The sequence below is a fragment of the Eurosta solidaginis genome, chromosome 2 (assembly GCF_040869045.1).
Source record: "Eurosta solidaginis isolate ZX-2024a chromosome 2, ASM4086904v1, whole genome shotgun sequence".
NCBI classification, from domain to species: Eukaryota; Metazoa; Arthropoda; class Insecta; order Diptera; family Tephritidae; genus Eurosta; species Eurosta solidaginis.
The window spans coordinates 259053641-259125729 of record NC_090320.1 but is presented as its reverse complement, the minus strand read 5'-3'; the positions used below and the strand labels follow the sequence as shown (position 1 = coordinate 259125729).

General features: G+C 37.4%; 2 protein-coding genes across 7 annotated transcripts in view; both read right to left on the bottom strand.

Moving 5' to 3' along the window:
* Creld (Cysteine rich with EGF like domains) overlaps nt 1-2439 on the bottom strand; it is a 14127-nt gene extending 11688 nt beyond the window's left edge. For both annotated transcript variants that reach the window (XM_067767743.1, XM_067767742.1), the window contains exons 1-2: nt 2115-2439; nt 1744-2062 (exon numbers count right to left, since the gene is read on the bottom strand). In XM_067767743.1, the coding sequence (XP_067623844.1) occupies nt 1744-2062; nt 2115-2282 (487 nt within the window). In that variant the 5' untranslated portion in view covers nt 2283-2439. The remainder of the gene's footprint in view (nt 1-1743; nt 2063-2114) is intronic.
* Nucleotides 2440-34454: 32015 nt separating this feature from the next.
* On the bottom strand, nt 34455-71391 carry Sam-S (S-adenosylmethionine Synthetase). 5 transcript variants are annotated; one of them, XM_067767721.1, is made up of 8 exons: nt 71264-71391; nt 70389-70587; nt 47630-47707; nt 43260-43382; nt 40656-40768; nt 36394-36537; nt 35784-36319; nt 34455-34836 (listed from the first exon to the last, which is right to left on the bottom strand). In XM_067767721.1, exons 2-8 carry the CDS (start codon nt 70507-70509, stop codon nt 34731-34733), a joined length of 1221 nt encoding a protein of 406 aa, XP_067623822.1. In that variant the 5' UTR covers nt 70510-70587; nt 71264-71391; the 3' UTR covers nt 34455-34730. The 5 variants fall into 5 exon arrangements, 4 of the variants coding, with proteins under 4 accessions (XP_067623822.1, XP_067623820.1, XP_067623821.1 ...); XM_067767719.1 differs by lacking the exon at nt 71264-71391 and adding an exon at nt 71100-71255; XM_067767720.1 differs by lacking the exon at nt 71264-71391 and adding an exon at nt 70883-71241.
* Nucleotides 71392-72089: the final 698 nt, after the last annotated feature.

Sequence of the window (72089 nt, the reverse complement as noted above, 5' to 3'; positions counted from 1 at the left end):
AGCAATTTTGCAACTAGCCGGTCATCAGCATAGCTTTAGAAAACTTCATAGCACAACCACCGCGTTAAATGCCATTAGCACCCAGATAAATTGCAGTTTAAATCAAAATTCCGACCATAGAACAGTACTCGTTTCGCTAGAGCTATCAAAAGCTTTTGATACGGTCAATCATGGCACGTTACTGCAAGACCTGGAAGGGTCTACCCTTCCCCCATGCACCGCAAATTATCTGGGTGGCCGGCAGATATCGGTGCAATTTAGAAACGAAACATAAAAACCAGGAAAAATTAAACAAGGGGTGCCACAGGGTGGTGTCCTATCACCAGTTTTGTTTAACTTCTACATATCAAAACTACCTTCGCCACCAGAAGGAGTTACTATCACTTCCTACGCCGATGTCTGCACAATAATGGCCACAGGTCCAGGCCAACAGATAGATTAGCTTTGTAACAAAATAAACGGCTATCTCCCTGAACTCTCCAGTTTTTTCACCTCGCGAAACCTGACATCATCACCGACTAAATCATCGGCGACCTTATTTACAGCATGGACGTCCCAAATGTGACCATTTTGAACATCCACGTCAATGGTACTACGCTACCGACTGTCTTACACCCCAAAATCTTGGGTGTGACGTTCTATCAAGATCTACATTTTGGTGAGCCGCAATTGTACCGAAAATCTAGAGCCGTAATAAAATCCTCAAATCTCTTGTTGGTAGCACTTGGGGAAAAGATAAATAAACGCTCTTACAAAGCAATTGGCCAGCCGATTACATGCTACGCGTGCCCGATATGGTCGCCAAGCCTAAAGACTACTCACTGGAAGAAGCTACAGGCCTACCAAAATACCGCTCTTAGAACCGCCATGGTTTATCTTCTTATGTACCCAGAACACCATCTACATAATGAGGCGAGAATACTCCCCATCAGGGAGAGAAATGAAATGCTAACCAAACAGTTCCTGTTGAATACCCAGAAACCTGGGCATCCCAAACAGACATCTGATTGATTGATAGACCAACACCGCCCAGGGGCTTAAGGAGTCATCTCCGTAAGCATAATGAGAAAATACGGCACTTGAGAACACAACCGTATGAAGCCAAAAAACACAAGCAGGTCCTCAGTGAACTCCACAAACAGGTGTCGTACCTCTGTCAGGAATTTCCCGGTGAATCCTGTACCCACCGAACAATACCCTAAACTTACAGAAGAAGAACGCACACTCCTTAGGAAAATGCGAGTCACTCTAGTTCAACTTCGAACTGGATACTGTAACAGGTTAAACTCTTACCTATCCATAATCAACCCCGACATACAAAATGTATGCCTTGCTTGCAATGTGTCACCACATGACACCAACCATCTAATCAATGGTAATGTGGAACCAACGCCTTTAACACCCCTCTCACTATGGTAGACCCCAGTTGAAACAGCAAGTTTCCTTGGACTACCGTTAGACGATATTGATGACATGGATGGGGCGAAGCACTGCTACAACAACAATAACATGAGAGGTTTCTCTCCCTTCAAGCTTTACAGAGTATTTTTCGCTACTCTGACAACAGAAGACAAAGCTCTGACAATACAAGTTGCTTAAGGAAGGAGATGACGACACAGGTTCGACGTGATCATATCACACGGTTCAGTTGACGAACCATACCGAGTATCACTTGAGCTACCCTTCTCAAACTCTTCATCCACAGATATCTTCACTTATATAACTTTTTAGAAACCCACTTACCATTTCCATTGCAATCTGTGCAAACCTTACACTCTGGTCCGTAATGACCATCCGGACAGCATACTTGCAATTTTTCAATACAAAGCCAGGCATGCAAATCCGGTGATTCGCTTTGTTTATGGAAAAACCATTCTTCTAATAAATCCTCTTGATCATTGGCCATAGTATGACATTGATCCTGGCCACGAGTTACGTCGTTACACAATTTTTCTTGTATCTCCACCAAACGTACTTCACTAGTTTTATACGTTCGCAGTTTTTCTTCTTCCCAAGCGGCATCACCACCAGCATGTTTGCCGCGGCTCGTTTTATCCAAACCCTAAAAAGTAATGAATGTTTATTCGGTTATAAATTTGAAAAAATGTACTTACAAACTTAAAAGATTGTACAAGCACTGTACACGATTTGCAAGGTGGCAATTTTGCCGACTTTTCCTTCAATTCCTCAGGGGATTTATTAAATCCTTCGAGTGCATTGCAATTTGCGTACAAAAGGGCGAACACACAAACAAAATTTAGTAGAGCACAGATGTATGACATTTTATTTTATAAAGAGTGGTTTGGTATAAAAAAATTAGTAGCGAGGTGCGCCGGTTGGCCGAGAAGCTTTTTCTTCAAAACGTTTACGTGGATTTTGCTTATCACCAAAAAGTAAATACTTCAGAAATCCATTGTGTGAGCTTATCGGTTTTGCTGCCAGCTGTTTTGTTGACGAACACAGGGTTGCAGTTATGTAGGAACTTTTGAAAAATCCAAGTTTATATACCCAGCATTAGATAGAACGAAATAAGAAATACCTAGCTAAAATTTAAGCTACTTTTTCTAAGGCCCCTATTATGAGCATTATTCGATCTTCGCTGACTATCGAATATCGACAATCGAATTTGAAGTCTCTGTCGAAATTTTCGTTGTGTATCTAATTTTCGATCGAATAGAAATTTGTTGTCGACGCTGTATCGAATAGAAAAAGAATTGTTTAAAATGTAAGTTTTTGTATTTATATTCTCCTTTTTTACGACCTAGTAGTAATTTTAAACTATTTGAATTAATTTTATATAGGTCCAAGGTCGTGAGTACAAAACAACAGCTGGAAATACTGGTTTAATTATGGCACAAAATCCCCGTATAGCAAAAGAAACTTGTACATTATAGAAATGCAACTTTGCTTGATGCAGCTCAGCCTCCTCGTAATTCAATTTTACCCATCTTTCACAAATAAAATTTCCACCTCTGATAGTACCACAGACACAGTCGGCCGGTTAAGTCCGATTGCCATAGATGAATGGATTTGCAACTCTTTGTTTCGAGAGAGCGCTGTCAAAATGAGCATTTTTTTATAACATTTATCAATGACGCCACTCCAAACAAAAATGAATAGATCTGAAAATGGGGATTTTTGACATACAATTCGGCGATTACAATTTCAATCATTTAATAAAATGATAGTCGTAAAATATTTATTTCCTTAAAGTTATTTTACAATAATACGACTAGTTAGAGTTAAATATAAACAAATCTAAGTAAACTTTACATTTCGATTAAATTAATTAGTCAAATATTGTAACGCATTTAACTCGCAGTGAAAACCATATATTCTTTTGAAATTTCAGTAAATCGGACCTATGATATAATAGTTAACATTATTTAATGGATAGGGCTTATCCTACATGTCTGGGGTTCCAGGTTCTGTGATCAAACTGGACTGGTTGCATCGGGAGTTCATATTTACAAAACCTATTTTTAGTGATAACTTTTGAATGGGAAATAATATTTACCCTCCGCCTTCGAACTAATAATACTTACGCTAAAACAAGTATTTTTATCCTTTTTCCCATAATTTTTGAACGCTATTCTACAGTTGTAGGTCAAACTAAAGTTAACCAAAATTTTTGGCACGTTTTTCTTTTTGGCTGGCACATTTTTTGTTCTGGTACCCGCTTCAGCTGGCGCGAGGGATTTATCTGTGATTGTTGCCAGCAACAACTAGAAGATAAATTCCTCGTGAGAGCGTAAGCAAAAGATTCGTATCAATCTAATCTATGCCGATTGCATTTCCGTTTCCAATGATCAGTTGGTAGGACCCCTGAGCACAAAATCGGAGAACTGTTGCCAATTTTAGAATATTAGGAATAGACTTGGCTCTTGTGCATTACTGCAACAGTTCATCTGTACTGGACAACAAGTCAATGGACGATTCTTTGGGCAGTCAGAAGTTTTGAATAAATCCATAAACAAAACTTATAATTTCAACAATTTAACAACTTATTTAGAAAGCTACACTTACGCGGTGGAATTCATTTTCACAGAATTTGAAGCATCCCTCACCCATCTTTTTCTTCTGGCTAGCTCCAGTAAGTTTTCATCTTCATCTGACGAATCATCAAACCACAATCGCGTTAGTCATACTTTTGTTTTTAATATTTGTATTTAATAACTAGTTCTACTTTTGTTTATTTATTTTATTTTATTTTTATTTATTTATTTACAGAGTATTGGAAATGTGCTATTGTGAACTTTTTAATTTATTGAAATTCACAATAACGCTTGCCTTCATCAAACGCGCGTCATAATACCGAATGAAAGTTCGTTCGATCAGCTCTTTCGACCACAGTCGAAGATCTATTGTGTCTCGTATTAGGGGCCTAAATGTCGCTGAGTGCGATTGAGTATAGCGACGTTCTCTTTATGGCTATAGTTCCGCCTACAAAATTGTATTGCCAGAAGACACTGCCACTTTGGTATTGGATCGAAATTCAACGAGTTCCATGCATTTCTATATATTCAAGCCGTCTGTGTATCACACATTTGTAAGGGAATCCTGCACTCCATATGGTATTTAATGCTCATTCACAAACATTTTTTTTAGAAAACTCGTATGTTGTTGTTGTAGCGATAAGGTTTCTCCTCGAATGCTTTGGGGAGTGTTATCGATGTTAATGTCCTTTACCGGATACAAATCCGGTACACTCCGGTAACACAGCACCATTAAGGTGCTAGCCCGACCATCTCGGGAACGATTCATATGGCCACATTAAACCTTCAGGCCAACCCTCCCTCCCCACCCCCAAGTTCCATGAGTAGCTTGGAGTCGCCAGAGCCTCGTCTGTTAGTGAAACAGGATTCGCCACGGATAGGTGAGGTTGACAATTGGATTTGGAGAAGCTATATATTGCGTTGGCAACCTGAAGGGTTGCGTTACACAGCCCCTTGAATCTGGTATTTTAGTCGCCTCTTACGATAGGCATATCTACCGCGGGTATATTCTGACCCCCTAACCCACTGGGGATAGAAAACTTGTATCCTGTAGACGTATTCCGACATTGTGGCCAGACCAAACGCTCTCCATGTCAATTCTTCTCTTCCAGAATTTTCCTATGTAGCGGTTAGTAAAGATCGCGCAGCATTACTACTTCGAGTAAAGGCCAATTTTAGAATTGTCCACTGCTAACGTAAAAAATTGGCCTTGGGCCTGAGAAAGGGCTATTTTGAAACAAATTTTAAAAATAGGCGTTCTTTAACCGAATTCTGAGATAGGGCTTAGATTAGAGCTTAACTTACTACAATGTTCGCATCGAAGTTTCCTCGGATTAACGTCGATCGCCTTACCAAACATTGATGTCTTCTAAATCTACTCAGCCCATATTAGTGTTCAAAAGTTTTTCCGGAAAATACTGGGTATGGGGCCCATAAATTCTGATATGGAGATTCGTTACAGTAGAGAAGGCTGATGTAAAATAAGACTGGGAGCATAGGTATCGAAAACATCTCGGTCGCCTTACCTAAGCTGAGGTAGGGTGTTTTTGAAAACTTATATTCTCAGATATAGCTTTATTGAAGTGGCAGCTGATCACCCTAATGTGTCGTTAGCCGTCGATATCTTATCTTAGTCCTTACGGATCTGACAGAAATCTTTCGTTGGGCTTCCCATGCGTTCGGGCTGTACTTAGACAGTGTTCCGTTAATATCCTAGTCGATGGACCTCAAAGGGAAAGGATGAAGATCAACTACGAGCCAAGTTCAGTTCTTACTTATGCGGGACCAAATTTTACCGTATTCCTGGCATTAGCTACAATAGTGACAACAGATACAACGCAATGTGTGCACGAAGCTGGAGCTATTCTGCTGGTTAAGCTGAAGTGAATTGTTTAGTAGCCAACCGCGCTAACTCGTTCTAAGGTTTACCAATGTGGGACATATACCATAGCTCCGACGAAGTGAGAGGAAAAGTTTCCGCTTGCAACAAAATTTTAGACACTTAGATACCAGCCAATTAGCAACTATCTTTATTAAGTCTGAACGACGCAACACTGGCTCGGAAGCCCTGCACTTATAGTAAGACAGATTTTCTGCATAGATATTAGTGCCTATATTAGCATTGAGCTGTCGTAAATTCCGGGAAGTCGTCAGTATGAACAAAACTGATGTCACTTGTCAGGGTGTGGGTGTTCCCCGCGTTGGTCGCACTTTGGCCCGCTCGAGTTGTACGGCCAAACCCTCAAGTCGTTGGCAAAGGTACCTAGAAAGACGAAATTAAAGTATGCAAAAGTAACAATCCTTATATTCATTATTCTAAGCAAGTGTACTTCCCGTAAACTCGACATTCCAAGGTCCCAACACCTCGTCCGCTACGCCTCAAAGCCGGGGCCTCCTAGTTCCGCACTAGAAAAAAAATAAAGAAAAAAAGGAAAACCCATTTTTATTAATTTGGGAATAAATCTCTTATATAAGTTGACAATTTTTTTCTGTTGGGTAACAAATGCATCAAAATTACAACTACATGAAAATTGTCAGTTACTACTGCAAATATGTATTGTAACGAATTTACTTGCAAATCCTCTTATTTGCAATCCTCTGCTAAGTTCGAATCACTAAACTGTTGAATAAATAACTCCAATATTGAATAATGGAAAAATGGCCTTTATTAAAGTACTTCACAATACACTTATACTTTGCTACTCGCTGGCTTAATAACCAAACTGACTGATAACTCAAATGAAACCCTACTATTGGCCGCCAGATCGCGTGCTTAATCAAACTGATTGATAGCTCAACTCAAACTGAATTACAGCGCCTCTTCATCTGTTGCCTTTTATACCCTTTGGTTTCCTCGTTCGCATTTTTCCAGAATGTACTAGCATTGTCCATGAGCTCTCAAACTTCTCAGCTATAACTAAAATTGCACAATTTTATACATCTTTTAGGCGCTTCCAGAATCTGTCACATACACGTTGCTTTGGTTCCAGATGATGGCCCTAGCTAGCTCAGTACGTTTGGCAGGCCGTGGTTCTCAACCCGCCATCTTGGAACCGGACGCACACATATATTTACTTACTTCCGTTCACCTCTTCGGATTCACTTACCCACCGCACAACAGGAATCCCACCCAACCTTGGACCGCTCGCATCATGGAACCTATTCTGCGGTCACCCTAATGCCATGCTCCATACTCCTACTTACCTCCTCGTCATTCCATCCTTACATCCCGCCCCAAAAGAAATTAGCAAGCCATACTACTGCTCTTTTCAGTTCAATGACGTATTTTAATAATTAACATGATCTTAAACTCTGTACACTAAGGAAATAAAATCTTACATACAAAGACTCAAGCTCCGTTTAAATTAAACAATATTTTCCTTCAAACACTTCACTTACATATACATACATGCAAATTTGAAATTAACATATATGGATTTATTCTTTATCTCGCAAAAAAAAAACGTATATATATATATATTTACACAGATCTATAAAAGAAAAAAAAAATAAACGTATGGAAACCGTATTCCTGAACGTACACAAAATTTATAATAAACCAAAAAAAAAATCAAAATGTGCACATAAATCCCGTATAAAATAAAAACATCTATGACCAATATTCTTTTGAGACTATGTTCCTGGGTCTTTCCGTCGCCAAAATTACCAAACTCTTATCTACTCAACTGGAGTTATGGAAAAAAAGTAGTTTTAAAACACACCCTAATGCATGCCTAAAAGAGCTCTTTTATGTGGGGATTGGGGGGGGGCCTTATTGGCGCAGGGTTCATACTCTCTGCAATAAAAAAGGTACGACAAAAAAAAACAGTCTAAATCGTTTTGGTATATCTTGTGACTGATAGACACCTTACGATTTTATAGAATTTCCGATCTACTAGGAACATTATGTTTAAGACTAAAACGGATAATTGACTCGGATGCATGTCAAGGCACACCCATGTGATATTCAGATTTTATAACATGTACAATTTGGGATACGAAAAAAGCAATTTTAAGACTATCCTGACTTGTTTGTTAATTTTCTATCTACCATAAAAAGCTTTTGTACAAATTACATTATGATGAACTTTTTTGCTGAATGCTATGATGAGGTAGGTCGCTCAAACGTTAGGGTAAATGGCTAGGTGAATAAACAAATCCAATTGGACGCAGCTTTCCGAGATGCAAGATTTGTTGTAGGGTTTTGAATAAATCGGCGATCGAATGTGTAGCGGATTTGCGCGCAATAACGCCGAGTACGTATAAAAATGACGTCGAATGTGTAGAACGAATATGGACTTTGCATCAAAATGGTGTCGAATTTTATAAAAGGGTTGATACTCGCAACGATTTTGATGTCGAAGTTGCACAACGAATTGTTGTATTTGAAAAAATTTGATGCCGAATTTGTAGAAATTCGTAGCTTCGTAAAAATTGTGATTTTTGTACGATACGTGATTCGTAAAAAAATGGTGATTCGCAAAAAAGTTTATGATTTTGTAAAAATTGATGATTTTGTAAAAATTGATGATTTAGTAAAACTCGATGATTTTGCAAAAATTGATGATTTTGTAAAAATTCGTGATCTTGTAAAAAAATCGTGATTCCCTGGCGCTTTACAAAGGCTTCACTGTCCACCTCCGGTTCCCACTACGAGAATGAAATCTCAATTAGCGCCAATTAATATTTTTTTTTTTTAAGGCTCCCAAAACCGATTTGGCGTTCACGCGCCTTATGTCGCACATACATCAATGTTATATTGCCCTCATACCTACACGCAATATGAAATGAATGTATCCACAGAAATTTATTATTTTAATCAAAAAAAAAATCAAAGAGATAGTAAATTTTTAGAATTTGGGATTACGCAAAAGAAAACAATGCTTGAGTGGGAATCTTCACCCAAGAAAATACGTGCCTGCGGATTTACTGAAGAGGCTGGTGACCGAAGTCAAACTTGAGGTCGCGTGAACCCCAAACGGCGTGAAAGTCTAGATGACCAAAAAAAAAATCCTTTAACATTTACGGACTCACCTGATTATTAAATATTCCACATCTCTATGCCGCGAGGAATCCTGTCCTGGTGGTTGGGTTTTGTGTCGCCCTTCTCCTTATCGATTATTGACCGAAACCGCGCTTTGAATTGAAGGCAATTTGCCTTATATCAAAAAACTTTAGAATTATTATTTTCGGCACTACACTGACCCTTTCTGGGTCTCCGCGCACAGGGAATTTAAAAAAAACTTAAACGCATACAAAATTTCAAGGATATCTTCCTTTATCAGAAAAGCGGCGCGCGCACTTTAGCTCGATATGCTGCTATATTTTACTTTACATTTGTTCTCCTTCAGTTACCCTCTTTTCTACTATCCGAACCGCTAAAAAGAACCGTTTCCTTATGCCGTTTCCCACGGTCTTTCTTTTGTCTATTGCAATCATAACCACCCTCTATCTATCCCTGTCCTTATTCTCACCATATCATGCACGTCCATCTGGCAATCTTCAACCTAAAGCTTTTTTCATCATTGTGAACTTACGTGAGTTCACCATGGTGTTTTTTGGGACATTTTCATTTGACGTTTCTCGTGTTTACCTTTTTGGTAAACACAATTTTATAAATTTTATTATATTAAAATACTGATGTGTTACCAAAAAAAAAATATCTAGAGATGTTTCCCCCGACGCGTACTAATCTCGAGAACAAAGCTCCGAAGGCGGAAAATAAAAATTGTATCTCTGTCGATACTTGCAGTGGAAGTTAGTGATTTTCAGGTGATTGTTGTTCTGTTGTGCAATACCCACCAAAAAAAACTGTGAACATAAGTGCTTTGCGTGGATATAGTTTTGGTCTCCAAACCGGTGTTGGACCTACCCAGGGTGCTGTTTTATAAGCGCGGCCGAAGGCTGCTAACGTAGAAAAGTGTTCCGCGCAAACATACTGTGGATACCACCCCTGGTTTAGGAGGGACCCGCTGGTAACTTTTCGGTTTTTTTTGTTCATATATTTTGAATGAGCCAAACATTTAATATTGCTGTTTTAACAGCGTACTCCACCTCAACATGTGAGGCTCTCTACATTAAAGCGGGCCAAGGTCTGAATGAAGCCCAACGCGGGGACGACTCACGACCTGACAAATCTACTAGTCCAGTAGCTCTCAAACTTCTCAGATATATGCATGTGTTTGCGCATTGACTCTCCGCTGCTCGTATTCGTACATGGTACATATGTGTAGACGCAATTATTTATTCGTTTATGTAGATACATAAAGATTGAATTATTGATGTGAATGTTTGTAGTTTACAGTCTCTCGCGCGCATATAGGCGTATAAGTAAATGCATCTGTGTGTGACATCTCTCTGGGCTGCCTTATATATGTGTATACTTGATTTGATTATTAACGTAAATACTGCTTGGCATGGCCTTAGCATCGCCTTAGTGATGGGATAACTTAGTGATGCTAATATCCGTGACACTGCCCTCCACCTAAGTCTGATCGTCCCGATCAGACAAATCTCCCGATCTAAACGTTGCCACTAGCATCTCCAAATGTTCCACTCTTCTAACCCGTGGTTTCTCAGTGGTTTATATGAGGTAGATGGTATCACTGATCTTCTTCACAACTTTGTACGGGCCTTCCCAACTGCACCGAAATTTAGCTGGAACACCTTTCCGCCGGTGAGGGCTGTTTAACAGTACCAAATCTCCCGCCAAGAAACCTTCCGAATTAAAGTTCTTGTCATGCCAGTGTTTCATCTTACTACTCATTACCCTGGGCCGCTCCTTCACGCTCTGTTGGTTGGTCAATGAACCACTTCGTAGAGCTTGCGCTGGACGAATTTTCTTTGCATAATCGGTATCGTTCCCACATTTTAGAACAGTAGTGCGCTCCGGCTTGAAACTATCCTCGCATTCTTTCTCGGAAATTCGTCGCTTCGTCTTCCTGCGTCTTTTAGGTTTTGTCAATGCCAGTGTTTCTCTCGCAGGTACTTTTGATTTTGATTTATTTGGCCCATTCGATCTATCAACCTTTACCTTTGAATTTCGTGGCCTTCGTCGAGTATTCTCCACCAGTACCCGATTACTGCTGAACCCTTTTTCCAAACTAAAGTTAAGTGGCACATCTTGGTTCTCATAACGCATAACCCTTCTCTGCATATCGATCTTGATGTCATGGTCAACCAAGAAATCCACTCCCAATATAACTTCATCAACAATCTCCGCCACAACAAATTTGTGTAGAACCATGACCTTCCCAATGAATACTTCACATATCACTTCTCCCTGAACTTGGTTATACTCGCCAGTGACCGTACGCAACTTTGCTCCAGGTAACGGTTTTACTCTCCTGTTGACCAAGTCAGATCGGATCAAGGAATGAGATGCGCCCGTATCTACAGTCAGTACTTGTTCTTTGCCATCCGCATTCCCTCTGACGGTAAGACTGCTCGATTTTCTACCAATTTGCGACACAGATATCACAGGGCATTCAATAGCTGGATCTAGCTCTCTACCTCTTACTCGCTCTTGCTCATCTCCTCCAGCTTTGCGTTTATGGCCACCCCCATTGTTGGAACTATTAGGACCAAGATCGCAATGACGTGCAATGTGACCTGGGTTGCCGCACCTGAAACATTTAATAACTCCGGCATTCTTCTGTTGAGATCCCTTCAGTACTTCCAAAATTGTTTCTACCCGCTCTGGCCTTTCTACTTCCACACGGCGTGCTTTGAAAACTGGCTTACACAGAAGCGACGCTGTTTCCTGAATCAGAGCATGCGATACCGTTTCAGCAAATGTTAGTTTTGGATTCGCATATGTAGCCCGCTTCGTTTCCACATCTCGTATGCCATTTATGAAACTCTGGATTTTTACCCTTTCAGTGTATTCCACGGGTGCGTCTGCATTTGCAAGATGAGCCAATCTTTCAATATCTGAAGCAAACTCCTGCAATGTCTCATTTGCTTTTTGGTAGCGGTTTTGCAACTCAATTTGGAATATCTGTTTCCTATGCTCGCTTCCGTCTCTCTAAAGCGCTCATCAATGTTTCGTAGTGGTTCCGCTTGTACTCTGGGATGGTCTGTAAGATTTCCGCGGCAGGCCCTTTCAGTGCCACGAACATAGCTGCAACTTTATCTTCCGCATTCCAGTTGTTCACTGCTGCGGTCTTCTCAAACTGTAGCTTGAAGACCTGGAAAGGAACAGGACCGTCAAAAGATGGAGTTTTTACCTTCGTATTGCTTGCTGAAACAACTGGACGAATTAGTTGCAACTCCTGTATACGGCCTCTCAATGTTTCAATCTCGGCATCGATTTTGTTTTCAAGTTGCAAAATCTTTGTGTCTTGCGCCTCCATCTTCTAAGAAATACGGCCTTAGTGATGGGATAACTTAGTGATGCTAATATCCGTGACAGTATAATTGAAAATTACATTGTTATTACCTGTTGTTAATGTGCCTGGTCGCATTTGGTTGTCGTTCTACACCTCCCTTGATCAGGTTGGACGCTATCAACAACTCCAGTCCTTTTGTAGATCCAGATCCCTGCGCTATTGGACCATACTGGCGAAGTGGCTTCTTCCAAGCCACTCCAAAGGCACATCGTAGTACCTATGAACCGCACGGAAGAGCCGCGCTACCCTTTTCACAAAATATCTCTCGCGCACTGAATTTTTCTAATTAAATAACTCGAAAACGATAATTATTTAGCACGAGTTAAATAGCGCACAGATAAAAATGTAAACAAATAAGAGAACTGTCAAATGGGATATGTTCACAATAGAGGAATTGGCAAAAGCTCTATTCCAAGGGTTGCCAGATGGTAGACAGATGGTAGCTCCGAGCGTGGTGAGTACAGGAAAGGGATGGATATAGGGTATTATGGTTGCGGTTGAGATTAAGGATGATAATAGGAAAACGGCACAAGAAAACGGTGTATCTGCTGTGATGTTATCTATATAAGGGGGTGTGACTGTAGAAAAGAGATCAGTCGAAAAGTATATTGTACCATTTCGCCTGTGCTGCGCGGTTCGTTGTGGTGTAAAATAAATATTTAAAGTTAAATTTTAAAGTAGTTCCCTGGCGCGGAGAGTGTTAGATCGAATTTTTCGAGTTTAAAATTGTTTTTAAAAAAAAAAAACTTGTTTTTTATATAAGGCTTTTGGCCTTAAAACATATAGCGGGTCCGTCGGTAAACTAATTTAACCCAACTGCTGCATATGGATGTGGAATACATTTTTATGGGTAAGTGTTATATCCCGCGATTTTTTTTGTGTAAAGATTTTTTTTTGTTAATCCCCTTATTTTTGCGCCATTTTTGGGGTTCACGCAACCCCATTGTCGACTTCGCTCATAAAATTTTCCAGGTTTTAATCCCCCCCATTTTAATTATCTTCTTTTTTTTTGAAATAAATATCCCTTTTTTTGTTGCAAAATTTTCTGGATACATTTTAATTGTGTCGGAAAAATTTAACCGCATTTTTTTTTTGTCTTTCTGGTTTCATATCCCTAGTTAAAAGCTAAAAATTTCTTCGATAAAAGTAATCCTCATAATATTGAGCACGTATTTTTTTTTTGCAAGATTTTAGTTTTGGTGCTATCAATTTTGCTATTTTGTTGGTGTCATAAACACCCTAATAAAAACGCGTGAACGCCAAAATTGGCGTGAAATACCTCCATTAGCCCATGTAAGTCGAGCTGATTGGTATTTTTCTATTCCTCTAGTGGGAATGCCATCTGGTCACCGCGGATGGCGAAAGCTCCAACAGCGCCAGGGAAATTATTTATTACATTTTACCGGACATTTATACTTTTCATGTATGCATTTAAACTGATCTCTATACCAATCACCTATATTTGAAAAAAAAAAAACAAACTATTCCCATATGTTATCTGGTTACGGCAGTCGAAACTGCAAGCAATAGACACCTTTGAAGCAGCGCACTCGAGATCGACGAGGAGCGGAAGTGATAGGAGCAAGGCGTTTTATGTATTGTTATATGTATTTTTTTTGTATAAAAAAAAAAACATTTTTTTAAATAATTTGTGAAAGTCAACTGTTAAAATTATGTGGCACCTATAGGGCAGGCACATAAATACACTCCAAACGGGTAATTGTAAGAAAATACGTTTTTTTTTGTATCGTGCAGTGGCCAATGAACCCTGCAACAAACCCCTGAACTCCCTTGAGAGCGCTCTTGTAGGTAGGCATTAGGGTGGTTCCTCGGATAATTTTTTGAAGTGGCTCCGATTGAGCACAAAAGCGTTTGGATGAACTTTGGTGACCAAGTAGGCCTTGAACATATTGCCAATCTTTGATTGGAAAACACGTGTAGGATATATCTCATGATGGAAATGGGCGTAACATATATAAAACTATTCTTGTTCGGATTACATACATGCTAATGAATAATATTTTTTTCTTTCCCAAAATTAGAATAATCGAAAGACTGATTTTTTTGTAACATTGTATTTTTTAATAATTCCGTTACATGTACATATTTCTTATTTTTTGGTACAGTGTCGTAAATCGAACATTTTTCAGAATATATACATACATACCGTTTTAAATTTTGAAAGTACGTATATGAATCTATATATATATATATGTATGCATACACCGTTCGGCAATCTATTTTTTTTTTTTTTTTTTGAAAACGGTTTAAATTTTTATTCCGTGTCCTTTTTTTGTGGTTTGTGTTAAGCCTGTGAATAATTATACATTTTTTTTATGTGGTACCTGTGGATAGTCACATATATATATACATATATTGATTCAAGTGTGATATAAGTTTCTTTTGTCCTGATCTAAATCATCAGTTTTCATAAGCATTGGTATTTGGCTCAATAGTCATAAGATACGTTTTTTTTTTATCAATTTCTTTGTATAGAATTAAGATATTTCAAATAAATAATATGTTAGAGTGAATTTGGAAAAGAAATTGAAATGGTCGGCTAAAATAAATCGGTGGGGGTGGGGAAGGATGACGCAAGGGTAAGTGAATAGGGTCATGTGGAGCAGAGGAAAAGGGGACCGGCTGAAACCGAAATACTCGAGTGGTCCAAGGTAGGGTGGGCTTTCTGCGAGGGGTATGCACGGAAGTCAGATGACGATGATTGTGACATCCGCCCCGCATCAAGGTGGACCAGGGTTAAGGGCCCCGACCTCTCGCCCTGAGCTAGCTGGGGGACATTCCACCTTGATTGCGCAAAAGGGGCGGGTTCACCTCTAAAAGGTGTACGTTACAATAATATATGGCGCCCAAGCAAAACAAATAGATGGGCTGCTATACTTAACATAGCGCCCAAACAGACGAAATTCTTTTATATACCACATACTTATATATGGAAAAAAAAAATGTGAATATAACGTCCAATTCGACATAAATAGCCAAATTCTCATCTTACAAATACAAATACATTTCAATCGTTAAAATATATATATAAATTTTGGCGTATACAATCATCGAGTTAAACGGGTCTAGCCGGATGCGAACACCCTGTCTCGGTGACTTATTCATGGTGTTTGATCCGAAAATTTAAATGCACCGAGACAGGAGTTGGAAGCAGATGGCAGACCCTAGCAATAGCCCATAGATGGCATAACCGCATTAGGGTGGCCGGCTGTTTGCATCTTTTCTAGGTTCCTAAAAATTATTTTTCTTTCATCACAATACCATCAATCTTTTTTTTGTAGCTTCAGATAAAAGGGAAGTCCTTATTAAATTTTTTTTGTTAATAGGTTGCTCCTTAATTATGCAAATTATACATTATGACCTCAAGCGGTCAGCTGCATAAAGCTAGTGTTGCATAATGTATGCAAATTTTAGAACATATCCACATATTGATTTTTTTTTTTGAAATACTCCTCGTAGGAACGCAAGAATTTGCTCCAATGACTCCTAGCATCAAAAACTTTTTTTTTGATAGGCCTGAGCGTCATCTGAACCCACCCAAACATATATATGTGAAATTTGAAATTATTAATACTTTTTTGTGAAAACAATTTGAAGTCAAATAGTTTGACATAGAATTCAAATTATAAATAATTTTCTATGAGGAAACATCGAAATTAAATAGTTGAAACTGATCTTCGAAAACGAGCGAAATTAAACTATAAATTTTTTTGATATAAACATTTTGTTTGAAAACAATTTTTGCGATCAGATTTGAAATCGAATTACCTCCTTTTTTTTGCGGAACAAAGTGGGAAATAGACTGTGCGCTAGGTGTAAAACACCAATCGTATGGGTCGCTTCGAACCTTATAACACCCGATACAAGACTAAACAATTAAATAAACTAAAATCGTCCAGTATGGCGAACTCCCATGACACTACCTTTATAGATCTTTCTGATCGATTCGGAGGCGGTAGCGCAGCCGTAACCGCAGGCGGAGAGACTAGGCAAGCGAATACTAATAACGCTTCAGCAGAGCCAAACAAGAGCACCGGTACTATTCCGAAAGCGCCTAAACAGCAATCGAAACCATTACAAGCTCCACCATTGAACTTTAATTTTCCACCACCTACTACTAACAACACTGTCGAACCAAATCGAGCTTCTGTAGGCAACCCTCGTGGGCTTAGGGATGAGTTAGCGCCAATTCTAAAAGAATTGATGGTCGAGACGAAACAAGCTATTATAACTGAAATTCGCGAGAGTTTACCGGAGTTAACGAGGACAACTCCAAATACAGGTACAGCGTTAGAGCCGTCAAGTGGTAACGATAGGGCACATAGTCGGAATAATAAGCGACGAAGACATAATTCAAGTATCGGGTCCCGTGATTCTAGGCGTTCCGGTGATTTAGCTACACACGCTAATACAAATAATCATAACGTGAATAGAAACAACAATCACCCTATGCTCAGTGCAGCAGCCTACACGCGAAATAATCCACCACCAGCTCGTCAACCTCTTATTGCCGAAGAAAGGGAATCAGCACTATAGTGTTAACTACTTTGTACTCTTTACTTTAATTTTTAAAATAATTTTAATTGAGTTTTCGTGTTAACTTAAAATTTTGAATAACTTCAAAAAAAGAAAATTCTAATTAGTTGGAAAATATCTAAACTCAAAAATAAACAAAAATAAATTTTTATACTTAAAATCAAAATAAAAGATTTTTTTAAAATATCAACTTGAATGTTGATATAGTAAATATAGTGTTAACTACTTTGTACTCTTTACTTTAATTTTTAAAATAATTTTAATTGAGTTTTCGTGTTAACTTAAAATTTTGAATAACTTCAAAAAAAGAAAATTCTAATTAGTTGGAAAATATCTAAACTCAAAAATAAACAAAAATAAATTTTTATACTTAAAATCAAAATAAAAGATTTTTTTAAAATATCAACTTGAATGTTGATATAAGCACCTATCCCTGCAGGACGTGAAGAAGCATCAGGAATAAGGGAAAGGGAATTGTCCAGGCCAGACATTAAGGTAGAAAAATGGGGACTAGACTTTAAAGGGCACCGCGACGCCATGCCAGTCGAAGATTTTATATTCCGACTAGAATACTTAAAAGGTCAATACGGGTGTACATGGAATGAAATAATACGCGATTTCCATCGATTGCTGAGCGGCGAAGCACGCGAGTGGTACTGGCTTTATATAAAGTCGCACGGTAGAGTCGATTGGCCAAGCTTACAGCTCGCGCTGCTACGCCAATATTCATCACAACTTACAGACTTCGAAATTTTGAGAGAACTGACGGAGAGGAAGCAAAGACCAGGAGAAAATATAGATGGGTATTTCCACGCGGTTGGTATTTTACGTTCGCGACTTAAAAATCCGATACCAGAATACGAGATAGTACGATTAGTAAAAGGGAACTTGCGCGAATCATTAGCTAAAATATATAGCACCTTCCTTAAGCGGGAGGCCGCGGATGTGGATTCAATCCTGCCGCAGAAATCCCTCCAATTCTTAATTGCTTTGTTGGGGAATGCAAAAATGAGAATTTGATACACGCTTTTTGCTCGATAACAAAATCAACCCCTGATCGCCAAGTCAATGCTAATGCGAATGGCATACCATCATTCAGTCCGCCCTTCTTAGATGGGTCGAGGTTCAAACTTTCATCGGAAGTCAGTAAACAGAATTGTAACAAATAGACGAACTAAAAGAAACTTTGGCGAAAGTGTCATTTTTTCGACCAAATCACTCCCCAAAACCCAAAAAATATTTTTTTTTTTCAAAAAACTGTTATCGCCAACGTTTTTTGGAAAAAAAGGAGTGGAACTTTTTTTCCTGAGCCCAAATCCTATCGAAAAATCGATGGCGAGATATCGGTTATTAAATCGACCCAGTCTACTGCTTATATCAGGAACACTTCCACCAACACTAACAAAGTTATTCCCAACATCCTTCCCATAGACCTCTAAACTCCATACAAGGAGTGTGTAACGTACACCTTTTAGAGGTGAATCCGCCCCTTTGCGCAATCAAGGTGGAATGTCCCCCAGCTAGCTCAGGGCGAGAGGTCGGGGCCCTTAACCCTGGTGCACCTTGATGCGGGGCGGATGTCACAATCATCGTCATCTGACTTCCGTGCATACCCCTCGCAGAAAGCCCACCCTACCTTGGACCGCTCGAGTATTTCGGTTTCAGCCGGTACCCTTTTCCTCTGCTCCACATGACCCTATTCACTTACCCTTGCGTCATCCTTCCCCACCCCCACCGATTAATTTTAGCCGACCATTTCAATTTCTTTTCCAATTTCACTCTAACATATTATTTATTTGAAATATCTTAATTCTATACAAAGAAATTGATAAAAAAAAAACGTATCTTATGGCTATTGAGCCAACTACCAATGCTTATGAAAACTGATGATTTAGATCAGGACAAAAGAAACTTATATCACACTTGAATCAATATATGTATATATATATGTGACTATCCACAGGTACCACATAAAAAAAATGTATAATTATTCACAGGCTTAACACAAACCACAAAAAAAAGGACACGGAATAAAAATTTAAACCGTTTTCAAAAAAAAATAGATTGCCGAACGGTGTATGCATACATATATATATATATAGATTCATATACGTACTTTCAAAATTTAAAACGGTATGTATGTATATATTCTGAAAAATTTTCGATTTACGACACTTTACCAAAAAATAAGAAATATGTACATGTAACGGAATTATTAAAAAATACAATGTTACAAAAAAATCAGTCTTTCGATTATTCTAATTTTGGCAAAGAAAAAAATATTATTCATTAGCATGTATGTAATCCGAGCAAGAATAGTTTTATATATGTTACGCCCATTTCCATCATGGGATATATCCTACACGTGTTCTCCAATCAAAGATTGGCAATTTGTTCAAGGTCTACTTGGTCACCAAAGTTCATCCAAACGCTTTTGTGCTCAATCGGAGCCACTTCAAAAAATTAACCGAGGAACCACCCTAATGCCTCCCTACAAGAGCGCTCTCAAGGGAGTTCAGGGGTTTGTTGCAGGGTTTATTGGCCACTGCACGATACAAAAAAAAAAACGTATTTTCTTACAATTACCCGTTTGGAGTGTATTTATGTGCCTGCCCTATAGGTGCCACTTAAATTTTAACAGTTGACTTTCACAAATTATTTAAAAAAATGTTTTTTTTTTTTATACAAAAAAAATACATATAACAATACATAAAACGCCTTGCTCCTATCACTTCCGCTCCTCGTCGATCTCGAGTGCGCTGCTTCAAAGGTGTCTATTGCTTGCAGTCTCGACTGCCGGAACCAGATATCATATGGGAATAGTTTTTTTTTTTCAAATATAGGTGATTGGTATAGGGACCAGTTTAAATGCATACATGAAAAGTATAAATGTCCGGTAAAATGTAGTAAATAATTTCCCTGACGCTGTTGGAGCTTTCGTCATCCGCGGTGACCAGATGGCATTCCCACTAGAGGAATAGAAAAATACCAGCTCGACTTACATGGGCTAATGGAGGTATTTCACGCCAATTTTGGCGTTCACGCGTTTTTATTAGGGTGTTTATGACACCAACAAAATAGCAAAATTGATAGCACCAAAACTAAAATCTTGCAAAAAAAAATACGTGCTCAATATTATGAGGATTACTTTTATCGAAGAAATTTTTAGCTTTTAACTAGGGATATGAAACCAGAAAGACAAAAAAAATGCGGTTAAATTTTTCCGACACAATTAAAATGTATCCAGAAAATTTTGCAACAAAAAAAAGGGATAATTATTTAAAAAAAAAAAACAAGAAGATAATAAAAATGGGGGGGATTAAAACCTGGAAAATTTTATGACAGAAGTCGACAATGGGGTTGCGTGAACCCCAAAAATGGCGCAAAAATAAAGGGATTAACAAAAAAAATCTTTACACAAAAAAAAAAATCTCGGGATATAACACTTACTTAATTGTTGTGCTGGGATGAATTGCCTAATAAATGCAAATACAAATACCCATAAAAATTTATTCCACATCCATATGCAGCAGTTGGGTTAAATTAGTTTACCGACGGACCCGCTATATGTTTTAAGGCCAAAAGCCTTATATAAAAAACAAGTTTTTTTTTTTTTTTTAAACAATTTTAAACTCGAAAAATTCGATCTAACACTCTCCGCGCACAGGGAACTACTTTTAAATTTAACTTTAAATATTTATTTTACACCACAACGAACCGCGCAGCACAGGCGAATTGGCACAATATACTTTTGGACTGATCTCTTTTCTACATTCACACCATTATCATCCTTAATCTCAACCGCAACCATAATACCCTATATCCATCCCTTTCCTGTACTCACCACGCTCGGAGCTACCATCTGGCAACCCTTGGAATAGAGCTTTTGCCAATTCCTCTATTGTGAACATACCCCATTTGACAGTTCTCTTATTTGTTTACATTTTTATCTGTGCGCTATTTAACTCGTGCTAAATAATTATCGTTTTCGAGTAATTTAATTAGAAAAATTCAGTGCGCGAGTGATATTTTGTGAAAAGGGCAGCGCGGCTCTTCCGTGCGGTTCATAGGTACTACGCTGTGCCTTTGGAGTGGCTTGGAAGGGAGGTGTAGAACGACAACCAAATGCGACCAGGCACATTAACAACAGGTAATAACAATGTAATTTTCAATTATACATATTTGCAGTAGAAACTGACAAATTTCATGTAGTTGTAATTTTGATGCATTTGTTACCCAACAGAAAAAAATTGTGAACTTATATAAGAGATTTATTCCCAAATTAATAAAAATGGGTTTTCCTTTTTTTCTTTATTTTTTTTCTAGTGCGGAACTAGGAGGCCCCGGCTTTGAGGCGTAGCGGACGAGGTGTTGGGACTTTGGAATGTCGAGTTTACGGGAAGTACACTTGCTTATAATAATGAATATAAGGATTGTTACTTTTGCATACTTTTATTTCGTCTTTCTAGGTACCTTTGCCAACGACTTGGGAGTTTGGCCGTACAACTCGAGCGAGCCAAAGTGCGACCAACGCGGGGAACACCCACACCCTGACAACGTCTCCTGCCTCGAGAGCTCAGCCGGGCATATGTTACGGGAAGTATAAAAATTTGTAATATGTGTATATAAGAACTATTATTTTATGTGCTCTTTTTAGGTAAACTTCGGAACGAGCGTTTTATGGAAACGTCCATCCCCGCCGACTTGACCCTCATCGACGGGACGGTATTCACGCAAGTAATGAAATATTTTTATATACATTTAATAACATTTTGTATTCTTTTCAGGTTATCACAGTGGCTTTCTAGTATTAAGTTATTTAGTATACAATAATGTAGTTTTAAGTTATTTAACCGTAAACTATTTAGTTCTAGGTTAACTAGTATTAAATTAGTTAGTAATAAGTTCAGCATTAGGTTCTGTAGAATTAGGTTCTTTAGGGCTCGATTATTGTTTAAGGTCCTTCGCGTGCCAGGCCCCTAAACTCTTCCCTGCCAACGACTCTAACAAGTACATATTGTTACCTAGCGCCTTAGTAATTCGACACTTAGTGAACTTGCGACAAAATTTAGCATTTACATTTTGTTTAAAGTCGCTAAGTACAAAGTTCCGTTTGGAAATTTCTTGACCGGGCTTAAATTGTACTTCGCGGATCCTTTTGTTGTAACGCGCCGCGTTACTCTCATACGCTTCGTGCAAATTCTCTTTCATTTTCTCACGCATTAACCTAAGCTTGTCACTATGATCAAGTACAAACGTTTCATTGTCATTAAGACAACTCAATTTCCTTGCGAGCGCAGAATCAGCCCCATTCGTGAACATATTAGATCCGAAGAGTGCAAAGTATGGCGACACTCCTGTCGCAGAGTGCACTGCACTCCGAAGAGAACACTCAATCTCGGTTAGGTATAAATGCCAATCCCTATGGTCATTTTCTAAATATGATCTGATCGCAGCTAACACCGATTGGTTTGCCCTTTCGGCGGCATTCGATTGCGGTGAATAAAAAGCTGTTTTTAGGTGTCTAACTCCGTACGTCTCTAATAGTTCCGAGAACTGTTTGGATACAAATTGTTTACCGTTATCGGAGTGTACGATTTCCGGTACGCCGAACTTATGAAAAATTTCTTCGGTTAAGAACTTAACCACGTTACTCGCGGTAGCTTCGCGCATTGCCTTCAAAAAAATGAACGTTGATAAATGATCGATAATAATAAAAATAAAACAGTTGCCGCGTTTCGACCTCGGGTATTTGCCTAAGAAGTCGATATATATTTTCTGAAATGGCCGGACTGTTACCACTTCTGTACCGATCCCTGGCTTCATAACTGCGTTACAGGGTTTTGTCTCTTTACAAGTTTGACATTCCCGCACGAAGTTGCGAACCTGCACCACCATGTTAGGCCAATAATACAACCTCCTTAGCCGATGCAACGTTTTTGCCATACCCCCATGCGCAGCTATTTCTAGGCAATGTGCCTTTTCAATGAGAGTTGAGGTCAACGCCTCAGGGACCCACAACTTCCATTCATTTTCTTCTAACTCTACGTTTTTTGACAAAAACCTTTTAAACACCATCCCGTCTTCTACCTTTAAGTCAGGAAGCCTTTCCTTGTTGTTTTCTATCGTATCAATTAGTTCTTTGTTTTCTTTGGATTCAAATTCGACCGTATCCATGTTTTCTGTGATCTCTTCAATGCAACGCGAGAGCGTGTCAGCCACTATATTATCCGAACCTTTACGATGGTCTATCTCAAAATTGAAAGCTTGTAGCTGTAGTGACCACCTAGCAAGTCTCCCATTCAAATCTTTTAGCGACATCAGCCATTTAAGACTAGCATGGTCGTTTAAGCAAGTTGGATCATTGAACACGATCATGTTGCTGAATGTAATGGAACGTTGTTGTGTTCGATTTTTGCTGTTCTCTGATGAATATGCATTTTTGTGCTAATAAAAAAATAACTGTTACCACTTTATGAGCAATTTTTAATTTGCAGAACTTTTTGTACCAGTTCCATCATCTCGTTTAAGCGGTTCCACAATTTTGTGGTTCAATAAAATTTTCTGAAGTGACTTCTTCGTTGCGCCATCTTATGCCAACTAAAAATTACAAGAGAACGCAAATCGTTTTGCAACTGTCTATCAGACACATTAGTGGCTTCCTTCTTTCTCTATTTCCAAAACGGTTAAAATTTATTTAAAAAAAATTTTAATAACATCTGACCTCGCATTTTCCGAATACCACAAATTCACCATTCGCAACATCTCTAAAATGCATGTTCGTACATTTTTTATAATAATTGCGGACAAAAAGATCAACATTAGTTTAAAAGTCCGAAGTGTATGGAAACAAATGATTGGAAAAATGAGGAAGCTTTCATTTTTCGATTTCATGCAAAAGCAATTATTGGAAATCCATTAACAATGGCCATCGAAGTGTAGCAATCGGAATGGGAGTGGCAGTCTTTGAATATTACGGTGGATGTTGTGTCTTAACAATAAACTTCTTGCAACTGATGAACGCGAAAGAGGAAGTTATGTAGTTTGGTTATAAAAGCGTTAAAAATAACAACAACAGACCATAACTAAGAAAAAAATGTATCAAAAATAGTAGCAATAACAAAAACAAACTAAAATAACAACAAACTAGAGTACAAACAACAACAAAGGCAATTTCAACAACAACATTCACAACAAGCATATCAAAAACCACAATAAAATTGACAATAATGAAGGCAAATATATAGATTAGGTTAGGGTGGCTGGCCGAGGGCATACTTAGGCCAGTAGTATTAGGCCCGTTGTGATACCACGAAAATCACCGTTACCTTTCCTCTTCGAACCATTTTGAGGACAAGATGAAAGCTACCAGGTCCTTGACGTCATGCTCCACAACCTGGCTCAGATTATCAAGAAATGGAGCTCCCAGAAAGCGATGCCGTGCTCCGCTTAGTGCTGGGTAGTTGCAAATGAGGTGAACCACCGTTTCCTCCTCCTCATCTTCTTTACAACTCCTACAGCAACGACGAAAAGGCGCTCCTAACCTTTCCGCATGCCTACCTATGAGGCAATGACCCGTTAGTGCCCTCACAGGTATGGAAATTGTATCCCTTCTTAGGTTGTACACGTGGCGGGGTCTTTTAGGATCCCATATAGGCCAGGTTTCTTTCGATGTTCGACACCCCGGTGTTTGTAGCAATCTTTCGTCGACTTGGCGGTAGATGTGTTCTTTTAGCATTAGCTTGCATGTGGACAGGGGCATACCTAAGCGTTCTTGTCCAGAAAGAACCTGCCTGGTTGTACCCTGCATAGAGAATTCATCTGCAATGCAGATATCCCTATGTCCAGGAACCCATGTGAGGTGTACACGGTTCTACTGAGCAATCTCTTGAAGAGATCGGCGACAGTTTAGTGCTAGTTCAGAATTGAACGAGTGGGAACCAAGAGATTTTATGGCAGCTTGGCTGTCGCTGAAGATTTCTTGCCGACATTGTATGGCCCTATCGTAGCTGCGGCTTCCATTATGGCTGCAACCTCTGTATAGAATACACTGCAGTGGTCGGGTAGTCTGAATGAGAGCTGGAGGTCAAGGTCCTTTGAGTATACTCCACCCCCAACTCTACCGTTTAGCTTGGAGCCGTCCATGTATATGGAAATGCTGCTGCCCATAGCAAGGCACATATCCGACTCCGTCCAGGCATCCCTGCTGGGGATGTTTATCTTAAAGTTTGTAAATGGCATTAGATGTATATACGGTCGAAATTTCTTGACGGCCATCACCGCTGCAAGACATTCCTTCTCCGTCGTGCTATACTTCCTCTGGCAATCATTAAATTTTTGCGAATAGTATGCGATGGGTTTCTCCGCCCCATCGCTTTCTTTTTGGTACAGTACTGCTCCCAGACCGTAGTCAGACGCATCGCACTGTACCCAAAATCTTTTTGCAAAATCAGGATGCCTAAGTACCGGAGCGCTCGTCAGTGCTCTTTTCAAGCTATTAAATGCTTCAATAGCTTCTGCAGACAATTCAAATTTCTTACCTTTCTTCAAAGAATCGGTCAAAGGCGCAGCCATTGTGGCGAAATCCCTGATAAATCGTCTATACCATCCGGCAGTTCCAAGGAAACTGCGCACCTGCGTATGGCTTGGATTTTCTCCGGGTCTGTCTTCAACATCCCGCCTCCTACTATATAACCCAAGTACGGCAACTCTTTAAAACAAAATTTTGATTTTTTCAACCCTATTGTAAGGTTCGCATCTCTTAAGCAGATGACGACCTCCTGCAAGATCCGAAGATGTGAGTCGAAGTCAGGGGCGATGATTAATAAATCATCCAAGTAAATAAAAACGTTGGATTTCAATCGTTGTGGAATGACCCGATCCATCAGGCGACATAATCTTTGTGCAGCGTTGCACAGTCCAAACGGCATAGTTACGAACTGATAGAGTTCGCGTCCAGGCAAAGTGAAAGCGGTATAGGGTTTGCTCTCGTCGTCTAGTTCGATTTGCCAAAAAGCAAATTTTAAGTCGACGCTACTTATAAAATGTGTGTCGTCGATGCGACTTAATATTCCTTCTATGTTTTGTAGAGGATAAGCGTCTTTTACCGTGACAGCATTTAGCTTACGCGCATCCAAACAGAAGCGATTCTTCCCCGGCTTTCGTATCACTGTCGTCCGGTTGCTCCACGGGCTCTCACTCTCCTCTATCACACCCAACTCCAACATTTTGTCGACTTCCTCATAAACGATCGCTTGCATTGCGGGCGAAAGTGGATAGTGTCGCTCCTTGATGGGCACTGCCTCGTCGACAAGCTTGATCGTATGCTTCTCTAAACTAGTGCGTCCTAAACCGTGTTCATCGTATGTTCTAAAACTTTTGACTACCTTTTCCAACCGCTCTTTTTGCTCTGGCGTTAGACTATGTAGGACGCGGCGTTCATTCTTGTCTTCTTCAGTCACCATCTCTTTCTCTATTTTCGTCAAATCAATTTCATTAACGGAAATAACTTCCGGTGCCAGCTCAAAAATTCTCCAAAAATCTACCCCAAGATAAATCTTTTGTTCTAAATATGGACATAAAAAAAATGTAATTTTTTGTTCTACTGTATTGAACTTTACCGGTAAAGTTATTTTGCCTAAGACATTATGTCGGCGGCCACCTGCAGTTTTGACAGAAGACACATAACGTTCGATAGGAACTCCTAATTCTTCTACAAACTCCCGACAGCCACGGCCTAGAATACTGACGGAGGCGCCAGTATCTAGTAAGCCGCGTGTTTGTATGCCCATTATATCTATATCCGCATACACACGCGGGTCTGTGGTACTTATTTTCTTAATAGATGCCACTACCTTCTGTCGGAGTTTTTTCCTCTTTTTAAATCGTTCCCTGGCCTTCTGAATTTTACGCGAAACTGCCCGACGTCCCATAACAATGCTTTCTGCAAAAATTCTTTCCCGAGTTTCGAGGTATTTCCTAAGTCGTTCTTCATAGGATATCGTATTTTCCTTCCTGGTATTTGACGGCTTTATGGTTTTCGTATTTTTATTAAAAATGCAAATTTTAGTTGTAGTTTCGGGTTCCATATACGGTTCCGTATTGGTTGACGCGTCTACTTTGACGAGGTTTGGGTGGAGCGCGATTCCCCCGTCACAACCGCGTTCCGTGAAGCGTTTCCCGCTGGGTTACACATTGGGCATTTAGGAGTGATGACATCCTGTTTACCACATTTTTAACAAAAAATGCGTCGCTGAAGCGACATACATTCGGTGAAAAAGTGGCCGTCTGCGCCACAATTCCAGCACGAAACGTTTCTACGAACGCCCGCCTGCTTATTTGAAGACTGATGACGTATTTCCTCCACGGTGACTTGACCCTCATCACCGGGAGTAAAACGCTCATCATCTTCAGATTGGTAAACTTCATTCACATATTGTGCGCGTGGCGTAAAAGTACTCAACGGCGTGCGGTCCCGGCGCGGAAAGCATCGCTCGACCTCCTTGCATTCCATTCGCAATTGGTCTAGGGAATATTCCGAAATTGGGTCGGCTAAAATTAATCGGTGGGGGTGGGGAAGGATGACGCAAGGGTAAGTGAATAGGGTCATGTGGAGCAGAGGAAAAGGGGACCGGCTGAAACCGAAATACTCGAGCAGTCCAAGGTAGGGTGGGCTTTCTGCGAGGGGTATGCACGGAAGTCAGATGACGATGATTGTGACATCCGCCCCGCATCAAGGTGGACCAGGGTTAAGGGCCCCGATCTCTCGCCCTGAGCTAGCTGGGGGACATTCCACCTTGATTGCGCAAAGGGGCGGATTCACCTCTAAAAGGTGTACGTTACACACTCCTTGTATGGAGTTTAGAGGTCTATGGGAAGGATGTTGGGAATAACTTTGTTAGTGTTGATGGAAGTGTCCCTAATATAAGCAGTAGACTGGGTCGATTTAATAACCGATATCTCGCCATCGATTTTTCGATAGGATTTGGGCTCAGGAAAAAAGTTCCACTCCTTTTTTTCCAAAAAACTTTGGCGATAACAGTTTTTAAAAAAAAAAAATATTTTTTGGGTTTTGGGGAGTGATTTGGTCGAAAAAATGACACTTTCACCGGCTCCAAAATTATTTTTTTGGGTATGCGTAATGGAACCTTTTTTCCCCGAGCCCAAATCCTATCGAAAAATCGATGGTGCGATAACGGTTAACTTTCGTCTATACAAATCGACCCAGGTTAATAAGCAGTGCGACTTAGCACTGCATTCTGGTAAACTGGCAGCCACTGTTGATTCTTTCAAGTACGGATCACCAAATAGCGATGCCACAGTCCGTTAAGTTTGGCTTTGGAGCCCACATTTAAATCAAAGTTTTTTTTTAGTTCGTCTATTTGTTACAATTGGTGGCCACCGTGGTGTGATGTTAGTGTGCTCCGCCTACCACACCGTATGCCCTGGGTTCACACCTCGGGCAAAGCAACATCAAAATTTTAGAAATAAGGTTTTTCAATTAGAAGAAAATTTTTCTAAGCGGGGTCGCCCCTCGGCATTGTTTGGCAAGCGCTCCGGGTGTATTTCTGCCATGAAAAGCTCTCAGTGAAAACTCATCTGCCTTGCAGATGCCGTTCGGAGTCGGCATAAAATATGTAGGTCCCGTCCGGCCGATTTGTAGGGAAAATCAATAGGAGCACGACGCAAATTGGAAGAGAAGCTCGGCCTTAGATCTCTTCGGAGGTTATCGCGCCTTACATTTATTTTTTTTTTTTTTTTTATTTGTTACAGTTCTGTTTACTGACTTCCGATGAAAGTTTGAACCTCGACCCATCTAAGAAGGGCGGACTGAATGATGGTATGCCATTCGCATTAGCATTGACTTGGCGATCAGGGGTTGATTTTGTTATCGAGCAAAAAGCGTGTATCAAATTCTCATTTTTGCATTCCCCAATTAAGAATTGGAGGGATTTCTGCGGCAGGATTGAATCCACATCCGCGGCCTCCCGCTTAAGGAAGGTGCTATCGAAATCTCTAACTCAGCGCTGAAACCATAAATTTGCTTATGGATACACACTTCCCAGCAAGCGCGGGCGTGTCTTCAAATATTGTTAGCGGATGGTCACCTAATGATCAGCTAATAAGCGAAATCACAGATGATAACAGGATTGATTGGGCTTTACAGACCTTCAAGCCATATAAATCGCCCGGCCGGATGGAATTTTTCCGGCTTAGCTACAATATACTGCCGAACTTATAAGGCCTTCGATAAAAGGGATGTTTATAGGTTGCCTTAGGCTCAATTACGTACCAGCATCGTGGAGAGAAGTCAACGTGGTGCTTATCCCCAAGGCAGGGAAAGCCTCCCACTCTAAACCAAATGATTATAGGCCTATAAGCTTATCTTCTTTTCTGCTTAAAGCACTCGGAAGACTCCTAGAGGACTACATCAGGATAGGATTGAGCCATCGCTTCTTTCGCAAGCACAACATGCCTACCTTAAGGGCAGGTCAACTGACACGGCCTTGCACTGACTGGTATTCGTTATCGAAAGGTCACTTGACCTCAAGGAATACACACTCGTGGCATTTCTAGATATAGCGGGTGCTTTCAAAAACGTTCTCCCGGAGGCCATCACCTCGGCCCTAACCGATCTCGGGGTTGACGCGTGCCTGGTGGAGTTTTTATACAACCTGCTTACGCGTAGGCAGATTAAAACTGAGCTAGGTGGATGCGTGATCCGCTGACCGGTAGGCAGAGGCATTCCGCAGGGCGGCGTTCTCTCTCCGCTACTTTGGGTGGTTACCGTCAACCAACTACTACGCCTCATGGAGGTAGAAGGTCACCAAATGATCGCGTATGCAGATGACATCTGCGTTACCATGCGGGGAAAATTTTGAAAAACTCTTTGCAACCTAATGGAAGGGGCACTATCTAAAATTTCGCACTGGGCCACAGCCACAGGTTTGGAAGTCAACCCGGATAAAACCAAGCTTGTCCTCTTCACGAGGAGGTACAAAGTACCAAATCTAACACCGCCAAGAATTGGGGGTAAGTTTTTAGCGTTTAGCGATCAAGTCAAGTATTTGGGAGTCATTCTGGATAGGAAGCTATTATGGAGGGGCCATATAGTGGGGCAATCCCAGAATGCAGCAGCGGCGCTGTTCACCTGTAGGAGGGCAATTGGCACCTCCTGGGGATTCTCCCCTAAGGTGGCCTACTGCATTTATACAGACATTGTGCGCCCGATTCTTCTTTATGGTGCCTTGGTCTGGTGGCCTGCACTAGCTAAAAGTACCTATCTTAAAATACTTCAAAAGGTGCAAGGGAGCTCTGGGTTACCGGGGCTCTCGGCTCCACTCCGTCTGAAGCACTCAACACAAAGCTATACCTTCCACCTCTTGACCTGGTGGTGAAGGAAATAGCGGTCATCGCCGCTCTACGAATAAGGGAAACAAGTCTCTGGTCAAATGGATCTAGTGGACACGCAACAATCCTGGGCACGAATGCTCCAGTCCCAATACCGGTACGCACTGACTACTGCACGCCAAAGAACGTCTTCGTTAAAAACTATAGTATATATATACCATCGCGACAAGACTGGAATACCAGACAACATACGGTACCGGGTGCCATCAACATATTCATAGATGGTTCTAAGCTTGACGGGAAGGTGGGAGCAGGCCTCTTTTCACCGGATCTGGGTCTAGAGGTCTATTTTCGCCTACCAGATCACTGTAGTCTTTACCAAGCGGAAATGCTGGCAATACACAGGGCTGTGAATCATCTCGGGTCTATGCCTAAGGATGGTAAACGGGTGTTTATTTTCTCAGACAGAACGATATGGCTCAGCACTTCAGTATCAGCCTTATATGGGTACCTGGGCCCTGAAGGCAACTGCAGAGCAGACAAGCTGGCCAGAAGAGGCACCACCGACCATATCCTTCCGGAAAATGATTCGGTAGGTATACCCATGGCCACTTTCGGGCTTCGTGTGAACACAAGCACTATAAGAATTGCAAATGGACTATGGTCAGCCATATCATCGTGTGAGACATCCAGGCCAGAGGATACCATCGGTCATGCTAAACCATCCAAAGCAGTGGGCCCAGACGGCATAGCCATGCCGATGCTTAAAAGCCTAGGGAAAGAGAGTTTCAAATATTTAGCACATGTCTTCAACCTGTCCCTTTCCACCTTTTTCATACCCGAAAAATGGAAAATGGCCAAGGTGGTCCCGCTACTAAAGCCTGGGAAACCAACTAACATAGGAGAGTCATACCGCCCGATATATCTCCTATTGCCAGTAGCCAAGACGCTTGAAGTCTGTCATCAGCATGGCTTTAGAAAACTCCATAGCACTACCACCGCGCTAAATGCTATCAGCACCCAGATAAATTGAAACAGAAGCCCCACCATAGAACAGTACTCGTAGCGCTAAACCTATCAAAAGCTTTTGATACGGCCAACCATGGCACGTTACTACAAGAATCGGAAGGGTCTACACTTCCCCCATGTCTTAAAAGGTGCACCGCAAATTATCTGGGTGGTCGGCAGGCATCGGTGCAATTCAGAAACGAAACATCAAAGCCAAGAAGAATTAAACAAGGGGTGCCACAGGGTGGTGTCCTATCCCCACTTTTGTTTAATTTTTACATATCAAAACTACCTTCGCCACAGGAAGGAGTTACTCTCGTTTCTTACGCCGATGACTGCACAATAATGACCACAGGCCCGGGCCCACAGATCGATGAGCTTTGCAACAGAATAAACGGCTACCTCCCTGATCTATCCAGTTTTTTCGCCTCACGAAACCTGGCATTATCACCGACTAAATCATCCGCGACCTTATTTACAACTTGGACGTCCCAAATGTCGACCATTTTGAACATCCACGTCGATGGCACTACGCTACCGACTGTTCTACACCCCAAAATCTTGGGTGTGACGTTTGATCAGGATCTACATTTTGGTGAGCACGCAGCCGCAATTGTTCCGAAAATCCAGAGCCGTAATAAAACCCTCAAATCCCTTGCTGACAGTACTTGGGGAAAGGACAAAGAAACGCTCATTACCACATACAAAGCAATTGGCCAGCCGTTTGCGTGCTACGCGTCTCCTATATGGTCGTCAAGCCTAAAAACTACCCACTGGAAGAAGCTACAGGCCTACCAAAATACTGCGCTCAGAACCGCCACGGGCTGTCTTCTTATGTCCCCAGAACACCATCTACATAATGAGGCGAGAATACTCCCCATCAGGGAGAGAAATGAGATGCTAACCAAACAGTTCATGTTGAACACCCAGAAACCTGAGCATCCCAACAGACATCTGATTGATGAGCCAGCACCGCCTAGGGACTTAAGGAGTCATCTCCGTAAGCATTTTGAGGAAATATGGCACCTGAGAACTCAGAAGCAAAAAAAAACACAAGCAGATCCTTGGTGAACTCCACAAACAGGCGTCGGACCTTTATGCCGGTAATTGCCCGGTGAATCCAGTATTCAGGGAACAGTACCCAAAACTTGCGGAAGAGGAACGCATACTCCCCAGGGAAACGCGAGTCACTCTGGCTCAAGTTCGTTCTGGATAATGTAACAGGTTAAACTCTTACATATCCAGAATCAACCCCGACATACAAAATGTATTCCCCGCTTGCAATGTGTCCACACATGACACCAACCATCTCTTTAATTGTAATGTGGAACCAACGCCTCTAACACCCCTTTCATTATGGTCCACCCCTGTCGAAACAGCAAGTTTCCTTGGACTCCCGTTAGAGGATATTGATGACAATTTGTGATCGGTCGCAGCTATTAGGTGGGCGAAACATTGCTACAACAACAACAACAAAGACATCCAGGCTAACCTGACCCTCATATGACAAGGGGCGCACAAGAGCGCTTCTGATTTTAAACAAATCAGTTCTATCGTCCCTGATAAGGGTTCTAACAGGGCATTGTTTATTAGGCACGCATGGTGTTAGAATGGGGGTAACGACGTTCGACTATTGTCGCAAGAGGAGGAGAGTGTTCAGCACCTTCTCTGTCACTGTCCAGCGCTTAGTAGGCGTAGGTTGGCCATCCTTGGTAAACCTTTTCTACATGACCTTGCATTTCTTTAGCTATGAAGTCAAGGCCCTAGCAAAATACGTAAATTCCACGAAGTGGTTTGACCCGCTTTAGGCAGGGTAGGAGTCCTCTTTGAGACCGTATAGGGTATTACAATGGGCCCATTGGTGGCCTAAGTAGTGAACTGTTACCATAGTGTCGACCTTCCCCAACAAACAATGTCGACGAGTCGTATCGAGCGTTCGATAGCTTCCCAAGGCAACCGGTTCTATGTACCGGAGCGACTCGGGATTTTTCCCGACCAAGGGCTGTCATTTCAGTGTAAGCCCATTTAATTTGTTGCGTCCTTGGTCGTACCTTTGGATGGGGCGAAGCACTGCTGCAACAACAACATAGCAAATTGACTGTCGAATTGTCTTATGCAAAGCACACGCAAAGGGGGTACTGATTGTGGCTGAAATGGAAAGTTTTTCGCGAACCTTCTGACGCATGAACAAGTACACACTTTTTGGATTAGTGAGGGTAATGGATACGCTGTTGAACTTCGTTCGATCTTTTCGATAACAGCCTGTACTTTGTGTTATTCTTGTTTACGGATAGATACATTTTTTATTTATTTTTATTATTTGTCCAACTCATTTAAAAATCAGAAAAACAATTATTGGTTTTTAATATTTTTTTTTTAACGCAGTCATCTGCAATTTTATTGGTTTACTTGATACTTTTGTTTCTTTTGTATTTCAATGCTGTTTCATAATTGTAGAGCGTATACTAACGCAAGAGGGGTTGGTTATTCGTAATAATATTTTCTGTTTAATTTTTAGCTTCTTTGAATTTAGGGAAGTTACATTTATGTATGTATGTATTTAATTTACAGAGACAAACATTTGTATTTATGTATCTATGAAAATAACTAATGTTGTAGTAGCTTTATTAAGGCTATTACATATGAATAAATAAGTTATATGTTTGAGAGATTTGTTTTTTTTTTGTTTTTTTTTTTTTTGTGTTTTTGTTCAGTTTAAAAATAACTACATTATTACTTTTACATTATTGCATTTTAATTTATATAAAATTTAGCTTTTTAATTTTCCTTGCTATGCTTTCCAATTATTAATTAGTTACAAATACAAATTACAAGGGCTGACATACATATTTATACATAATTTTTTTTCTTGCATAGCATTTAAAAGTTTTTGTTTATCTCTCACAGACGCGCCACATGTTTTTCCATCACACAAATAGTACAAATGAACAAATTTACTAACATCAAATAAAAATTTCGTTAGAAAAAAATTACAATAAAATAAGTGGTGGTTGTTGATTGACACGCTTGAATAATTTGACTTGGGATATTTTTTTTTTTTTCATATACCGATTATATTTTAAGCAACTTAAACTAAATTAAATTTATTTATTTACGAATAAGTAAAGAGGAACGGGACTTATTACAAAATCACTTTATTTTTACTTGCTTTTTTGTGGGTTTCTGTTGGGTGTGATTTTCATTCTCTTCTCTTGTTTTATGTTGCTTACTTAATTTTGTTTAACCCTTCGTTCTTGTGTTTGTGTTTGTAAATTATTTTAACTTTTCGACGTTTACATCTTTACACAAAAGACAAAACTACAAAGCCAATTAAAATGAAGATAATAATTAAATTAACAACTAAGAATTACGCAACTTTACACTTTTTAGCACACGGTGGCTGTAGCAGCTGATCTCCACCGGCCTCTAGTCAATTGATTTGTAGGTGCTTAGCCTGCTCCCACGTAAAACCGTCACGTCCAAAATGTCCATAAGTACTTGTGCGCTGGTAGATGGGCTGTCTGAGGTTCAAGTCTCTGTTTTGAATTTAAATGAAAGAAAATGTATTAGTAATTTAAATTTTGCATCTTTTTTTTGTTTGTATTTGAAGTGAAGCTTCTATAGGGGACATAATAAGCTGTTTGTAAGGAGTTTCTAAAGCCAAGCTATTATTGAGAAAGTTTGGAAGCTTGAAAGCCCAGATATTCGTGTTAGTAACTCAATCACACCAAGACAGATTTGGATATATGCTCTGGAAAGATCTACTGTATGTTTTTTAAGAAACAAACTATCTCCCCAGATTGATTGAGGAATAATTTCGGGATCATTTCGAGCTTACTGCGGCTCCATTTCGAGACTATTCCAGATCACAGTAGGTATGCCCGTCGTAAGAGGCGACTAAATACCAGATTCAAGTGGCAACCATTCAATATATAGCTCGTCATGGAACTTGGGGGTGGGGAGGGAAGGAAGACCTGAAGGTTTAATATGGCCACATAAATCGTTCCCGAGATGGCCGGGCTGGCACCTTATGGAACTTGGGGGTGGGGAGGGAGGGATGGCCTGAAGGTTTAATGTGGCCACATAAATCGTTCCCGAGATGATCGGGCTATCTATCACCTTAATGGTGCTGTGTTGTCGGAGCGTACCGGATCTGTATCCGGCAAAGGACCATCACATCGATAACACTCCCCAAAGCCTTCGGGGAGCAACCTTATCGCTACAACAACAACAACAACAACATCACTTAGGAATTTCTTCGTCATAATTTTTCGGTTATTTTCGGAATTGCTTTTGAGTTCATACCCAGATCATTTCGTGGTTTTTGGCAACATTTTATGTCGAGATTGTTGTTGGTATCCACCTATTTCGGGAACGTTTTTTTTACAAACTGCAGAGGTTTGGTTAATAACTTCCTTAAGAAATATCACTTCTTTTACGCACTTAGGACATTTTTTGTCTCACTTAAAAACAATATACTTACTTAACAATCATGCCCGGCCGTAAATCGAAGTTACGATTAACAATTTCGAGCAATTCTTTTTGTGTCTTATGTGAAGTGCCATAATCGAACACGGTAATGGATAATGGTTCAGCTAAACCAATGGCATATGATACTTGAACCAAACAACGCCTACATAGACCAGCCTTCACTATTGATTTGGCTACCCAACGTGCAGCATACGCAGCAGATCTGTCAACTTTTGTAAAGTCTTTACCCGAAAAAGCGCCACCCCCATGTGCACCCCAACCACCATAAGTGTCGACGATAATTTTGCGACCGGTCAAACCAGCATCACCCATTGGACCACCAATCACGAACAAGCCACATGGATTTATATGTACAATTGTGTTGGCATCAAAATATTTGGCTGGAATGACTTCTTTAACAACCTTTTTCATAACTTCTTTGCGTAAGTCTTCCAAACAGATTTTTTCTGAATGTTGCATGGAAACGACAATTGTGTGAACACGTTTTGGTACAGCGGCACCTTGATTAAAGAGATATTCGCAAGTGACCTGCAAAAACGTATGAAGAGTTGATTAGTTATGTATGCCAATCAGGAAATAAAGAGTAAAAAAGGGTAACATACCTGTGTCTTGGAATCCGGGCGCGCCCAAGGAAATTCGCCTGAACGACGTAGATCCGCCAATTTTTGATTTAATCTGTGTGCCAGAACGACAGTCAATGGCATACATTCTTCGGTCTCATCGGTAGCATAACCAAACATGATACCCTAAGCAAGTAGACATATACAAAACGTTTATAAATATAACTTGATGTAAATAATCAAATGAGTAAACAATATGTAACAAAAGAGGGGCATGCAAAAAAGCCAAACAGGAAATTAGATAAGGAAATCTATGCATAAACATACAGTCATAATCAGGCAATTTTTACAAAAATTCTCATATTAATTTTGAAAGATAAAATACTGCTTAGTCTGTTAGGTTAGTAAAGCATAGAGATAACTTAATAAATAAAAAAAATGAAAAAAAAAGTTTAAAAGTATGACACGATTTTTAGAGATTGATTGTACGAAAACTATAGGATTTTTTATGACTGAAAAAAAAAAAACAAATTTTAAAATTAAAATATTTTAGTGAAAATTAATTAAAATATTTTAGTGAAAACTTTTGGAATATTTTTAAGCATGACATCTTTTTGAGTGAAAATTGTTTCCGAAGCACTAAGTATAAATTTTGAAATTTTCATGAAAATGTTAAAATTTTTTTTTTCGATCCTTTTTTAATGCGAATTTCTGAAGTATTTGCCAACTTGAAAGTTCTAGTAGAATAAAAATTTTGTACATAGTTCATGAGAACTTAACAAATATAAAAAGAATCAAAGTTTTGGACTACACCTTTTCCAGTTTAAGTTCAGAAAATTACAATTCAAGTTCAGAATTTCCAATTTAAATTCAGAAATTTACAATTCAAGTTCAGAATTTTCAATTCAAGTTCAGAAAATTACAATTCAAGTTCAGAAATTTCAATTTAAATTCAGAAATTTACAATTCAAATTCAGAAAATTACAATTCAAGTTCAGAAATTCCAATTTAAATTCAAAAATTTCCAATTCAAGTTCAGAAAATTACAATTTAAATTCAGAAAATTACAATTCAAGTTAAGAAAATTACAACTCAAGTTCAGAATTTTCAATTCAAGTTCAGAAAATTTTCGGGTATTTATTTTTTTTTCATCCAATGGAAATAAATGTATGTAAGATGGTATCTATGTGTTAAGGAAGAATTGGATTAAGATGTCCAATTCTTCCTTAACATCAATTTTGCGAGATAGCGAAGAAAAAAACTCTCGCTCATAAGAAGCAATTGCAATGCCATCCAGCTATATTCTTAGCGTCAAAACCATTGATCTGCACTGAGTATGACAGCAGTGATGACGAAGATATGACCACTTAAGCAGTCAACGGAGCGTCCACACTCCCGGAAGCAACGTATAGGTACTGTCTGCATAGATCTTGGCGCCATATGTCAAAATATCTCAACTATCCGCCATCATCATCATTCATCATGAATTGGCACTTAATCGCGATTTTGGCAGTTTCGTAACAAATCATGCCAGTTTTCCCTGTTTCGCGGTAACTGACGGCGATTGGGAGCACCATGAGAGGTCAAGTCTTCCTCCACCTTCGCAACTCTGTGGAGGTCTCTCGCTTCCACTGCTTCCAAACTGCTGTTTCGACTGAAGTACTTTCTTGGCCGTAGCGTCATCATGCTCTTGTTGGAAAGAATTATCCTCCATTTGATTTCAAGGTTCGGGATGTACACACCTTGAAGAAAACTATACCCAAGCCACCATTTTGGCAACATGGTCAACGAAGCCTTAACACTTCCGCAAGTAACATATAAGTATAAAATTAATTAATTAAGATTACTTTTGAAAATTGACACCCTACCTAAAAATTTCTGAATTCGAACTGTAATTTTCTGAACTTGAAATGTAATTTTCTGAACTTGAATTGTAATTTTCTGAACTTGAAAAGAAAATTCTGAACTTGAACTGTAATTTTCTGAACTTGAATTGTAGTTTTCTGAACTTGAATTGGAAAATCTGAACTTGAATTGTAAATTTCTGAACTTGAATTGTAAATTTCTGAATTTAAATTGGAAATTCTGAACTTGAATTGTAATTCTCTGAACTTGAATTGCAATTTTCTGAACTTGAATTGTAAATTTTTGAACTTAAACTGGAAAAGGTGTAGTTCGTGTATGCAATTTTTCACAGTGCAATCAAAATTGTTTGCAATTCAAAAAAAATTATGCAAACATACTAATCTTATATAAACCCTTAAAATGTTTTGAGTTCAGTTTGAAGAGAAATAGGTTTGGCGTTGTGCCATCTTCAGTGCAGGTGGTTTCTACCGGTTTAAAAAAAGGCACTAAAGATGGCAGAATGCCGAAACCAATTCATTCTCAAACAAAATTTGATAACAGCTGACGGAAAGCATTCCAATATACATCTTCTTTCAGGTAGAAAGATTCTACGATGTCGGAAAAAAATTAATGAGCTTATTAAAATATTTGATTTAAGCCCTGTCAGTAAATTTTACTTGTTAGTACACAAACAAATATGCTGTAAAACAAAGCATAATGATTTGATGAGAAATTTTGCCAGAAATGTTAATATACAAGAAGTCGAAGATTCGAAACATTTTTAACTAAACCAAAAAATGTTGCCCAATAATGTCGAAAAGTTCCCAATACCCATTTTTCGAAGGTTTTGTGATGAAGTTTATATTTTTTTAAAATAATTTTCGAATATTAAGCACGATGTAGTCGAGCATGAATTGTTTGCTTGTATGTGTCACCTGGAATCATCAAATGACCCTATTGTGCGAAAATACCGCTTTTCTTTTTTTAAGTGATTCTTATAGGAAATTTAACGTTCTTTCCTATGGAACAAACCGCAGTTTTCTATCTTTCTTAGTACAAGTGAATAGTTAAATTAAGTACAAGTGAAATTATTTAAACGCGTTTTTCTCGAAAACTTGTTTTCGCACAATAGGGTTGTTTGATGATTCCAGGTCACATATATGTAAATACATAAGTATGTATGTATATTGTCGGCTGTTAAAATCAAAGATATATTTAAGAAATATGAAAAAAATTCAGGAGACATAATTTGAATTGAAAAAAAAATATACCCAGAAACCAAGAAATGATTAAGAAAGAAAACTATTATAAAACTTATAAATTACGAAAAACTAAAAAAAACAAGCAAGGACGGGACTGTCTTCGGCTATGCCGAAGACTTCATACCTTTCATGAATGGGGCTGAACAATAATCTTATCCCATTCGTAATCTCCAAATAATGCGCTGTATAAGATAAGAAATATATAGTGAACAGATATACATACCTAAACGATTTTAAGATAAATATAAAAAAATGGCAAAAAACTCCCTTATCTGAACGATCGGTTGTATGGGATATATACTATATATAGCTCCGATCAAAGTGATTTTTTCAGAATATCTTCTATGATATATTAGAATATATATCACCGATTTTCTTTATACTTTCTAAATTGCGGCAGGAATGACCAAAATCGTTTTATCTGAACGACCCGGTTGTATGGGAGATATGTATATGTTATAGTGGTCCGATCCTACCGGATCCGACAAATGTCTAATATAATACGAAAATACATCCTTGTGCCAAATTTCATTGAGATATCTCAAAATTTGAGGGACTAGTTTGCGTTCAAACAGACAGACGGACGGACAGACGGACATGGCTATATCAACTCAGTTCGTCGCCCTGATCAATTCGGTATACTTAATGGTGAGTCTATCTTCTATATTTCTCAACGTTACAAACATCGGACCAAAGTTAATATACCATTTCATGTTCATGAAAGTTATAAAAATAAAAAGGTCTAAATGATAATTTCAAGAAATACAAAATTTAAGAACAATGAACCTTAGGGAACTAACAAAAACTAGAAAATTAATGAAATAGGTTTCGAAAAAGGAAATTTTTTTTTGAATATTTTTTTTAAACAAAAAGTTTCAAAAAAACAGTATACATTATCGATTAAATGCCAACAACAACAACCATGTTGATGAATACATACAAAAAATACAATAAAAAAATTGCATTACATGTGTGGTATGTGTATATGTGATGCTTTAGCGCAAAAAAAAATTGCATACAAAATATTATTACGTAAATTTGTGTACTTTTGTTTTAATAAAATAAAATACAAAACTACTTAAATATCTGCAAAAAATATAACTTTTAACCACTTGTGTTAAACTACAAAAGGAAACAAAATGTATAGCGAAAGCAACAGTAAGGCGTTGAAACTAATTCGTTTCAACACTTTCACACCTGATCTCCAGCACCGATTTCTTCATCAGGACGATTAATATGTACTCCAGCTGCGATTTCGGGCGATTGTTGGTCCAAAGCTAGTAGAACGTTGCACGTTTTATAGTCGAAGCCTGTTATTCGCATTCATGTTTTTTACGATTTTTTTTTTTTAACGAAAAGAAAAAAGTTTGCACAAAATAGAAATAGCGTTTTATGCTTTTTACGACATTTTTTGTAGTTAGGCGGAGATTTCAATACAGACATTTTTTCTTTCAAGCATTCAAGCTATTTAGTCTTTAGCTATTTTAAATACTTCAAAACTCTTAGAATCATTGGATATTTCAAAACAATGAAGAAAACTAAAGCAATTCAATATGTTTTTCGAATAGTACTGAATCAAATATGTGTATATTTTTCTGTATATGACCCGGCCTATGAAAAGGTGGCTTATGACTCGAAAAAGAAATTGCGAGAAACAGCTGTTAAAGATAAACAATGCATTTCTTCAGTTTCTCAGGTGTTTTCTTTTTTTGAGTCATAAGCCACTTTTTCATAGGCCAGGTCACATATATATTTTTGCAGCTTCGAAAAGTTCGAAACTGGGAGAACAAAAAGTTAAGCATATTTTTGAGTCTTTGTTTTTTAATTTTAAAATAGTATTCGAAAATTTTGAACTCTTTAACGTTTCGAAGACTTAACAATTACTTCGTAAAATAATAAGAAATTTTAAAAAATATTTACAATCTTTCGAAAAATTTAATATTTTTAAATTTTCGAATTTAGGAAAAACCACAAACTTAATTAATTATTTTAATTGCTAATTTTTTATTTTTGTATAAGTGCGTAACGAAATTAAGGAAAATGTATCTTGTTCATATTTTTCGAAGCTTGTAAGTTAGTTCTAATCTAAATTTAGTTTTCGATATCTTCGTATAGTTCGATTTACAATTTATATATGTATTATATTTACATATTGATATTTACAATTTTCCAATTTTTATATTTAATTAAAAAACAAATTAAAATAATAACAAAAAATACGCTACAAGTAGTTTTTTAAAACACTTCGAACTGCTTTTTTTGTTTTGGAGAAAAAAAGAATTTTTGTAAATTTCGAATTTCATAATAAGACTAGATAATTTACTACTAACAGCTTTGTAAATATTTACATTTAAAAGCGTACAAGTACTCGTTTAGTTTGAATTTTGACTAGTCAGAAATTTCAAAATTTTAAAATATTATAAATAAACGAAAATTTTTAAAATTATTATAGTAAACTTGCAAAGATTGCAGATACCATTCGATATTGAGGGTTTAACAAGCTAGTATAGTATGTAACTTCAAAATGATTTTAGAGGCCTTCAAAATTTTTATTAATTTTCGAATATTAGTTTAATATAAAAGAAAAAACAAATTACTAACAAAAAATATATAATTATCGATACCTATATATTTACTTTAAAAACGTTAAAATACTACCCTAGATAGATCTTGGGCATCTTCGAAATTTCAAAACTTTCGAACATCCAAATTAAATTTAGGAACAATACACCAATATATATATTTCATTTAAAAAGCGTAAAAATATTCAACGATTTTAAGTTTTTGTCATATTCGAATAATTAAAATTTTCTGAATTCGAAACTATGGTAAATAATTAAACTTGCGTCAAATTTATATAACTGAATTTGAAAAAAATATATATATTTATAAATGTATGTCATTGAAACCCGCGCCTATTTGATAAATAGTTACTTAAAACTTATACATAAGATACAGCTCTTTGGAACACTGCGCACATCAGCTGATTATTTGACGAGCGCTATTAGAGCTTTTATACATACATACGATATTTAAAAAATATATGGTTTTTATGAAATTGAATATTCAACGCGAATTGGACAACACAACATTATCCCAGATGAATGAGTGCATTGATTTAAAATTAGATTGATATTATATCCCGCATAGTAGTAGTTGGCGTGCTTTTTTTCTTTATCATAGTTTGTTCTAAAATATTAAAATGAGTTACCATGAACAACGGACTCCGTGGACAAAAATGCAAGTTAACTGTTTTGTTTAAACATAATTTTCATTGCACTAACTTATTTCATATATAAAATTGCAAGTTTTGGGCATGCATTAACTTTATAGGAGTTTCTTTTCTAAAATATTTCTCTTCTTCTTCTTTTTTCTTCTTTGGTGAGCAATAAGTATGAAAGGCCAGCCATTTGAACAACAACAAAACAAATTTTTTTATTTTTTTTTTGTTTTCAGAAAAAAAAAAAACAATGTATCAACTGCCAATACCTGATCACCAGCACCAACATCATCCTCTTCACGATTAATGTGTACCCCTTGCGCAATATCGGGTGATTGTTGCTCAATAGCAACTAACAAATTACATGTTTTCCAATCGAAACCTTTAGAATTTTTGTAAGGAAGAGATTTTTTACTTTTGGTTTAATAACACTTTTCTGGGATTTGAAGAATTTACCACTGTTTTGAATATTTTTTCATTTTCGAAAAAAGATTTTCGAATTTTAATTTTTAAACAATATTTTCGTATATTTTCGAAAACAAATTTTTAGATTTTTTCTGTTATGTAGCAATATTTCTCACCTTTTGATGAATCATCATAGCCAATGTGTTTGACTGTGTCACGCACAACTTTTTGATAATCGACCACAGCTTGCGATGTAATTTCGCCGCATAGCAGGATCATGCCAGTCTTCGCCACCGTTTCTGCAAGAAAAAGGAATAAGTTAGTTGGCGTAAGTATAAGTTTAGTCATTATAAGAAAAAAAATGAGTCCCTAACTTCCTTGGTCATAGCATTATGCGAGAACGGTTGGACTGATTTCGCTTATTCTTTTTTTGTTGTGTTTGCTACTGTCAGAAGAGGAAAGAAAAAATTAGGAAATTTGAATATTTAACACTAACCTTTGAATTTTTCCGAAACTAGCTAAGTATCGTTGAAATGTATAACAAAAACTATGCCAACTAATTTCAAACCATTTTATAAGTTTTCAAATTTTCGAGTTTTCCGAAAAAGTTTGGCAAAGTGGAAATAAAACGCTAGGTAGATTAGCAAATTTCATAGTTCAGTTGATTAAGCGGTTTGAGATGAAATCGCTCAAGCATCAGTCGATCAGAAAAGGCAAAGTGGTTGTTGTTGTTGTAGCAGTGCTTCGCCCCACCTAAAAGGTGCGAACGATCACAAATTGTCATCAATGTCCTCTAACGGGAGTCCAAGGAAACTTGCAGTTTCAACAGGGGTGGACCATAATGAGAGGGGTATTAGAGGCGTTGGTTCCACATTACAATTAAAGGGATGGTTGGTGTCATGTGGGGACACATTGCAAGCGGGGCATACATTTTGTATGTCGGGGTTGATTCTGGATAGGTAAGAGTTTAGCCTGTTACAGTATCTAGAACGAAGTTGAGCTAGAGTGACTCGCGTTTCCGTGGGGAGTATGCGGTCCTCTTCCGCAAGTTTTGGGTACTGTTCTTTGAGTACTGGATTCACCGGGCAATTCCTGGCATAAAGGTCCGACGCCTGTTTGTGGAGTTCACTGGGGGCCTGCTTCATACGGCTGAGTTCTCAGGTGTCATATTTCCTCAAAATGCTTACGGAGATGACTCCTTAAGCCCCTAGGCGGTGTTGGCTCATCAATCAGATGTCTGTTGGGATGCCCAGATTTCTAGGTATTCAACAGGAACTGTTTGGTTAGCATCTCATTTCTCTCCCTGACGGGGAGTATTCTCGCTTCATTATGTAGATGGTGTTCTGGGGACATAAGAAGACAGTCCGTGGCGGTTCTGAGAGCAGTATTTTGGCAGGCCTGTAGCTTCTTCCAGTGAGTAGTTTTTAGGCTTGGCGACCATATAGGGAACGCGTAGCATGCAAAGGCAAAGTGGTAAAAACGTACAGCGCCATAAGTAAAAACGTCAAAGCAGCTAAAAAAAGAGAGGTACCAATTAGCCGATAAACACTCACCACCTGTGTGATTACGCCATGATGAAACTATTTAGCTAGTTGAAGCATTTCAAGCCCGCTTGCAAAAACAAATTAACTAACATTGTAGACTACAAATAAATCATAATCATAAGCAATCATGATTTATTTTCAGAATTGGTTTCACATTAAAAACCATATATGTAAATATTTACAAATTTCAATAGCGTCAACGTGTAGTTAAACTATAAATGATATCATAACAAAGTCCAACTTTTCGAGAGCGCAACGCGTTTCTATCAGTACAAGACATACTTCTAGGCATAAGCTAAGCATAAATAATTCAAAAATAACACAAATTGATTATAGCTACAGATAGTCAATCATTCGACTACGACGTTAAAGATTTATACAATTTTTAGTTTATCTACATTTTCTGTTTATTTTTTTGCAGTGTCGCCAAAATTGAGAGTACTTTAGCACGCGCCAATTTTACGCCAACGCAATATATGTATGAAATCATGTACATATGTATGTACATACGTATGGTTTGAGTTGTAGAGACAATTGTACATACATACAACTAACTATATGTGGAGTCGTAAATTGTAATGATCTCAGACATGCTCCAGCATTCGCAACGACGTGTGCAGCAATCGATGAATGCCACTCTGTTAAGTTTGTTTTATTGGCAACTTTGTTTATTTACAAAGGGTTAATATCATATGGCATGAAACACCATCCGAGTAAACATAATGAGCTACGTTGACAATAATTGTTTGACAAATAGTATTGAAGTTGTAATAGTTCAGGAGCATTATCTATACAAGTCTATGTAGCATTATATAGCAGAGCCATTCAAACTACATTTTAGTTGAATTCAGAGGGATCATCTTGCACTCAATATTTAAGATTTGTCAGACGTAGTATGCTTTTCTTCTTCTTAATTGGCGCCAGTGGGGTCCTCTTAGCATTAATTGACAGTAACTAGAAGGAAAGGCCAAAGTTAATTAAGTCCTTATCCACCTAACCTTCCCAATGCAGTCGGGATTTTCCTTAATTTGCTGCCACTCGTGTTTACTGATAGAGCCCTTAATGGGTCGGTCCTTAATTTAAAAAACTTTTCTCTCAAAATAAAAAAAATAAAATAAGATTAAAAAAAATTGCATACTATCTAAACATCATTAAAACAAGTAAAGAAGGCTAAGTTCGGGTGTAACTGAACATTACATACTCAGCTGAGAGCTTTGGAGACAAAATAAGGGAAAATCGCTATGTAGGAAAATGAACCTAGGGTGACTCTAGAGTGTGTTTGTACCGATATGGGTATCAACTGAAAGGTGTTAATGAGTATTTTAAAAGGAAGTGGACCTTAGTTGTATAGGAGGACGCGTTTTCGAGATATTGGCATAAAGGTGGACTAGGGGTGACTCTAGAATGTGTTTTTACGATATGGGCATCAAATGAAAGGTGGTAATGAGTATTTTAAAAGGGAGTGGGCCTTAGTTATATAGGTGGACGCCTTTTCGAGATATCGCCATAAAGGTGGACCAGGGCTGACTCTAGAATGTGTTTGTACAACATGGGTATCAAATTCAAGGCATTTATGGGGGTTATAAAAGGGAGTGGCCCCTAGTCGTATATGTGAAGACGTTTTCGAGATATCGACCAAAATGTGGACCAGGGTGACCCAGAACATCTTCTGTAGAGTACCGCTAATTTATTTATATATGCAATACCACGAACAGTGTTCCTGCCATGATTCCAAGGGCTTTTGACTTCGCCCTGCAGTACATTTTCATTTTCTTCTACTTAATATGGTAGGTGTCACACCCATTTTACAAAGTTTTTTCTAAAGTTATGTATACTTTGCAGCAAAAAAATTCAATCCAATCACCTTGTTTTATCCCTCCTTTCGTATTTGGCATAGAATTATGGCATTTTTTTTTCATTTTTCGAAATTTTCGATATCGAAAAAGTGGTCGTGGTCATAGTTGGATTTCGCCCATTTTTAATACCAAGATAAAGTGAGTTCAGATAAGTACGTGAACTAAGTTTAGTAAAGATATATTTTTGTTTAAGTTATCGTGTTAACGGCCGAGCGAAAGGACAGACGGTCGACTGTGTATAAAAACTGGGTGTGGCTTCAACCGATTTTGGCCATTTTCACAGAAAACAGTTATCATCATAGAAGCAATGCCCTTACCAAATTTCACATGGATTGGTAAATTTTTGTTCGACTTATGGCATTAAAAAAATTCTAGACAACATTAAATTAAAAAGGGTGGAGCCACGCCCTTTTTGAAATTTTCTTTTATCTTTGTATGCACCATATCATTACTGGAGTTGAATTTTGACATAATTTACTTATATACTGTAAAGATATTTCATTTTTTGTTAAAATTTGACTTAAAAAAATGTTCTTTTAAAAGTGGACGTGTTCGTCATCCGATTTTGCTAATTTTTATTTGGCACACATATAGTAATAGGGGCAACGTTCCTGCCAAATTTCATCATGATATCTTTAACGACTGCCAAATTACAGCTTGCAAAAATTTTAAATCACCTTCTTTTAAAAGTGGGCGGTGCCACGCCCATTGTCCAAAATTTTACTAATTTTCTATTCTGCGTCATAAGGTCAACCCACCTACCAAGTTTCATCGTTCTATCCGTCTTTGGTGTTGAATTATCGCACTTTTTCGGTTTTTCGAAATTTTCGATATCGAAAAAATGGGCGTGGTTATAGTCCGATTTCGTTCATTTTAAATAGGGATCTGAGAATAGTGCCCAGGAACCTACATACCAAATTTCATCAAGATACCTCAAAATTTACTCAAGTTATTGTGTTCACGGACAGACAGACGGACGGACGGACGGAAATGGCTAAATGGATTTCTAGATCTATCTCGATTAGTTTATGCCGTTACGAGGTACCGTTATGCGAACAAAATTAATATACTATGTGAGCTCTGCTCAGCTGAGTATAAAATTTTAAAATTATTCAAACAGCTAAATATAATTTAAGAAATAATTACCACATGCTACTTTTGCGTTCGGATCTTGCTTCAAATGTGCATCCAAAATAGCGTCACTGATTTGATCACACATTTTATCTAAAAATAGAGAATAAGCAGAAGAAAAGCATTGAAATTGTGAAATAATTTGTATGTGTCATATGTTGGGGTAGACATGACGTATATATGTATGTAGATCTTGGAATATAAATTAAGGGTATAATTATAATGCTGTGGTTAAAAAATTGGCACGAAAATTCCAAATTGTATTGTTTGCAATTCAACTGATTTATTTGTTTCCAAGTTTTCAAATAACACACATTACACTTTACGGCAAAATCCATTTTTTCTAGGATACAGTTTTTTAGTTTAGTTTACATACGTAAAGTAGTTTCTCAGTTTTTCGAAGTTAGCATTTCAAATAAATAAATGGGCTTTCGAAATTTGAAATTGTAAAACGACGCAAATCTACTCCGTGGTATATCTGGCAAAATATTTGTTTTCTTTTTTTAATTTATATAAATGGTTTTATGCGGGGTCCGATTTCCGAAAAAATTGACAGCCACATATTTCTGTCATATAAACTTAAAAGAAGGTACAGCACATCCATGCTTTTACTTTTATTTGTTAAAACCAACAAATAATTGAGATAAAACACAAACGTTCCGATTTCAAACTTCGAAAACTCTTACCTATGTTATGGAGGCTACCTTCGAAAAAATTTCTTTTAGCGTATGGCTCAATTACAATTGCAAATAAAATAGTTTTAGGGCGTTGCGCAGTGTTATGGAAACAACAAAATTTTAATTTCCACAGCTTACACCAAATTTAGAAAAAATAAAAAAAATTTCATTGGTAGAAAAAACTCGTAAATCGTCAGCCTCTCTACCCGTGGCGAATCCTGTTTCTTTAGTAGCCGATTCTCTGGCAAATCCAAGTTCCATGGAACTAGGGGTTGGGGGGAGGGATGGCATAGAATATTCAATTTTGCGATATTATTCGTTCACGAGATGGTCGGGCTTGTACCTTAATGTTGCTTGTTACTCGAACGTACTAGATCTATGTCCGGCAAAGGACGATGAAAATCCATAACACTCCCCAAAACCTTCGAGGAGTGTCTTTATCGCAACAATATCTGTATTTTTTCCAAATCCTTTTCTTCTTCTTTGCCTTCATATTCACATATGTATACTAATGTTTGCTTTTTCAGTCTTCTTCTTCGTTTTAATATTTGTCTTCTTATGTGTTTTCATATCTGATGTATATTGGAACGATTTTCCGTCACCCCTTGTCAAATTTGGTTTCGAGACAAGCCGGCTTCGGCGTTGTGCCATAGGTTAGGTTAGGTTAGAGTGGCCACCGGTGCGAGCACCAGTGAACTTAGGCCCAAAAAGGTTCCATTGTGATACCACGTGGATCTCTACCCTACTCAAACCAACAACTCGATACAGCAAACGGCAGGAGTTTCTTAGGTTCCAACTTAGCCAGATCACAAAGATCGTCAAAGAAGGGAGATTCCAGAGATTTCTTCGCATAGAAAATGTTTAACTGTTTCTATCTCCTCTTCGATTTTGCAGCTCCTGAAGTAATCATTATAGGGAGCACCAAGCCGTTGTGCGTGCCTCGCGATTGCTATGTGGCCGGTTATAAGTGCAACCATGCCCCCCCCCCCCCCCCCCCTAAAAAGGAGACTTTTTGTGCGTCTCGCGTCCCATTCAGGCCACACGAGCTTGGAGTGGTAGCAGGATTCAAGTTTGCTCCATCTCACACCCGCTTCCCTAAGGAAAATCCCTTTCAAAATGAGCTTACAGGTAGCGTGCGGCCTGCTCAATCCCTTCCAGGACGACCAAAGCGGAACGGATTTGCCCCCTCCCGCAAGTTCGTCAGCCATCTCATTGCCCGATATATTCGAGTGTCCAGGTACCCATACCAGACTGAGAGTTTAGATCTCGTTAAGAGATTTGCGGCATTTCTCTACTGTCCTGGACTTACATGTGACCGATCCAAGATGATAGATTCCACCCTAGTTGAGGTGCAAAGACACCACCACCCGCCTTATAATCCAGTTTGGAGCCGTCAGTATATATCTGCAGCCTATCCCAGACTGAGAGTTTAGATCTCGTTAAGAGATTTGCGGCATTTCTCTACTGTCCTGGACTTACATGTGACCGATCCAAGATGATAGATTCCACCCTAGTTGAGGTGCAAAGACACCACTACCCGCCTTATAATCCAGTTTGGAGCCGTCAGTATATATCTGCAGCCTATCCCTCAGGTGCGGCGGCTCCTTCAACCAATAATCCCTCTATCCGGGATAATAACCTCGTACTTCATATTGAAAAATACAGTCGGAGCGCAATAGTCCGACGTAGGCGAATCCAAATACTTAAGGATATCTGCAAGGCCATCCACATTGTCTCTCCATCCGGATAACTCTCGCAGCCGCAGAGCACATTGCTTGGCCACTGAATCTATTGGCAACACATCAAAAATAGTGTCCAGCGCCTCCGCAGAGGTGGTGCGTACGGTACCCCCCACGCAGATTAGAGGACTTCTTTGTACCTCCTGCACCACCCGTAGGTTTGATTTAGTATCTAAGCTCGTTGTGCCATCATCAGTGTCGATTTTCGTTCTGATCTGTTGTTGTCGTTTGTCTTGTATTTATAGTTCGTAGGTGCATGAGCAGGTATTGTCAAACTTCATGCTTGTGTATATTTATGTGTATGTGGTGTGTGTTCATTCAGAAACGTGGGTGGTTTTTACTGACCAATTTGCTTGGTAAAAGTCAGTAATTCTAGTCGTTGGACCTTCTTTGTGGGTTGGTTGCTTTGGTGCGTTTATTGTTTTGTGTATATTTTTTGTTGTGTGTTTGTCTGTTGTACCTGTGTGATTACTTTGTTTTAAATGCTCAAAAATTGTGTTTATCTGTTCGTTTATTATTCTACCGCCGAATGTTTTCTGTTTGTATATTTCCACGTTTTCGAGTACGTTCAGATGTCTGCCTTTTGCTTGTGTGAAGGACACTAATTGTTTTATTGATGTTTGCTGGGGAACATTCATTTTCGACCATGTGATTGGCGAAGCTATACTCTGGAATAATTTTTGGATTCAGTGTTTTTTTGTTGTAATCTCTAATGTGTTCTCTGAACCTCGTTCTTATTTGCCGTCCTGTTTGTCGTATGTAACTGTGTTGCATCTGCAGGTAAGCTTGTATACGCCGTGGCTGCTAAACGAATCCTCCTCCTCTGAGTTAGTGTTAGTTCTTAGTTTTCGCCCTAGACTGTTCTATGTTTTGAACGCTGTGTTAATGTTGTATTTATTCATATCTGCTTCTCTCTAGTTCTGGTCTTTGGAATCTCTTCACGGCGACCTTATATTCGCTATTGTGTTTCACTGCCCTGCCATCTTCACCTTTTTCGTATTTGTTTTTGCCATCTTCCTTACAATCCCTTTCGTTTTTCTCTTTGTCTTCGATATTGTTTTACATTTATTATTTTCCATTCTTGTTGTCATATTTGTCATCGCTTCCTCTCCGGTTTCGTCTTCGTCCTTCTTTATCTGTTTGTCTTTGTGTTTTTCATAAATTGTATCTTGGTCTTGCGTTTTGGCTTCATATTTTGTTTTAATATTGGTCTTTGTTTTTAGTTTTTGCTTTGTCTTTATCTTTACATTAGAATTCGTCAACAGCCAACAGCTGATTGGTTGCTCTTCCGATAGTTAATCAATATAATGCAAATTTTCTTTTGATTTGTTATGCTGTGGTTTCACCCTGTCTAATTCTAAATTGAATGTATTAAAAAAGAAAATACTCACTACGGATCTATGTTATTAGTTCATTTTCATACATATGTTTACTTATTACAAATTTCCGTAAACAAAAAATATCTATTGAGGCCATCTCAAGCATTTTTGTAATTATTCACCGTATTCTTTTGTAGCCGAGTTAGAAACAAGCGCTCGAACAGATTATGGAAAAGCATTGAAAGCTACAACATCAAATCGTAGTAAATAAGTCGCCTTAAATCAACTCGGTATATGTGCAGAGAGTTCAAGCTATCTTATTCCGTAGACAAAAACAAAGATACTTATACTGAGATGATTTTATAAAACAATATGATTGTTTGAATCGTACTACAATAGTTTGCTTGTACCAAAGTAAATTTAGATTCAAAGCCCTATTATTTACTTTCTTGGGGAGTTTCTTCGGAACATTGACCAATTTTAAATCACAATATTTTAGAGCTTATTTTAAGAAACAATTAACTCAAAAACTTTTGAAATTGGAGGCCGCCAGTCACGGGCTACAATAAGCGCATACATAGCTTTAAGAAATATACAAATCACAGAGTTAAGTTGATAAAATAAACAAATGTGAAAAAAGAGTGAAACGACCATGATATAGTTTTTCATTCGTGCATAAAACTGAGAACAAACAATAATCAAACACTCATATACATACGAGTAAATTAATAATATTAACTTGCTGTCTCACGCTTTGTCTCGAGATATATCTAGGAGAGGTACATATGTACATATTTATTTATGTCTAAAATAGTATATAATAACATAAAATAAAAAGAACAAAATTATATTAAATTAAGAGAAAGAAATGAAGTAACAAAATAAATTTACGTTCAGCAAGCGAAATTCAATGCCGAACTGTCTATGCAGCATAAATGCAACAAGTGAGACACATTAAAGAAAAAACCAGTAAGGATGGGACTGTCTTCGGCTCTGCCGAAGACTTCATACCTTTAATAAATGGGCTGAACAATTATCTTATCCCATTCGTAATCTCCATATAATCGGCTGTATAAGATAAGAAATATATAGTGAACAGAGGCCCTATTCAGTAACTATGAGTTTTAAAATGAACATTTTTCTTTCATACAAATTATATGAAGAAAAAGTGTACATTTTAAAACTAAAAGTTACTGAATAGGGCCTCAGATGTGCATACCTAAACGATTTTTAAGATAAATATAAAATAAACAAATAAGGAAGGCTAAGTTCGGGTGTAACCAAACATTACATACTCAGCTGAGAGCTTTGGAGGCAAAATAAGGGCAAATCACCATATAGGAAAATGAACCTAGGGTAACCCTGGAATGTGTTTGTATAACATGGGTATCAAATGGAAGGTATTAAAGAGTATTTTAAAGGGAGTGGACCTTAGTTCTATAGGTGGACGCCTTTTAGAGATATCGCCTTAAAGGTGGACCAGGGGTGACTCTAGAATATGTTTGTACGATATGGGTATCAAATGAAAGGTGTTAATGATTATTTTAAAAGGGCGTGGGGCTTAGTTCTATAGGTGGACGCCTTTTAGAGATATCGCCTTAAAGGTGGACCAGGGGTGACTCTAGAATATGTTTGTACGATGCGGGTATCAAATGAAAGGTGTTAATGAGTATTTTAAAAGACAGTGGACTTTAGTTCTATAGGTGGACGCCTTTTCAAGATATCACCATAAAGGTGAACCAGGGATGACTCTAGAATGCGTTTGTACGATATGGGTATCAAATGAGAGGTGCTAATGAATATTTAAAAGGGAGTGGGCCTTAGTTCTATAGGTGGACGCCTTTCCGAGACATCGCCATAATGGTGAATCAGGGGTGACTCTGTTTGTACGATATGGGTATCAAATGAAAGGTGTTAATGAGTATTTTAAAATGCATAAAGGTGGACCAGGGGTGACTCTAGATTGTATTTGTACGATACGGGTATCAAATGAAAGGTGTTAATGGGTATTTTAAAAGGCAGTGGGCCTTAGTTCTATAGGTGGACGCCTTTTCAAGATATCACCATAAAGGTGGACCAGGGATGACTCTAGAATGCGTTTGTACGATATGGGTATCAAATGAGAGGTGCTAATGATTATTTAAAAGGGAGTGGGCCTTAGTTCTATAGGTGAACGCCTTTTCGAGATATCGCCATAGAGGAGGACCAGGCGCGACTCTAGATTGTGCTTGTACGATATGGGTATCAAATAAAAGGTATTAATGATGGTTTAGTTATACGTGAAGGCGTTTTCAATATATCGACCAAAATGTGGACCAGGGTGACCCAGAACATCATCTGTCGGGTACCGCTAATTTATTTATATATGTAATACCACGAACAGTATTCCTACCAAGATTCCAAAGGCTTTTGATTTCGCCCCGCAGAACTCTTTCATTTTCTTATACTTAATATGGTAGCTGTCACACCCATTTTACAAAGTTTTTTCTAAAGTTAAGGAGAGACGGTCGACTGTGTATAAAAACTGGGCGTGGCATCAACCGATTTCGCCCAGTTACCGTCATAGAATCTAGGACCCTACCAAATTTCACAAGGATTGGTAAATTTTTGTTCGATTTATTGCATTAAAAGTATCCTAGACAAATTAAATGAAAAAGGGTGGAGCCACGCCCATTTTTAAATTTTCTTTTATTTTTGTATTTTGTTGCACCATATCTTTACTGGATTTAAATGATGACAAAATTTACTTATGTATATACTGTAAAGATATTTAAAAATTTTTTTTAAGTGGGCGTGTTCTTCGTCCGATTTTGCTAATTTTTATTTAGCAAATATATAGTAGTAGTAGTAACGTTCCTGCCAAATTTCGTCATGATATATTCAAGGACTGAACTTTTAAATTACTTTCTTTTAAAAGTGGGCGTTGCCACGCCCATTGTCCAAGATTTTACTAATTTTCTATTCTGCGTCATAGGGTCAACACACCTACCAAGTTTCGTCGCTTTATCTGTCTGTGGTAATGAATTATTTGCATTTTTTCGGTTTTTCGAAATTTTCGATATCGAAAAAGTGGGCGTGGTTATAGTCCGATATCGGTCATTTTAAATAGCGATCTGAGTTGAGTTTCCAGGAACATACATACTAAATTTCATCAAGACACCTCAAAATTTACTCAAGTTATCGTGTTAACGGACAGACGGACGGACGGACATGGCTCAATTAAATTTTTTTTCGACACTGATGATTTTGATATATGGAAGTCTATATCTACATATATCGATTCCTTTATACCTGTACAACCAACAGTTATCCAATCACAGTTAATATACTCTGTGTGCAAAGCACGCTGAGTATAAAAAAGGGCAAAAATGACAGTTTATATGGGGTATATAATATATATACCACCGATCTCTATGATTTTGTCAGACAACAATATATGCTATATACGTAAGCATTCGTTGAAATTTGAAGCCTCTAGCTGTTAAAATGAGGCAGTAATTACGAAAAGCTTCTTATCTGAACAATCGGTTGTGGGGGATTTGTACTATATATACGCCCGATCCCATTAATTTTTTCAGGCAACAATATGTACAATATACCAAAGCATATGGTGAAGTTTGAAGCTTCAATCTGATAAATTGAGGAAGATATGACAAAAATCCTCTTTTTCTGAAAAATCGGTTGTATGGAGGATATATGCTATAGTGGTCCGATCCGGCCGGTTCCGACAAATGTCTAATCGGACACCTAAATACATCCGCTCACCACATTTTATCAAGATATCTCAAAAATTGAGGGACCAGTTTGCATACATACGGGCATAGATAAAACAACTCAGCTCTTTATCCTGATTATTTCGATATACTTAATGTTGGGTCTATCTATTTTCCTTTAAGGACTTACAATTTTGAGATTCGTGACGAGATTAATATACCATTTCATTTTCATGAAAGGTATAAAAATAAACACAAATAAAAAATAAAAACAAATACAAAATTTAACCAGAAGATGTTCACATCAAGTTTTTTAGCTTCATAGACAAAAAATATATTTGCATGTATCCTTGCATACGCTTCAAGTATATTTCCGTCCTATTTTTATACTCAGAGTGCTTTGCACAAGTATAAAGGAATCGAGATAGATATAGACTTCCATATATCAAAATCATCAGTATCGAAAACAAATTTGATTGAGCCATGTCAGTCTGTCCGTTAACACGATAACTTGAATAAATATTGAGATATCTTCACCAACTTTGGTACACGAGCTTATCTGGACCCAGAATAGATTGGTATTGAAAATGAGCGAAATCGGATGATAACCACGCCCACTTTATATATATATATATAAAATTTGGAAAACACAAACAACCTGATTATTTAGTAAATAACACACCTATAATGTTGAAATTTGACGTGTAGACTGATATTGAGACTCTTGATAAAAAAAGTAGCACCGCCCACTTGTGATAAAATCAATTTTACAAATATTATTAATCATAAATCAAAAATCGTTAAACCTATCGTAACAAAATTCGGCCTTTACGATAGGGAATGCTTTGAAGAAAAATTAACGAAATCGGTTAAGGACCACGCCCACTTTTATATAAAAGATTTTTAAAATGGTGGTGGACGAATAAAATAAGCTATATCTTTGCAAAAAAAAGAGTTTTATATCAATGGTATTTCATTTCTCAAGTGGATTTATAAAAATAAATAGGAAAAACTTCAAATTTTATAAAATGGGCGTGGCACCGCCACTTTTATCACTAAGCAATTTTCTATGTTTCGGGAGCCGTATCTCGAAGAAAAATTAACGGATTGTAATAAAATTGGGTACACAAATTTGCCCTATAGCAGGAAATATTTCTAGGAAAAATGAACGAGATCGGTTAAAGACCACGCCCTCTTGTATATAAAACATTTTTGAAAGTGTCGTAGACGAAAATAATAAGATATATCTTAGCGAAAAAGAGCTTTGTATCAATAGAATTTTACTTTCTAAATTAAATTACAACATTAAATTGGAAAACATTAAAATTTTTGAAAATGGGTGTGGCACCGCCCTCTTTATAAATAAGTAATTTTCTATGTTTCGGGTGCCACAACTCGAAGAAAAATTAACATTCGTAATGAAATTGTGTACACTTAGATATAAAACAAGTTTAAAAGAGTCGTAGACTAGAATAATAAGCTATAACTTGGCAAAAAATAGTTTGAAATCAATGATATTTCACTTATCAAGTTTTATTGTAAAAGGAAATGGGGAGACATTTTTCTTTTTTAAAAGGGCGGTGCCACGTGTTATGTAGAAAAATAATTTATCTGAAATGAAATGTGCACTTGAAGCTCACGCTGAGTATATAATGTTCGGTTACACCCGAACTTAGACATCTTTACTTGTTTAGTATCAAGTTGGGCGCGTGCAGCGCCGATTCGGCACAAGTGTGTGATATGACACCATTGCCAAGTGAATTATGATTTTTATGAAACAAACTACAGTCAAAAGTAAGACACAAAAGAAAAGGCAGTCATATACACTTGCTTTGATATAATTTTGAATGAATTTGCATTTTCATTTTTTGTCTTCAACAGCCAGACATTGTTTTTAACTGAAGCTTTGTTTTATTGGAAGCTTGTTTTTTTTCCGATATAACGCCATGCTTTACATCAAAAACAGCGTAAGGCAATGAACTCGCACTAAGCAATTGCGTAATTGAAATTAAGAACCGGAAAAAATTTTAAAAAAGTTATATACCCATGTTTTCAAATTTACGAAAACTTCTTGAATTTTAGGGTCTGGCAAAGTTGACATAGCCATAACGCCATACTCGTAACCATATTTTTACTTATCCTTATCAATTGGCATCAGTTATTGGTGCCTTAACCTAAAAATCGTGAAATTTTCATAAAAAAGAAGAAAAAGCAAAAAAATTACAAACATATACCACAAAAATAAGTCTCTTATTCAAAACGTATCCAAAACAATAAATAAAATCTACAAAAAGTTAATAAATTATCCAACTAAAATTTTTAGGTTATGGATATGGCGAAAAACCAAAAACCAATTGGTTGGCTATGGTATGGTTATGGCTAGGGTGTTATGGTTGTTATGGTATGGCATCATTGATCAATTACATTGATTTCCATAAGGTTGGTTGGATCCGCTGTTTTATATGGATACGGATACGTCAAGTTTAAACGCCCCTTGTTTTCGAAAAAGTATTTGATTTCCTCAAAACGATAAAAAAAAGTTCGATTTCAATTTAGAAGGCAAATTCTCCGTTTTTCGAAGTTGACTTTCAAAGCTCGAAATTTGTCCTTTCGTGATTTCTTTTTTAATTAACAAAACTAAAAATGTGGCGTGATTCTCTTATTTTATTGTTTGTTCTTTGCGTATTTATATAACAGATAATATGCGGTATCGAAGACTGTGTTCGAAAAACCTGTAAATAAATTTTAAAGTAAAAAAAAATATGCGATTCATATTAGAAATGAAGCTAGAGTACTTCCATACTTTTTTTCATGACAATTAACAAAAAAAAAATTAACTACGAAGTTCCAAATTTCAGACTTCGAACGCTGTGTTTTGGAAAGTAATACAGAAAAGCTGCTCGTCTCAATCTCTTAAAAAAAACCTGAGTGATTCTAATGCCCGGGTGACGGGTGCTGTACAATGTTATTAATATTTTTTTTTAGTTTTGTTTCCTTATTGGCAAGGCTATTCCCTTTCGTGCGATTTCTTCAAACTAATCCTGGAGAAGATATTTCTAGCAGCAGAGCTAAATCGTGATGGTATAATCCATTACAGGAGCGTTCAATTACTGGCTTATGCTAATTATATTGATATTATTGGCCTTAACAAACGCTCCGTCAGTTCTATCGGTTTTGATGTAAATGAGAACAAGACTAAGTACTTGCTATCATCCAATATATAATCGGCGCATTTTCACTGTTGACGAATATAAATTCGAGGCTGTGAAGGACTTCGTTTATCTGGGAACCAGTATTAACAGCGTAAACAATGTCAGCTTAGAAACCAAACTGAACATAACTCATGTCAATAAGTGCTACTTGGAACTGAGTAGCTCGCACTCATGGACGGTGTCGAGAGAAGATGGCATGGCTCTTGGATTGTTCGAGAGAAAAGTTGTTGTGGTTCTATTCGTGATGCCGACGGCAAGTACGAAGGAGATCAGTAATCACAAAACAGGGATAGGTGGAGTGACTTGTTACGACACGGCCAACATAGCTTATGCGGTTAAGCGCCAATTAATAATATTAATATAATAATTAACATTAATAATAATAATGTATCAGCTTACCGTAGCCTATAGTCGCTTCAGTAGGTAATATCGCTTCCACTGCCTATCTGGGAAGTCGTGTGTATATATAGATAAAAGTTTAATTATTAACATTGGCTATCGCTTAGGGATAAGTTTAGCAAGGTTCACTACAATTGGACTTGTACTAGGGGTGCCAATGTCGCAGCGAGGCGGAATCAAATCCAGTAAAGAACTTGATAACGCTTCTCTTAGCCTTTGAGTCCAAACACCCGTCCACGTGACAATTAAAAGCTTTTATAACGTACAGCGAAGATACTGCAAAATCGCGTATTTTTGAGTGTCATCTCTGGAAGTTATGCTGCCGGTTAGGTCACCCTCTTATCTTCTACAGCTGCTGTGCGCCGAGCACATCTTTTTTCCCAACAAATAATCGACATTTAAGGTCTCAATTGCCTTAAGAGATAAAATCCATACATGGTCTTCAGCGTATAGTATTATGCCTAGGTCTGGTCTTATAGTTGTAGAAGTACTTCGTATTATTGGAATAGGTCGGTTTAAACTGGATTATACTGAAATTACTGCATCCGTAAAGCCCGATTCATTCCAATAAGCAAAGACGATTGCTAATGAAATGTTAGTTCCAAGCTGTGGATAAGATGCAATGCAAACCCCATTGTCAACCTCATCTATCCGACGAATCCTGTTTCACTAACAGATGAGGCTCTGGCGACCCCAAGCTCCTCATGGAACTTGTGGGTGGAGAGGGAGGGATAGCCTGAAGGTTTAATGTGTCCACAAAAATCGTTCCCGAGATGGTTGGGCTAGCACCTTAATGGTGCTGTATTACGGGAGCGTGCCGGATCTGTATCCGGTATCAAAACCGGAATTTGTGTCAAACTGTTAAGCTGATGGTTCTTTGGCTGGTTGTGAATAACCTTTTAAAAGAAGGTAATTTAAAAGTTTTGCAAGCTGTAATTTGGCAGTCGTTGAAGATATCATGATAAAATTTGGCAGGAACGTTACTCCTAGTACTATATGTGTGCTAAATAAAAATTTACATAATCGGATAACGAACACGCCCCCTTTAAAAAAAAAAATTTTTTTAAGTCAAATTTTAACAAAAAGTTGAATATCTTTACAGTATATAAGTAAATTATGTGAACATTCATCTCCAGTAATGACATGGTGCAACAAAATACAAATATAAAAGACAATTTCAAAATGGGCGTGCTTCCGCCCGATTTTACTTAATTTGTCTAGAATACCTTTAATGCCATAAGTAGAACAAAAATTTACCAATGTGAAATTTGGTATCGTCATAGAAATAACTGTTTTCTGTGAAAATGGGCAAAATCTGTTGAAGCCACGCCCAGTTTTTATACACAGTCGACCGACCGTCTGTCCTTCGGCTGTTAACACGATAACTTGAGCAAAAATCGATATATCTCTACTAAACTTAGTTGAAGTACTTATCTGAACTCACTTTATCTTGGTAATAAAAATGGGCGAAATCCGACTATGACCACGCCCACTTTTTCGATATCGAAAATGAAAAAAATGCCATAATTCTATACCAAATACGAAAAAAAGGGAAAAATGGCGATTGGATTGGTTTTTTGACGCAAAATATAACTTTAGAAAAATCTTGTAAAATAGGTGTGACACCTACTATATTAAGTAGAAGAAAATGAAGAAGTTCTGCAGGGCGAAATCAAAAGCCCTTTGAATCATGGCAGGAATACTGTTCGTGGTATTACTTATATAAATAAATTAGCGGAACCCGACAGATAATGTTCTGGGTCATCCTGGTCCACATTTTGGTCGATATCTCGAAAACGCCTTCACATATACAACTACCACCACTCCCTTTTAAAACTCTCATTAATACCTTTAATTTGATACCCATATCGTACAAACACATTATAGTCACCCCTGGTCCACCTTTATGGCGATATCTCGAAAAGGCGTTCACCTATAGAACTAAGGCCCACTCCTTTTTAAAATACTTATCAACACCTTTCATTTGATAACCATATCATACACACACTTTCTAGGGTCACACCTAGTCCACCTTTATGCCAATATCTCGAAAACGCGTCCTCCTATACAACTTAGACCCACTCCCTTTTAAAATACTCATTAACACCTTTCAGTTGATACCCATATCGTACAAACACATTCTAGAGTCACCTAGTTCATTTTCCTACATGGCGATTTTCCCTTATTTTGTCTCCAAAGCTCTCAGCTGAGTATGTAATGTTCGGTTACACCCGAACTTAGCCTTCCTTACTCGTTTGAATATGGAATACTTTTAGATTGTTTTATTATAAATTTGTTTCACTACTGCCTAAATGTATGCTACATTATTTGCTTGTATTGCAAATAGCAGCAATGTTTAACCGGTTAAACTAAAACGAAAAGCTTTGAGTAATCTTAATTTCTATTTGTTTAATATGACTAGCATCATACGAAAGAGTCAAAAGGGGAAATGAATCATCAGCTTATCAACAATTGCATGCACGTAATATACCTACATTTACACAATTCTATGCAATATCAATGGAAATACTCAGCAATCGCTCAGCGCATAAAAGAAATCACCTATCTCAGCCACCGACAACAAAACGTAAAAAAACAGTCAATACATGACAAACTATTAACGCACCGGCTATAAAGATTCCAACCACGTGGTTTCCATAAAATGACAAAGCTCAGCTTGTGATGTGGAGAGGATGTAGCAGATAGCTGCTGAAAGTTGCTGCACAACCGGTAAGGTATGGCGCATGTGGTAGGTGGCTGATGATAATATGAGAATTATTTTTGATTAGTTCTGCTTTTTCTGCTCGAAACATGTTGAATGTTGAGTATTGTATGTGAATAGTGCGATCCAAATTTACAACAACAGCATAAGGATTATCACAAAAAGCGAAAAAGTAAAAATAAGAGCAGCACACAAGAAAACATACAGAGAGCGATAAAGCAAAAATCAATCGATGGGGTTTTATGGGAGCAAAGAGCTCCAACCATATGTGCACACACAAAGAAAATACGCGTAAAGCAAACCAAATACAAACGATGGCAGAGTGCGTTGAAATAAGGCACAAGAATAAAATTGAAGAAACACGCGAGAGTAAGTTGCATACAACCCACAGATATGTGAAAGTATTAGATTATAATTTAGAAAAAAACAGAGAGCCAGAAAACAAAAATGAACGTAGTCTGAAGAGTATTTGGTAAAGCACATGAATAATATAAAATTAGCTACTGCTATAGTTTATTAACGATTTGTATGCCCAGCTGTTTGATGATGAATGCATTTTCTTTTTTATACTCAGCGTGATTTGCACACAGAGTATATAAACTTTGATTGGATAACGGTTGGTTGTACAGGTATAAAGGAGTCGAAATAGATATAGACTTCCATATATCAAAATCATCAGTATCGAAAAAAAAGTTTTATTGAGCCATGTCCATCCGTCCGTCCGTCCGTTAGCACGATAACTTGAGTAAATATTGAGATATCTTCACCAAATTTGCTACACTAGCTTATCTGGACCCAGAATAGATTAGTATAGAAAATGAGCGAAATCGGATCATAGCCAGGCCCACTTTTTATATATATTTTGGAAGACACAAAACACCTGATAATTTAGTAAATAATACATCTAGAATGTTGAAATTTGACATGTGGACTGATATTGAGACTCTTGATAAAAATTTTGAAATATTTTTTAAATGGGCGTGGCACCGCCCACTTGTGATACAAATATTATAATCATAAATCAAAAATCGTTAAACCTATCGTAGCAAAATTCGGCAGAGAGGTTGCCTTTACTATAAGGAAAGCTTTGAAGAAAAATTAACGAAATCGGTTAGGGACCACGCCCACTTTTATATAAAAGATTTTTAAAAGGATCGCGGACGAATAAAATAAGCTATATCTTTGCAAAAAAAGAGCTTTATATCAGTGGTATTTTATTTCCCAAGTGGACTTATAACAATAAATAGGAAAAACTTCAAATTTAAAAAAATTGGCGTAGCACCGTCCCTTTTATGACTAAGCAATTTTCTTTTTCGGGAGCCATAACTCGAAGAAAAATTAACGGATCGTAATAAAATTCCCTATAGCAGCAAATATTTCTAGAAAAAATGGACGAGACCGGTTAAAGACCACGCACACTATTATATAAAAGATTTTTAAAAGGGTCGCAGACGAAAATAATATGCTATAACTTAGCAAAAAATAGTTTTGAAGCAATGATATTTCACTTATCATGTTTTATGGTAAGAGGAAATGGGGAGACATTTTTTTTTAAACGGCCGATGCCATGTGTGATGTAGAAAAGTAATTTATCTGAAATGTAATGTGCAATTGAAACTCACGCAGAATATATAATGTTCGGTTACACCCGAACTTAGACACCTTTACTTGTTTATTATTATATTTTATTTTAGATGCGGTAGTATTTGAAAGTGCAAAATATAATCAACGGCTAGGATTAAGAAAGAGCAAGCTACCTGTTCACCATAAATGCAAACACAATTTCAAGTGAACTGGAATGATTTTCCGCCATCCTCTGTCAAATTTAGTTTCGAGATAAACCGGTTTCGGTGTTGTGCCATCATCAGTGAACGAAAATCGACCGGTTTGTCTCGAAACCAAATTTGACAAGGGATGACAGAAAATCGTTCCAGTATACATCATTTATCCACCCTGTCGGAAAATCAACAAAACAAAATAAGACAATTTCAAGTTTTTAATATTTTTCATTTGTGCGCAACAAAAGATGTAGGTAGAAAGTTGGAAATCCGAAAAAATCTTCCTATCACAAAATATAGCAGAAATGAGAACGAAGAAAGATTTTATAGAGAAACCAGCAGATAGAGAAATACAGATTTTTACTAATACTAAAACAACCACTAAGTCGACGTTCGGTTGAAACGGGGTCTGATATTGCAGGCTGGGGGTTTGAATAGCTGTTAGTTATTAGAGGGGAAAATTAAAAAAAAAAACATATTTGTTAAGCCGGAAACTATGTAAAACCAATTTCAGAAACGTTTTCGAAAATTCGAAGTTAAAATTTTTAAAAACTTTTTGAGTATGTAGTTTTGTAGTCGACTCAAGTTTGTGCAAAAAGTTCCATTGAAAACTATAAACAAAACAAAAAAATATTTTTTAATTTTTTTTTTAGTTTTCGATAAAACTTAAATATACCGAAAACTATGTAAACCAATTTCAAAATCGTTTACAAAAGTTTTAAAAATATTAAGTCTTTCATTTATAATTTCAAAATTTATCTATTCGTAGAAAATTCGGAAAACATTTCAAAATTTTAAGATATGCACATATAATTCTTGGAAACTTTCAGGTGTCTTATTTTATCATTTTATTCTATCAAGGTACATATTCGCATTGATTTTAGAAACTTTTACGAATGGCTGAAACACATTTTCGAAGATATCAAAATTTATATATACTTCAAATTTTCGAAAAATTTATGAGTTTGCAGCCTTGTAGTCTAATCAATTCCCAATCTTAGATCTTCTTCGAAATAAGGTTTGGATATTGTCCTTTGTTTCAATAAAATCGCTGAAAACACAATCAGACCAATTCTAGATATTCTCGCGGAATTTTGTTCTCGCGGATTTTTTTTATTCCCGCGGAAAAATTCCTCCAATTCTTTTCTCCTAGGGAGAAGAATAATTGGGGAATAGGAATTTCGAATTTTCGAGGTCAGCTGTTTTGTCAATTGAAATTTCGTTGCGCATTTCTTATTTTGTTTAAAAAATTGTAAAGTTTAATTATTGTTGCCAATATGTTTGAAATTAAGAAATAAGGTATAAACAATGCACATTATTGCATTTCATGTGGTATTCACTGAAATGAGTAATGAATTGGTGCCACAGCAACATCAACAGAGGAGCATAAGAAGAAGACCGGCGGGATAACACAAATCCGCCGGAGTTGCCTGCATTCATTCTGCAAAGCAATTTTCTGGCGGCCAAGTCGAGTTGAGTTCGCCTTTCGCCATATGCCAAAATCTATTTAAGCCTTCTTAAAAAATCCTTGCGCAATTTCTGGATGGCTGCATCAAATATGCGAAGAGCTTTTCCGTTGCTTATGATATATTTTTCGACTTAAAATAAAGAATATTGTGGTTGTTATTGTTGTTGTATTAACAGTTTAGCACAAATTTGTACAAATAAGTGTTCTTTCTTAAAATAACCAATTTCCTTTAACTATTTTGATGCATCCCTTTAATTTAACTAGTGAAAAAACTCATATGAAATGGCAGAGAAATCTCCCTCTCCCTCACATTCATAATACCTACTTTTCTCCCATAACCGGTTTCCGCTTTTTCGAACATTGTTCAGAATAGGAGGAAAGGGAGAAGTGAAAAAAATCACAAGGAATTTTTATTTAGAATACGAGGAATGGGAGAAGGGAAAAAACTCGCACGGAATTTTCGATTAGAATCGGGCTGTTAGAATACGAGGAATGGGAGAAGGGAAACAACTCGCACGGAATTTTCGTTTAGAATTGGGCTGAACTAGATTCTGCATGTTCTAAAATTTTAATTCAAACCATTTTCGAGAATTTTGGGAAAACGTTTCCATTTTTCCTAGAAATTGAAGGCTTCAGGCAACAGAGAACACAGCAGTTTTGATCGAAACTTTGAAGCGGATATTAGAGAATGGTTTTGCGTAAAAACATTCGATTACCCTGGAGCAAGTTTTTATACTCAGTTGAGGAGAGCTCACAGAGTATATTCAGACCAATTCTAAATATTCTCGCGGATTTTTTTATTCCCGCGGAAAAATTCCTCCAATTCTGTTCTCCTAGGGAGAACAATAATTGGGGAATAGGAATTTCGAATTTTCGAAGTCAGCTGTTTTGTCAATTGAAATTTCGTTGCACATTTCTTATTTTGTATAAAAAATTGAAAAGTTCAATTACTGTTGCAAATTTGTTGCAAATTAAGAAATAAAATATAAACAATGCACAGTATTTATTGCATTTCATGTGGTATTCTCTGAAATGAGTAATGAATTGGTGCCACAGTAACATCAACAGCGGAACATAAGAAGAAGACGGCCGCATAACACAAATCTGCCGGAGTTGCCTGCTTTCATTCAGCAAAGCAATTTTCTGGCGGCCAAGTGGAGTTGAATTCGTCCTTCGTCATATGCCAAACTCTATTTAAGCCTTCTTAAAAATCCTTGCGCAATTTCTGGATGGCTGCATCAAATATACGAAGAGCTCTTCCGTTGCTTATGATATACTTTTCGACTTAAAATAAAGAATATTGTGGTTGTAGTTGTTGTTGTATTAACAGTGAGAATATTGTGGTAGAATGTACATTCATATTTTAGCACAAATTTGTACAAATAAGTGTTCTTTCTTAAAAGAACTAATTTCCTTTAACTATTTTGATGCATTCCCTTTAATTTAACTAGTGAAAAAACTCCTATGAAATGGCAGAGAAATCTCCCTCTCCCTCACATTCATAATACCTACTTTTCTCCCATAACCGGTTTCCGCTTTTTCGAACATTGTTCAGAATAGGAGGAAAGGGAGAAGTGAAAAAACTCACAAGGAATTTTTATTTATAATACGAGGAATGGGAGAAGGGAAAAAACTCGCACGGAATTTTGGTTTAGAATTGGGCTGATTAAGTTTGATTGGATAACGGTTGGTTGTACATATATAAAGGAATCGAGATAGATATAGACTTCCATATATCAAAATAATCAGGATCGAAAAAAAAATTGATTGAGCCATGTCCGTCCGTCCGTCCGTCCGTCCGCCCGTTAACACGATAACTTGAGTAAATTTTGAGGTATCTTGATGAAATTTGGTATGTAGGCTCCTGAGCACTCATCTCAGATCGCTATTTAAAATGAACGATATCGGACTATAACCACGCCCACTTTTTCGATATCGAAAATTTCGAAAAACCGAAAAAGTGCGATAATTCATGACAAAAGACCTATAAAGCAACGAAACTTGGTAGATGAGTTGAACTTATGACGCAAAATAGAAAGTTAGTAAAATTTTGGACAATGGGCGTGGCACCGCCCACTTTTAAAAGAAGGTAATTTAAAACTTTTGCAAGCTGTAATTTGGCAGTCGTTAAACATATCATGATGAAATTTGGCAGGAACGTTACTCTTATTACTATATGTACGCTTAATAAAAATTAGCAAAATCGGAGAAGGACCACGCCCACTTTTAAAAAAAAATTTTTTTTTAAGTAAAATTTTAACATAAAATTTAATATCTTTACAGTATATAAGTAAATTATGTCAAGATTCAACTCCAGTAATGATATGGTGCAACAAAATACAAAAATAAAAGAAAATTTAAAAATGGGCGTGGCTCCGCCCTTTTTCATTTAATTTGTCTAGGATACTTTTAACGCCATAAGTCGAACAAACATTAACCAATCCTTTTGAAATTTGGTAGGGGCATAGATTTTATGGCGTTAACTGTTTTCTGTGAAAATGGACGATATCGGTTGATGCCACGCCCAGTTTTTATACACAATCGTCCGTCTGTCCTTCCGCATGGCCGTTAACACGATAACTTGAGCAAAAATCGATATATCTTTACTAAACTCAGTTCACGTACTTATCTGAACCCACTTTATCTTGGTATGGAAAATGAACGAAATCCGACTATGACCACGCCCACGTTTTCGATATCGAAAATTGCGAAAAATGAAAAAAATGCCATAATTCTATACCAAATACGAAAAAAGGGATGAAACATGGTAAGGTAATTGGATTGTTTTATTGACGCGAAATATAACTTTAGAAAAAACTTTATAAAATGGTTGTGACACCTACCATATTAAGTAGAAGAAAATGAAAAAGTTCTGCAGGGCGAAATAAAAAACCCTTAAAATCTTGGCAGGTATTACATATATAAATAAATTAGCGGTATCCAACAGATGATGTTCTGGGTCACCCTAGTCCACATTTTGGTCGATATCTGGAAAACGCCTTCACATATACAACTACCACCGCTCCCTTTTAAAACTCTCATTAATACCTTTAATTTGATACCCATATCGTACAAACTCATTCTAGAGTCACCCCTAGTCCACCTTTATGGCGATATTTCGAAAAGGCGAACACCTATAGAACGAAGGCCCACTCCCTTTTAAAAATACTCATTAACACCTTTCATTTGATACCCATATCGTACAAACGAATTCTAGAGTCACCCCTGGCCCACCTTTATGGTGATATCTCGAAACGGCGTCCACCTATAGAACTAAGGCCCACTCCCTTTTAAAATACTCATTAACACCTTTCGTTTGATGCTCATATTGTGCAAACAAATTCTAGGGTCACCCCTGGTCCACCTTTATGGCGATATCTCGAAACGGCGTCCACCTATGGAACTAAGGATTACTCCCTTTTAAAATACTCATTAATACCTTTCATTTGATACACATATCGTACAAACGCATTCTAGAGTCAACCCTGATCCACCTTTATGGCTATATCCCTAAATGGCGTCCACCTATAGAACTATGGCCCACTCCCTCATAAAATACTCTTTAATGCCTTTCATTTGATACACATGTCATACAAACAAATTCCAGGGTTTCCCTCGGTTCATTTTCCTACATGGTTATTTTCCCTTATGTTGTCACCATATCTCTCAACTGAGTATGTAATATTCGGTTACACCCGAACTTAACCTTCCTTACTTGTTGTTATATGGAGCTTGCCTCTTCACCTAACCTGACCTAATGTCTCTGCACGTACTGGAGCAACTAAACTTTTTTTTGAAAATGGAGATAGTTGTAAACTCTTTTTATGATTTCAAACTTATTGGGTACATCTTTCAATTCGCTAGACTATAGACGCATAAAATCGTTATGGGGCCTCTCGGGCTGTCTCTTTCGATTAAATTGCTCATTTGGTTAAAACCTTTGGGGGATCACCCTCAATAGGACAAGCAATTGGGTATTATTACACACATTCTAATAGCTACATAAAAAAAAAAACAAAAAACATTTCCGTCTAAGTATAAGTATAAAATCTGTAAATAAATACATATGCTTCAAAAACTAAAAGATCCAAAAACAGTATCAGCTGTTTGAAATGTCAAGAGATAGAGAAGCTTAATATTAAAGAAATAAAGCATAGCGAATATGTTCTAGAGAAGAATGAGTGGTCGCACGCGCCATTTTGTGAGGCGCTCCACGTAAGAGGCATAGACGCGACAAACATTTAATTCTTTTTTATTTTCTTCAACTAGGCGTTATTCTAGTCTATGTTCGAAGCTAACACGTCAGTCTATAGTCTTATTTTCGACATTGTGCTTTTTTTCTGGCATTCATCACATTTGCATGGCATCGTCCAAACGCATTGAGAAAGTTAAATAAATTTGTACAATTTACATTGAGTTCGTAAAGTATTTAGCAATGTGCTGTCTACCTGCGGCGAGCACACGTATCTCATATATATGTAATGTATATGTATCAACTTGCATACGTACGAGGGTTGCTACGTAAATCTATAACAATATGTATTTGCATAATAGCTCGAGCATTTTTTTAAGTTGAATGTTTTTATATATTTCGCTGTATTACCTTGACGTTAATACAAAAACAAAAGTGTATTTTTGTTATGAAAAGCATTTCTCTAGCTTAAAAAAAAAAAACACAAACAGAATGAAATATAGTTCGGAGAGCCAAACCCACCCTCAATTTTGACGGAGTCGGAGTAAGTTTTAAATTTCGCCAATCGAATCCATAGCTCTCCGTAGTTCAAATAGGTACTTGGTTTGCAACAGGGATTTAATTTTTTTAAAAACTATTTCAAAAATATAATACCAAGTCTCACAATAAACTCTGATACCATAAGCGCACAATTTCAATTATGAAGAATGCACTTTTCACTAGAGAATATCAGCCCAATTCTAAATATTCCTTCGGAATTTTGTTCTCGCGGAAAAATTCCAATTCTTTTGTACAAATAAGAAACAAATTTCTTTAACTATTTTGATACATTTCCTTTAATTTAACAAGTGAAAAAACTGATGTTGTTGGTGCAGTTCAACTTACAGAATATTGCGGTAGAATGTACATATTTTAGCACAAATTTGTACAAATAAGTGTTCCTTCTTAAAAGAACTAATCTCATTTAACTATTTTGATTTATTCCCTTTAATTTAACAAATGAAACAGTGAAAAAACTCCTAAGAAATGGCAGAGAAATCTCCCCCTCACTCACATTCATAATACCTACTTTTATCCCATAACCTGTTTCCGCTTTTTCGAACATTGTTCAGAATAGGAGGAAAAGGAGAAGTGAAAAAACTATTTTTTTTTATTTAGAATACGAGGAATGGGAGAAGGGAAGAAACTCGCACGGAATTTTTGTTTAGAATTGGGCTGAATACCTAGTCTCAAAATAAACTCTGATACCATAACCGCACAATTTCAATTATGAAGAATGCAGTTTTCAATACAGAATATTTTTCATTCGGAGCGTCAACAAACGTAGCTTTACTTAAGCATTTCTTCTTCCTATAAACACACTAAACTTTCAGTAGCAACCCTCGTTATCATTGAAGGGTAGAAATTGCATAGGTACATAAAATCGTCTCATGAATTTAGCCGTCATATATGTTTGTAATATTACACATAAAATGCATCTTATATTATAGTATAAACCTATATGTACATAAGTAAATTATTTGTACGTCTTATAGTTATAGCAAATGTAACTTACCAGGATGCCCTTCGCCCACTGATTCAGATGTAAAAAGGAATGTCTGTCCATCTTCCATGTCATAGGAATCGGTTATTCTTCCATTACAGCCATTGCTGGAGTGACCATTTGATTGTGGCATGTTGTCAAAGTAGTTTTTGTTTTTCTTGCTATGAATTAATAACGTACTGTAAAAGCGGCGATTGTATAAGTGAAAATGCTGTTGAAGATTAACAAATGTTCTAGTATAGTTATTTGATCTTGATGTTATTACAATTGCAGTTGTTAAAGGCAGTGAGAAATAAATTGATTTTTCACAATGGAAGAATAAGCATTCTTTTAACGTAAAGCAGATAATTGCACGACTGGTCGTAGATGTACCAGTTGCAGCAGCAACAGCAGCAGAAAATAACGTGGAACAAAATTTTACACTAAGCTTTTGAAAAATTATTTTGCAATTTGATTATTCTGCTGTTGTCCCTCCAAGTATTTATTTATGTAACACAATATTTTACGTGAATTTGCTTTGGAGCGTCTTCCCAAAATATGTATGTATATATCTATTTAGATTGTAGACACAGTTGTGCTTGGCAATTCGTAATACAACAAGTCACTTGGCTATTTCCTTCTATATATTTTAGCGTATTTTTAATTGAACTTTTAGAATGGTATATTTTTCTTTTCTAATCACGCCTGCTGCTGATTTCAGTTGTTTTTCGCTTGTCTGCTTACTTTTGCTTTTAATTTAGTTGGTGGATTGAGCGCACAAATCGACACACGCACAAATTCTACTAAATAAAATATGCTTTGCTTTCAATTTGGCGACCAGAAGCAGAAACACGTCCACACTCCTTGACGGTTGGGTAGAAAAAGAGCGCAGTCAATTTGGTACTCACAGAATTTATACAACGAATAGCATAAGCAAATAGAGGAGGTAGTAGCACCAGCAGGAGCGGTGGTGGCGACGCAAAAGCGTTTTGTTCGTTATCGCTCCTGTTGTTAATACGGTGGCGTTGTTCACACGATGCAGGCTATAAATTCTCAGTTACTAAAACTTAGAATATAACTTGTGTTCTATTGAGTTACTTGCTCGTTGTTCGCCTTTCCTTTTGTTAGCGCTCTTCGTTGTATTGCACTTTTATCTCGCTTATCTTCTACCAAACAAATATAAAACAAACAAATTGTTCAACAAATTTCTACGCTGATGATAAAATCTGGAAGATTTGTAATCAAAGTCGATAATTGCAAAGTCGCAATAGGGAAGGGAACTTCCTGTGGCGATAAATTACTAGAGATGCTAATTCCATGGAAAAGTTAATGTTCCTCCCGTTCCAATGAAGCGTGATCCAGATACGTATAGCAATTTAACATGCAAATGCAACATCAAATGGATCACATTGTTGTTGCATTTGCATGTTAAATCCATCGCTCAATATTTTTTTTTTTATCATTGATGATGATTTTATTTTTATCATTGCATGGTCGATGGGATTCTCAAAAGGAAATGGCAAACTCAAAATGAAACTAACACATTGACAACACTTTCTTAACACACACAAAACTGCTATGTGTTATGCTTTCATTTCATTCTAGGGATGGACCTTAACGTTAAGCTAATCGTTTATCAAAAAATGTCCACTGTTTCTGTTGAAACTCTTCGAAAAATTATCGATAAAGAAATTATCAAGATAAATTGTATCTCGTTTTTAACCGAAATGAAAA

What these genes read in the sequence shown, in the direction of transcription:
- Sam-S (XM_067767721.1), bottom strand. Translation starts at nt 70,509, where the DNA reads ATGCCACAATCAAATGGTCACTCCAGCAATGGCTGTAATGGAAGAATA. An exon ending in CTATGATGATTCATCAAAAG is followed by an intron (nt 40,769 to 43,259) that starts GTGAGAAATATT and finishes TGCGAATAACAG; the next exon opens with GCTTCGACTATAAAACGTGC. An exon ending in GCCCGGATTCCAAGACACAG is followed by an intron (nt 36,320 to 36,393) that starts GTATGTTACCCT and finishes ACGTTTTTGCAG; the next exon opens with GTCACTTGCGAATATCTCTT.